The 72,089-nt window shown below is 41.4% G+C and overlaps 4 protein-coding genes across 18 annotated transcripts in view; 3 read left to right on the forward strand and 1 right to left on the reverse strand.

Moving 5' to 3' along the window:
* hmgn1a (high mobility group nucleosome binding domain 1a) overlaps positions 1 to 119 on the reverse strand; it is a 3,443-nt gene extending 3,324 nt beyond the window's left edge. The window contains exon 1 of the mRNA XM_084065007.1: positions 1 to 119. This exon is cut by the window's left edge and continues 132 nt beyond it. The gene's annotated coding sequence lies outside the window, so the exon portion shown is untranslated.
* Positions 120 to 632: 513 nt separating this feature from the next.
* On the forward strand, positions 633 to 4,428 carry get1 (guided entry of tail-anchored proteins factor 1). The gene is made up of 5 exons (XM_084064809.1): positions 633 to 738; positions 1,748 to 1,913; positions 2,890 to 2,957; positions 3,222 to 3,336; positions 3,639 to 4,428. The coding sequence occupies exons 1-5, from the start codon at positions 649 to 651 to the stop codon at positions 3,710 to 3,712; spliced, it is 513 nt and encodes a 170-aa protein (XP_083920935.1). The 5' UTR covers positions 633 to 648; the 3' UTR covers positions 3,713 to 4,428.
* Positions 4,429 to 9,265: 4,837 nt separating this feature from the next.
* sh3bgr (SH3 domain binding glutamate-rich protein) lies at positions 9,266 to 28,531 on the forward strand. 14 transcript variants are annotated; one of them, XM_084064795.1, is made up of 13 exons: positions 9,266 to 9,530; positions 10,893 to 11,078; positions 12,775 to 12,855; positions 15,292 to 15,558; positions 16,327 to 16,353; positions 16,536 to 16,568; positions 17,469 to 17,495; positions 19,735 to 19,758; positions 20,592 to 20,618; positions 22,527 to 22,550; positions 24,065 to 24,094; positions 24,763 to 24,823; positions 27,273 to 28,531. In XM_084064795.1, the coding sequence occupies exons 1-12, from the start codon at positions 9,486 to 9,488 to the stop codon at positions 24,775 to 24,777; spliced, it is 786 nt and encodes a 261-aa protein (XP_083920921.1). In that variant the 5' UTR covers positions 9,266 to 9,485; the 3' UTR covers positions 24,778 to 24,823; positions 27,273 to 28,531. The 14 variants fall into 14 exon arrangements, with proteins under 14 accessions (XP_083920921.1, XP_083920927.1, XP_083920928.1 ...); XM_084064801.1 differs by lacking the exon at positions 22,527 to 22,550; XM_084064802.1 differs by lacking the exon at positions 17,469 to 17,495.
* Positions 28,532 to 29,014: 483 nt separating this feature from the next.
* igsf5b (immunoglobulin superfamily, member 5b) lies at positions 29,015 to 53,952 on the forward strand. Of its 2 annotated transcripts, none has more exons than XM_084064793.1 (10): positions 29,015 to 29,128; positions 29,791 to 29,886; positions 32,446 to 32,751; positions 43,153 to 43,280; positions 43,920 to 44,085; positions 45,462 to 45,599; positions 49,403 to 49,427; positions 50,077 to 50,165; positions 50,804 to 50,868; positions 53,574 to 53,952. In XM_084064793.1, exons 2-10 carry the CDS (start codon positions 29,832 to 29,834, stop codon positions 53,682 to 53,684), a joined length of 1,083 nt encoding a protein of 360 aa, XP_083920919.1. In that variant the 5' UTR covers positions 29,015 to 29,128; positions 29,791 to 29,831; the 3' UTR covers positions 53,685 to 53,952. The 2 variants fall into 2 exon arrangements, with proteins under 2 accessions (XP_083920919.1, XP_083920920.1); XM_084064794.1 differs by having other exon boundaries at positions 29,019 to 29,124.
* The last annotated feature ends 18,137 nt before the right edge of the window (positions 53,953 to 72,089 follow it).

Raw genomic sequence — 72,089 nt, forward strand, 5'->3', positions numbered from 1 at the left:
GAGCTATACTACTCGGTGTCACCCTGCTCAGTCTATACCTTGGGAACACACTGTAACTTACGAACATAAATGTTCCATCAGTAGCAGAACTAGCTCAAACCGGATTGGATCCCCCTCTGTATATTGTATTCCTGATCCTACCAACCTCACGGGCAGGAAGGAGCACGTCCCGCCCCCCGCTCCCGCTGATTGGCTCTGGGCTCTAGGCAACACGTTTTTAAACCATAGCAAGCTACGTGTGTGGTCAGCTCGGTGTGTCAATCAACCCCCACAACAGACCCCCTCTCCTCCACATACACTCTCATTTTTCACGATCAATCATGGATTTTAGATTTGTTTTTATTGGGTGATATTCAGTTTAAAAAGCATTCAAACTACAAAGAACACGCACTAATCGTTTGTCCCATTTCCGCCGCACACTCTGTTCAAAACATGAATTCAATGCTACAAAATGTTAATTTGTTATTGTCATACATTTCACAAGTGGCACTTGCAATACTTGTGATTATTCTAATAATAATAGTCCGAAAATATTTCTCAGAAATGTGACTTTTATGCCCTCATTGTGACTAGTTAAAGAGCACCCGGCACACAGGCAGCCAGCCAGCAGCTGCTGGAGCGCAAATGTTGACTAGTGAAAAGAAAAACATGGCGGCTGGTTGCGCTTGGTTTCTGGTGTTGGGATCTGTCTTTCTATGCAATCTAATGAAAACACTATTACCGACCATATCATCCTTCGTAAGTAGGGGTTTCTGATTAATTGTCATTGAATCAATGAAATGTTGTGCATTCACTGCGTAGGTTTTATGAATGCGTGTCCATGTAGTTTGATGTCGTCTCTAAAGCCAAGCTAGTCTTGGCTGCCTAGCCAAGCTACTAGTAAACACCAGTCACACACAGGCCAATGGCTACTTGGCCAGGATAAATGGCTAGCTTCAAACAATGTAACCATAGAGGGAGGGTGTGGTTTCGTAAGATCAACGTACATACATTTGTTTTTGTACTTTTTGTGCACTATTCGCCTTACATAGTTTTTGCTTCTGTTGGCGACATTGATTATTTCCAGTATTAAAGTCATGCTAGGATAGCTAATAATGTCTGAATATCGTGAAGCTTTGCTCTTCGCAGACCAACAGCATGACAGTCCATGGCCCCGTGATGAAAATGCAGCAGTTTTATGGATGGCTTGTTTTGAACGGCGGTAACAGGATAGGTGGGCACCAGGGACATCTGGGCACCTCGATGCAAAATGGGCTATTTTGCCCAAAATGTAAAAAATATATATATATTTGGAAAATGTTTGTATGTAAAGTAAACTATACATGATTAGAACATGTTTAAACATTCGACAATTAAGGTCTAATATTTCTATAATCTACAAAACCTGTACATCCAGTCATTTTGGGGCATAAACAAGAAGTTGAAGCAGTCTGATAATGATGTACATGCATGTTCACATCATGTACACTTAACATTACTTAAGGCCATTTTTCTAATATTTATTTTTTCAACATTTTGGACAAAATAGCCAATTTTACATCGAGGTGCCCAGATGTCCCTAGTGCCCACCTATCCTGTATCCGTTTTGAACACAACAGTCTTCAGTCAACCATTAAGGACTGCATGCCATGGCTGTGATTGTACCTGCACAAAGATCAGCCTATATATGATAGTTATTAGTCTATTAAAGCTGTTGGTCAGTAGGCTAGTTGTTTATTAACGGGTTACATACTGTGTTCTTTTCAAGCTGTCCAAGATCATCCAAAAGGATGCTGAGCAAGAGAGTGAGATGAGGGCTGAGATACAGGAGATGAAGAAGGAGCACTCTTCAATAAGCATGATGGATGAGTTTGCTAGATATGCCAGATTAGAGCGCAAAATCAACAAGACAACAGACAAGCTGAAGACACATGGTAAGATACACATAGTGGGCCCTCGTTGCTGGCAAAAATGCAATAATGCACTGTTCACACACTTGTATTTTAACCTGTGGTAAAAGCATGAGGTGATCCAATGTCACTAGAAGTGATTGGTAGATGAAAGCCAGCCCTTGCTTGGGCCCCCTTTTCAAAACTTGTAGCACTTTACTGCGATACATAAATCAGTGCCATTCACACCTTCCGCGGATGGAACTGTGTTCTCTGCTTTCGGCCATGGCAGATTAGCATGTTAAAAACAGCAAGTGTGGGAAATGGCAGGTGGGTTTTGGATAACAGGCTGAGTGTTCATTGGGGGTTGGGGGGAGGGGGAAACTGGTGCCTGTTGCCGTCCCTCACACTCAACTACCGCATTGTGTTATATACACAGGAAGTAACCCACCAGAGCTTCATAATTAGTGTTAGACATCCAGACAACAGCCCAAAGTTAGTTGTACTATGCCCACGTGTTCATAGTTACTTTTACCCCCGAACCAATAATATACTAAGCCCAAATATGCAGTCAAGATGATTCACAGCACCTATGACCTATATGTACAGCCCTTATGGCCCCCTATATGGTTCCTCATGTTTGTGGAGAACCCGCCATTTCTCTGTAGCCACACACTCTACACTTGCTCCTCCCAAACAGCTGTCTCTCACGTTCTCCTGCTGTGTCCATCAAGAGGGAATATGGCACAGTCTGGAATGAAAAGCATTTCACTATATGTAATATGTACCATATCATGCATGGGTATATAATGGGTATTTGTCTGTTGAAGCTCCTCCCTTGCTATATACCATACAAAGAGTGTACTATAGTCTGATGCTTGTCAAGTGATCTTATGGTTGTGAGGAATATATAAATGGGGGAATTCACAGTAAAAATGTCACGTGTGTAATTCATATTCAAAGTAATGAAGTATAAAAAACAGTCACCATAACAATTAATTGAATGTCTTGGTTTTTCCAGTTCAGTCAAGAACGGCGCAACAATCTAAAATGAAATGGGTGGTGAATATAGTCTTTCATATACTTCAGGTAAGTGGAATTCAATAGGGTATTTCGTTGTAACCACATGGCATAAACATTTTATGCTTGAAGTGAAGAACATTATGCGCAAAATGTTCAGTTTAGATATTAGAATACACAGTTTCAATGAAAAACTACATCAACCTACTGTATATGTTTCTACCCCATTACCTGCTCTTGTTGCCCCCATCTCTCTCTGTGCATGTGCAGCATATAATAATGTACAGTATGTAAAGTTATCACTCTGAAAAAGAGTCATGTTTTTATTGTCAGGCTGCTGTGATGATTTCGCTGATCTGGAAGTATTATTCTGACCCGGTGACGGTGGTGCCCAGTAGATGGATAGCACCAGTGGAACGACTTGTGGCTTTTCCAACGGGAATAGCAGGTGATCTGTTAAGGCATTAACCTAGCTTTTTCCACTTTTTTGTTTATGAACTATGTACTATCTATATAGTCCTTTGTGTAGGACATGACTAAAGAACAGCCTTGTCCATAGACGCCAGTGTAGACACTGAACAGAAATTAAATGACAGATATTGACAAGATCGTATTTACTTCCATCAATATGGAATTGTCATTGTATAGATTCAAACAGAAATGAGTGCAGATTATAGTTTCTTTCTCCTACATATCAAGCATATCATTTACTTCACAGTTTAACTAAGTCACTTTTCGTTTTTCTTTTAGGTGGAGTGGGAATCACATGCTGGTTAGTGGTGTGCAACAAAGTAGTTACACTTGGTCTGCATGCATTCAGCTAGGTGTCCCATTGGTTATCATTTTATTCAAAAGCATTCCCAGAGGAAATATTTGCAGTTGTTTTGTAATGCAGTACTTAATGCTTTATTGAAGTTACAATAAATATATAAAAACATAGCTTCAACTTTGTTACGTCCCAAGTTTACAGATGTAAAAGAGTGTGAAATTATCTTCCCAGAAATTGCAGTTGCATAAATAATTACAAGCGATAATTACAAGCGAAATATAAAAACAAAACAATATCAAATATAGACATAAGGTGTGTACTCAAAATGTAAATAAAGGCAGAGTTCCTCAGGCTGTTGAACAAGAGTCATCATGTAGCAGAAGCTATGAAATGTGTGGGAAATAAGTATACCCACAGTCATAATGTAATTTACATTAAGTGATGGAATGGGATATATTTACACTGTCATATTACATGTTTTTATTTACTGGTACATGCATGTCTTTATTGAATTTTTTAACTTCAATGCTAGAATGTGTGCTAAATAACAAAGTATGGTAGTACATGCTGTCTGCAGGCCTATGCACAAATGGCCATTCAATAATATGATCTGAACTTCACTGTTTTGTGATGTTATGTCATAAGATATGTTCTAATGGAATCTGTGTAGTTTTTTTGTTGTGTTGTTGAATGTATTCATTTGAAATTTGTTTTCCAAATGATTGTGTACGTAAATAAAATAAATACAAGGAAATAAAGGGAAACACTCAATGACTGGGGTAAAACATACGCAATACTGTGCATTGTTCCGAATAATATTTATTTATATAAATAATTATAGTTATATCTAGTGTTTCAGACAGATAATTAGGCTGGCTAGTGGCTACATTCATATAGTTACAAGCCAGTTTGCCCTCAGGCCTATCTGTCCAACCCCCAAATCCAAACCGCTTGTTCATCAGGTTACTCCTGGTTTGGTTTACTGTTTAGATAAAACACTGCCATATGTGACTTTCCCCCCCTGGCAAACATTTTCATCAATTTACATCTATGTATTGTGCTCTCTTGCACATACAGTATTTCACAGAGTTGTCACTTGGCATGTATGCACAAGTCATCTCCATCACCTCCATCTTGTGTTATGTTATCTACCAAATCCTCAGGCTCTGGATATTCGGTAGCAAATTACTCCTAACTGATATTGACCTAAAATGAAAAGAGCTAATCGGGGGAAAAAAACAGAAAAATGCAGAGTCAACACAACTGTGGAAATGTCCTAAATACAATTTCTACTATAGTAAACAAGAATATGAAAAATAAAGACAGTGATAGGAATTATATATTACTCAGCTCCTAGCACTGCTGCCTCATCTTCTATATTGGGATATTTAAACTCCCATGTTAACAGCAGCCTCAACAGGGAGAGGAAATACTTCATCGGTTTGAACAATCCTGGTTTTCTCTCTCATCTTGTTAAATTAGAGATGACACTCAGCCAGGGGCCCCTAAAGTGAAAACTAATTGGATCATGCTCATCATTGAAGTATAATACAAATACAATTAGAGTCGTCAGCTACTTTTTTGTTTTGTCTGTTTGGAAATCTGCAGAAGTAAATATTGTGCGTCCCCCCAATTCTTACTCCATATCCCATACAAAGGAAAACAAAAAGTACATGTAGAATACTGTATACACTTAAGCAGGGTTCAATTTGTTAAACAAATAGGAGGGGGCAGGGGACATTTTCTGAACCCCCCCCCCCCCCCCCCCCATATGAATTATGAGCAAAATGGCCACTGTGTGAATATATTCCAATTGTCCCCGTGCCTAAGATATGCCACATCACCCCCAACCTCTAGCCATCCCACTATCTGTGTACAACTTTCTTAATATGCGCCTCCACACACCCACAAATGATGTGGCTTTACAGTATCTGTATCCTCTTGGTCTCCCTGTTCAGCTCAGCGGTGACCTCCAGCCTGCTTTTGAGTCACCTCCTCTCTGTCCAACAGGCTGTGCTTCTGAGCAACTGCAGGTACTGCAGGTTGTTCTTTGAGCACAGGAACTATTCATGGCCAGGCTCTTGCATTGGACTCTGACTTGCAACCTTGTTGCTGTGCTACTGAGTACTACTGGGTGCAAGAGAGACAGGCACAAGTCATAAGTGTGACATGAAAAAAGTGGGGGAAGAATTTGAAGACTTGGCTCAAAGTGACATCCACTATTTGGAAGGACAAAAAAATACAAAAATGGTTCAAGGTTGTGATTAATTGTTACATATTGTGTACAGGTACATAAAAGTAACACATATTTTAGTTCGGCTTCCTTCAGACAATGCAGTAATGTAAGTCCATGGCTGAAGTTTTCCAAAACTGATCCTCTATGTTTAGAGAAACTGAAGGATGAATGTCAACCAGTGAATTTGTTTGTCCAAAATTGATTTATTGTATTTTGGAAGTTAACTTCCATCTGCATTAAGAATAGGTAGTTATCAAACAGGTGTTAAAGAAATTATTGCGATAATAGATTCTGGGGAAAAATTACAGTCAATGAAATACACTGCTATTGTCTCTAGCCTAAGACCCATAAATACATGGATTCTTGGACAGTGCACTACATGGAGTGCAGAGCTAACCCAGAACAAATATTGTCCCAAAATGAAGCTTTCATTTGAGTGTAAGGGATGGCGCCAAAGCAAATAATGTATGTAGCTGTAACCTAGCAGTGATCTTGAATAGATTGTGAAAGAAAGAGACAACAATAAGGGCAAAGAACACAATGTGCCAAAGATCCCGCCAAGGCATTTTTGTGAGTCTTGGAAGTGCTGCAGTGCCATCCTGTGGCAATGGGTCTGTCTCACTTTGTTTTCAGTGGTGGCCTTGCAAAGCTGCTGCTGTAGCCCCAACCTGGCCCCAACACCTGGCTGCTTAGCTCCTTGATGCAGTGCATGTGTGCACACTGGATCGTGTGCTTCAGACCCTCAGGGGACTTGATTGATGGAACAGCAGGGCTTCATGGCTTGTTGCATAGGGTTTTGTCTGCCTGACGCTTGGAAATGTTCCCTTTAGTTAGACAGTGTAAAAACAATATTCACTTGTGAATATGTGTAAAGGGTTTATATGAGTGTGCACGAGAAATATACAGATGCTGGTTAGGATTAAGTTTTAGCCCAGCTCATAGCCAAGTGCTACATATTATGTAATACAAATAATAACTCAAAACACTGGCACACTGCTAAAATAAAATGGCGAGAAGGTATTAGACTAGGGTGAGATTAAGTTATCAATGAGTCATCTCCATGAAAACATATTCTTATGAGTTTACAATAACTATTTTCGTATTTTCTTTGCTTGTCTTTGGTCCTGTTTTTATTTCTGGTGGTTGTGCTTCTGGATTGTCTGGCTGCCATCCCCACATCTGTTGAACTGAAAGGGCCAGAGCAACCTAAGGTAACCAAAGCAAAAAACACACGGGTGCCCGAGTCTAAAGCTGAGGTGACTGAATGGGTCAGTCCTGTTATGTAGCCAGCAGCATTGCCATCATCAACCCCCCCTGTTATTATTTTCATCCTGGAAATTCAGTCTCTGATCTGCTGATTCAGGGACATGAATCCAGACGAGTCACTTCCCTGAGAGCAAAATAAACATTTTATTAAACGAATAAATAGAACATTAAAGGGAATTTCCAACCTAAAGCAGCATTCACAATAGCTTGTCATATGTTAATGTTCTGGAATTGTTTGATCAATCAGTTCAGTAATTATCTGTACTCTGTGGAACAAAAAATCTAGTTGTCTTGTTGACAAGCTTGTTTTGGACCAAATGTATGGACCAAAAATGCCTATTTCAAAATGTTGCCACTGCTTGTAAAAGATGAACAGTCAAATAATAATAATAACAACTCAAGTTATTTTCCTTATATCACGTCCAACCCAGATTTGGCTCTAACAATGGGTTAAATTTGTTCTCCTGCTATGCCACAAAAATAAAGTCATAAAGGAGTGTGAATCCCTACTCTCTTTCAAAACCGCTCTAAAAGAGCACACCACAGGTGGCTGCAATTCGAAACTGGCCCCTGTAAAAGTCAACGCCTAGCCGGCAGCCGCCCCCTCCCCCTCGAACTGTTTACTGTACATATTTTTGTTTTCAAACTGTTTATATGATGTTTTGCATAGTAGTGAACAATTGTCTGTCATTAATGTTGAGTACAAAGGACCCCATTGGAAACAAGCCATAGGCTTTCTTGTGTTTAAAATCCTCTTAGCAGAGCTACAGTTCAATACAATTGTATTGAACTGTACTTTCCTGTGCTTTTTTTTGCAAACTGCTAATAAAGTATTCAATCAAACATACACAAAACTGTTTTCTATGTGGTCTCTCAGGGGATTATACATTGTGTGACTGTGATTGCCTTCCAAAAAGCCTCCAAAAATAATAAATAATATTTATAATAATATATATTTTTTAAGAGGATTAATTACATAAGGACGCTTTTCCTCTATCAAACAGGCAACAGTAATAATAATGGCCCCAACATCTCTACCATAGCCTTGCCCTTCTACTAATCTGTGTGGGCCTAAAGATGTTGAGGAGTGATGTAGTTATCTGGCACCACGCCGATGTTTGAGCTCCTTGGCAAGGCTGACCCCTAGTGGTGTTTTCGCAAAACGCGTTCATGAGGCTGGTATTTTTTTTATTACATAAAATTATAATATATCTAGGCTACACCGGCTACAGGCTTATTTTCTTCGTGCAACTAACAGTAACATTCAAATTATGGTTATGTATCGTCCGAGCAATGTTTATGTGAGAATGAGTTTCTTGCATGCTCGTGAGTCGTGAGAAAGCCAAACTTGCTGCTGAAAGAGTCTTTTAGCCTACATAAAAAGCCACGTTTTACATCTTGAGTGCCTAGCTCTAGCGGCCGGGTAATCATTGTTCTTTCTTGCAGTCTCGGTTTATTGTAAGTGGAATTCATTTTGTTGATTTACCGAGCGGCTCGGTGACTAAAAAAAAGTCTTTGTTTTGTTCATTTTGTTTACAACGATAACACTGTGGAATGGAACCATGGGTAATGTAGTTTGGAGTCAGTGGGGGAGTGGGGACAAGGTAGGCACTTGCAGGAATACCAAAACGCTCGCCCCAAAACACAGTTGCCCCGGGACCTCGGAACGGTCGCCTCCTGGTATTCCTAAACGTAACCTCAGTAAACTATGCCTAAACTAAACCTAACCTTATTCCCAAACGTAACCTCAGTAAAATAATGCCCAACCCTATACTTATTTCTGACCTTATCCTCAGTAAAACAAATACGAATACAAGAACCGCTGGGGGCGAGCGGTCCGCGAAAAAAATGGGGGCGAGCGTGTTTTGGGGCGAGTCATCCGGTTACCACTGGCAGCAGTAGCCTAACATTAATCAAATCGGATCTTCCAATTAAATTAGCCTACAATTACAATAGTGTGAACAAACAAAGGCCGGTATGTATAAACACAATATTCGTCGACATTCCGTCTTTTAGTCTTAATGTAAGTCTGCTGACCGAAGTGACCACCCGTGTGTCTATTTCGGTCCATATATGCACTTTGCATGTTACTGCAAACTAACTTCTTGGTTCAAGAGCCGACGGACAGACAGCTGAAGTTGCCAATCACCCGGGTGGGTAGAAGCCAGCCCACCAATCCTACGGTGATGGAGTCTGGAGACCAAAATAACCTCAGTGGTGTGTGATCACAGTGCTATGCCCTGGGTCGCGCTCTAATATTAGGGGAGAGACTGCCTACTCCTTTAAGAACCTACTTGTTACATTCTACAGAATATATCGTAACAAAATGGTTATCAAAGTGTATCTCGCATCCTCATCGGGATCTACTGCGGTAAGGATCCACCCCGTGCGATTTGTATCTTTTTGCCTAAGTAAACTTTGCGCTTACTTTTGACTTTCTCTGATAAGAGATCAGAGAGAGTTCTTAAAAATAAGCTTGAGACTTCTTTAATGTTTAATTGATTATGTAGCCTCTATGGTTCACTGTTAGTAGTTCGTTGTCTTATTTATTTGCGATGCGTCTAAGTAGCTCCAAACTACAAAATAGTTAGGCTATTTCTCACCAGTTGCTTGGATCACATTCCAAACCTAAACAGCAATCTCTTGAAAGAGATCCACCATTCACTTGCAGAGTCTTTAGAACTTCTTTGTGCAGTAATGTCCAGGACTCCATAGGCTAAGTTGAAATAGTTGCTTGCAGTAATGACTTAAACTAAAGGGGCATATTTGTATTCCTTTGATACAGCTAGCACTTCATATTTTTCTATTATACACAGACATTTTAGAAATTCTATCATTTTCCCCACACATTGGCCTATTAACATGCTCCATCTCCCAAAGATTATTGGCAATAATGGATAATGATAACTTTTGTGAGTCTGTGTGTAGAACATAACACTATCTAACCCTGCCAACTAATTTGCTGTTGATTCCAGCTGGTGCCAAGTACAGTACTATAAATATACACACTCAAGGTACTGTAAGGTACTTGGGATAAAAGCCTTCACCAGATGGCATAAAGTAAGGACATTTAGGCCTATGGATTTATTATTATAATATTATTATTAACATATTTTTTAGAACCACGTGAACCCCACCATCCATATTCTGGGGGGAACTTAAGCCAAAAACAGATCTACAAGCTCACGATGTGTCATGTGGTGTGAGCTTATAGATGGGCTATTTTTGGCAAATAGATTTGTTGTAGGCAGAAAAAAGTACAGGACCAACTCGGGTCCAATTTACTAAGTCTAGACTCTAGAGCAGTGGTTCTCAACCAGTGGAACAGGGACCAACAGTGGTCCTTGAGGGGGTTCCAGGTGGTCCCCAGCTAAATGATGGAGAGTTGGTAACAAAATGGACCCTTATAGATCTTGAACTCTTCAGAGTGTAACTCTCAAGAGTTAAATTATTGTTAAACATCTGCATTACTTAATTAAAGAATTGTTATTTTGATCAACATTGCCTGTTATCTCTCCTATGGTACCAACATCAAATTGGAATTGTGGACAAAACCTTATCCAACGGCAACAAAATATTCAAAGTCTTGGGTCTGAGAGGTTAAATCTCATCAAATGGTGGTCCGTGGCTCAAATGCCGAATAAATAATGGATAATAAAAGGGTTGAAAACCACTGCTCTAGTCTAGAGGGTTGACGTGGTTAAATACCACTTTTTATTTCTCCAACTTCCAGATCAAGAAGAAGCAGCAGGATGTGGTGGGCTTTCTGGAGGCTCTCAAAGTGGAGTACTCTCCGTTTGACATTGCTTGCAATGAGCAGAACCGTATGTGGATGAGGGAGAACGTCCCTGTGGAGAAGAAGCCCACCAACGGCATCCCTCTACCCCCTCAGATCTTCAACGAAGGGAGCTACTGTGGGGTAAGCTTAGCAAACGGTTTAATATGTTTAAGTGAACATCGGAATAAACCAGACCTGGGTCACCCTGGTTCTCAACGTCGGGTGTGGGGAACACCAGCGGTCCAAATGGACATTTTTACGGGTCTGCAACTCAGAGAGTGTACAAATGGAACCAAATTTTGAGTTAGCACTGAGTATTTTAGGGTGTAGATTGATTGATTCCAGTAGGCTGTTGTTAATTCAGTGATTCTCAAGGACCCCCAGTTTGATATGCATTGGGCTACTGATCAGACCCCCACTTGATATGTTTTTTGTTTTGTTTTTATCTCTGGGAGTCCAATCTGTACTGTAAAGTCTTTTTTTTTGTACTCTCAGTTACAGACCCGTAAGGTCCACGTGGACCACTGGTGGTCCCCGGACCCAACATTGAGAAACAGTGAAATGGCATTTACAAATACTGCTTTAACCCACTTTATCCGGATGTTTTTGGCCAGAAGTTTAAAATGATGCTAGTCTGCTCATCATGCATCTGCAGCTAAAGCAGTATGAATTAATTATCACAACACGGACATTCCACAGGCCCTGAACTGTGGTCCAAGCTCCGGGCCGTGAAAAGTCTTAATCCAGGCCTGGTAATCATTGCTATGGAGTGTTTGTTAAGTAACAGGGGTCTCCCTGTCTCTCCAGCTCTGAGTAGTTGACCAAAACAAATGACTTATTTTCTATCAATTTCACACCTCATGAAGCCTTGAATTCATGGAGATTTCTTAGTTTTTGTCGCATTCCTAAGCCAATAATTTGATGACGACAAAAAAAAAAAACTACATGAATTCAAGGCTTCATGGGTTGTGTAATTGATAGAAAATATTTTTTTTTTTCGGTGAACTGCTCCTTTACGTAAACTGAAAATGTATTTTCAGGTCGGGACACCAATGTTATCCAATTAGGAGAGAGAACTCTTACAGGATAAACAAGTGAAAATGGAAGTGATGACACGTAGAAACGAGCCGACAAAATTGGAACTGGAACACTATAAAACTGAAGCTGATAAATGGGTACTCTCTCCTGATTGGATGAAATTGGCAAACCACCAGGAAATGTGTTTTCTGATTATTAAAGAGCCGGAGAGACGGGGAGAACCCTGTTACTTAACAAGTCTCTATAATTGCAATGATTACTATCAGAATACAGAACTTTAACTTTTTAACAATTCAACTTTTAGTTTTAACCACTAAAAGTTTTAAATATCACTTACACTACCCTTTTAAAGGTACAATGTGCATGTTCTATATCCTCTCCAGACAGAGAGAGATAATTACAACTCTAAGAATCAAGATTCAAACCCTTTTCTCACACCTGGGAGCCCAACATCTACCGCTAATCTATCCTCACTTGGCCAGTGGAGACATTGAGCCTATGCACTTCAGGCAGGGCTACTTGTCAACCAGTCAGTGTGCTACCCGACAGCTACCAACAGGCTCTAAATATCACTTGGAAATGTATCAAGACCACCTCCAACCACTGCAGAACAGATATTCTAGTTATATTGTATTAACACATTCCACCATACATAAAAAGAGAAAAAAAAAACACTTTTCACACTATTCATCAAGCAGCTTTCAAGTGCTTTTTTCCCCCAGGTCTGCTCTGTATACAGAAAATACGTATTTTGGTAAATGCAGTTAGCAGACACACATAATTGTTCTATTTTTTGCAGGATTATGAGAACTTCTTTGATGCCAAGGAGGACAACAATGTGTATGAATTTCTGGGCCTGGAGCCTCCTCCTGGATACAAGGTTGGTTCTCTCCCCACATATAAACATTCAACTGTTTCATTATTCACCCAAGACTGGGTACTTAAATACTTACTATACTTTCTAAGTAGCCCTGTTAAGTCTGTCTAGTTAGGATTGTGATAGTGCTGTTGTTTGCTCTACCAAACAGTGCAGCTAATGTTTTGTCCTCCAGGTCATGTTACGCGTAATTAAGCTGAGTCAATTCTGATATGGACGACTGCACCCAATTCATCATATTCCTGCACAGGAAGAAAGGTTTAAGCATGAAGCTACAGTAATTGTTCCTAATGGCAGTGGTGGAATGTACTCAAGTACTGTACTTAAGTACAATTTGAGGTACTTTTACTTTACTTGAGTATGTCCGTCTTTCAATACTTTATACTACTACTCCACTACACCTCAGAGGCAAAACTTTACTTTTTACGTCACTACAATTATTTGACATCTTTAGTTATTAGTTACTTTGCAGATTTAAATTATTAATACATAACATACATTAATCTGCCAAATTATAACATAAGTAATGCCTCTTCACATAATTTGAATATCCAGCATTTAAAATGATTACCTTTAATTTATTTTCATTTTCATATGTTTATGATTAAGAATATTTCTTTCCTTTTTTCCCATTGTCCTCTCTTTCCAATTTGCCCGCCTGGCAACCCTTGATGACGTCCACTTTGAAAACCTATGCTTTAGGAAATAACTAGCACAACGTCTGATGTTAAACCTGACCATTTCCCTGACACAGGAAAAGACAGTTGTGGTGGAGAACGGGATGAGCACAGAGGAAACCAATCCAGAAGAAACAACTTCTGAAGGAAACTGTGATGAGCAACTAGTAATTGGCTTCCTTACTTTACTTCACCATTAACTTTTGTCTTTGCTTACCATTCCTTTCTCTTTCCATCCAGTATATCCTGAAAGTGTTTCTCCCATCCAGTCAAATTGACTTGCCTAATTTCCCATTGGCAAGTCGGTCTGGGTAATCAGGAATGTGTCTAATCTTTGTGTCGCATGGACGAGTGATGTATGGTGGGATTATTAAACTATCTATCTATCGTCCATTAACAAGCATAACATTCCATCATTGTGTGTAAAATGGCAGCATTGTTACGCATCAGTTTCTGTCATGTATTATTTGAAGCAAAGCTAAATATTGTCACTGTTGGCCGTAAACCTTGTACTGTATGTTCAAAAACAGTGGAAAAAATAACCTGTGTTCCAATGGATTGTAGTTATTATTTTAGTCACAAGACCTTCCTAATACTTTACATTGGTTAATTATTTCTAAAATCCACATACATAACGACTACCAACTTGGTGTACCTATATACTTTACAAGGTTTCTGCCCCACAGCGATGATATGAAGAATGTATTTGCTGTTATGTGATTGACTGTACTCTGACTGCCGTATTACCTCTCCACAGACACAATGTCACCGCTGTACCATTTGTCTGCTGCATTGCACAATTTACACATGAGAAAATGTAGCTATCAAAGCGTAACATGATAAATAGTTTATTATTTACATTCTACGCTAGATTTTTTTTTTCTTTTATAACTAAGTAACAATGTCTCATTATGTAATTGTTGGCCGTCAGATTGAGCTAGTATTGTCTTTAAAGCTAGTAATACCTACTGATGGATTCATATTTTACACTCACTAATGGCTATATTCTTTGAGTTTTATGTTACTCTGAAAACTACTATGGTTTTGCATAGATTTCAATAGTCAGGGAATTAATTGTTTTGAAGTATATGAGTGAACTCATTTGTGCTAATGATATGACCTAGCTGAACATGAGTGGGAATCAAATAGAGTTGGTCTCTGAAGGGTAGCCGGGAACACAATCGAAGAGTTCTGCCCGACTGAACCTGTGTGACCTTCTTCTCCAAATCCCATATGGACTCTAAAAGGGTGCTGCCTCGTGGAGAGTGCACATCGAGTTCATTTAAAGGACTAGCTTCACCATTATTTTGGGGGAAATAAATTCAATTGCTTTCCCCTCTGCTGCTGTCCCACATACTGCTACTGTTTATGTTTCAGGGAAGTAAGCTGCAAAGTTGAAGTGAGTGACAGTTGGTCTGAGGACACAGTGCAGTAGAAGAATCAACGACAGCACTGCTCATATGGGGGGGGGGGGGGCATTTTTAATAGCCAGCACACATGAAAGCTTTCCAAACTTCTGATGTTTTACTTTTTATTTTATTTTTTATAAACATTACTGACGTTCCAGTCTTCAGCTCTAAAACGCTGTTCCTCGTTTACTCATCCCTGTTCTTTCCTCATAGGATTTCCAGCTGCCTGCCTCCCTCATGGTGTTTGAAGTGGAGCCTGTGACAGCTGCCATTATGGTTTTAACACTATGACTTGTTTTCTTCTCTCTTTACACTCCTTCCTTGATGGCTAGTTGTTGTTGTTTTCACCTCAGACGGTATCCTCAGTGCCAGTGGAGCACCGCAACGGAAATGCACACATAGAGGAGGAGCAGGCAGAAGAGAAAGAGGAGGTGGCAGAAGGAGAGGAGGAGGGGGAGGAGGGCGAGGCTGTTGCAGAAGAGGGAGAGGGGGAGGAGGAGGAGGGAGAGGCTGCAGAAGAGGAGGAGACCACGGAAGGAGATGAGGCACCCGCGGAGGAGGAGGAGGAGGAAGGGGAGGAGGCAGCAGCCGAAGAAATGGATGAAGTCTCAGAGGACACTGTAATTGCCTTCTACCAAGAATCCTGTAGTGCTCTGCTGTGTATTCTTCCATCATGTTTGTTCACTCCTCCAGTCCCTTAACGTGTTAAATGTCCCTCTTGCGTACACCTCCGCACTGTAATGTTTTCCTTCTACTTCCTCCAGCATCCATCCTTGCATCCCTTTTTATGACTGTGTGTCATGTCCTGTTTTCTTCCTTCCATAACAAGGTTTTGTCTCCTTTTCAAGTTCCTGTTTTCCTTGTCGAAATACTCCTCCACGAGTCTCTCTCTCTCTCTCTCTCTTTCCCTTCCTATCTTCGGATCTCTTACTAACCTACAACCTACAACATTCCAATTCACGGTTCACCGTATTTGTCCCCTCAGCACAGTCAGACACTTTTAACCATGTTTTCCATTGCACTACTACTGACCCGTGTTCTTCAGTTTCCCTCTTGGTTTGGAGTGGCCTTCGTTTGCAGACTGTGATTTTGTGTGTTCCCGGTGAGAATGTGTGCACTGGTCTTGATGCTACCATTCCCCTTCATTTCCACCTAGTAACTGTCCATGTCCATTTGTGTTGATAGAGTCCCACAATCCTCCCAATGCGTGATTCCATGTGCCTGATACCTGTGATTGTTGAGTTTTTTTAAAGTGTGTGGTACACGTGTTTGTACGTCATACACACAATGTGTATGTGCTGTAGATGTTGTTTGTTTTTGGAATGCCATGTACACGTTTCCTTATTACCTCTCTGAGGTCTCTAATACAATATTTTCTCTCTTAACAGAGGGTCAAGGTAACAGAGGAACCAGAGGTAAGTTCTTTTAAATATGCCTGCGGAACAGTTACGGGATCACTTTTGTAATGTTGTTTTTATCTGTTAATCTTATTGTAATCTTCTGTAACCATGTTCTCGATAACTCTGGTTGTTTATTGTTACTAAACGGTGTGTATTTCATTAAATTAAATTTCATTATTTTCTCTTTTCTTGAATAGGAGGAAGGAGAAGAAGGAGGAGAAGAAGAGAAGGTAAAAATGGAGAGTGTGTGTTGTCATCATGTCTAATTCAAAGGAGGCTATTATTAATAACCGCACCAGCAAATGTCTGCCCTACTGTGAAAGGCTTGGATACTGTAGATCTCACACCCATTTCCCAATATTATTGAGACAAACGATCACAGTTTTTACATCTGGTCAAGTGGTGTTAATAATTCACATCATCGTATATATTTCAGGGAAATTTGTGCTATGACTAATTGCCCAGGCACTAGGTTTAGAAAGATATAGCTACATATTTTGTGTAGGGTGATATATCTGTTTTATTAACACAATACTATTTGCCAAATTTCTCTAATTTGCCACTGGCTTTATTAATATATAATAAAATAATGATATATATAATACTTGCTGAAAAATATCTATAGCTTGCACACAGATAACAGTTTTTAAGATGCTGGATTCTAAATTTCAGATTGATTGTTAAAGGTCAAACATCAAGTTGTTTGAATGTTTCCTAACCCCATTGATTTCTGTTGATAACTGCCTCAAAATTGTACGAATGACACATTTTGAAAATGCTCTTTCTGAAAACAAGTAAGGTGATATATAAGTAGTATTAAAGCATTAATAAAATTATATAATAATAATGATTAATGGCCCCTGAATAAAGTATTCAGTTTCTGATGTATGTCATTATATTATTGTTATTGTCAACTCTATAAATATAGGTTAACACACCACTTCACTATTCAATCAACAGTATCACTTTACATCCTAATACTTGCTATTTATATGCAATGTTTATGCTATTTAACTTGACCTTTTATTAGAATTTGCTCAAATAAATCCCCCCATTTAGGTGTAGTAATCCTGGTGAAAGCCTGGTGAGTCATTTGCTAAGCTAATCAATGCTGTTCACGACTATTTTAGGGTGAAGATGACCATCCAGTTTCTGAGGTATAAACCGTTGACTTTGAATCGGTGTGCGTTTTGTTCATCATAGCTGTGTGTTTCTAGTCATAACTACTCATTTAATGTAGTGTAGTCTTTCAGTCTCTGTGCCAAGGGCATTTTGCCTTGTTTAGTTTTGGGGTAGCTTTTCGCATCTCTTTGACTCTGGTCTTTGTTCAGTACAACTAAACCACAAAAACATTCCTTTGTTGTTGCTGGAGTGTGATTTGAGTGCTTGAAAATGATTTTTCATTTTATAGGCTCTACCAATGACAAGCATCTTCAGTTCCCTTTTTTTTTGCCCCTTTTCCATTTTTTACAGGTCTCATGTGGATGGATGGCAATAACCATACCCATGCTTGAAGCATGCTTCATAGATTTTGATCATTTAGATTTTTGCATTATACTCAGTGTTGTGTCCAGGGGGTGGCCTGCGGCAAGGTGCTATTACACAGTTTTTGGATGTGGAAATACCGCTTATCCGACTGATATGGCCATATATGGGACCGATCGACTTCAAACTTGGCGTGTGTATCGCCGAGGAGCCGAGGGAGCTGATGGGCAAAGTTGGAAGTCGGTCGGATTAGCAGATCTCCAAACAATGTTGATAAAAACCACAAATCCCCATATATGGAGTACCCTAATGTAATCAATATGACATCATAGTACTGACGTCATAGACTGCGCTGTACTCCATATTTGGGCATACCTGACACGGAAATATATATATATATATATATATATATATATATATATATATATATATATATATATATATATATATATATATATATATATACATAAATAAATATAAAAAATATATATTATAATGTTAATAATAATAATACATAAATACAAATATAAATATATATATATTAGCCTACTTTTTACTGTCTATGATATTAGCATTAAGACCCTTATTAACCCTCAATGGTTCATTTCTGAAAAAGGAGGTTATTGTAAAAAGATTTACGGGTTCCAACATGTTTGTTTACAATGAAGAGTGGACGGCGCTGGGTCCTTTTGGACCCGGACATGACGTCGGACTACAAAATGACGTCAGACTTAAGAACCAAATAGAGACAGACAGGAAACAGGGAGAGAGAGATGGGGAGAGACATGCAGCAAAGATGGTCAGGAACTGGACTCACACTTGCGATGCGCTGTCAGGCTACATTGGAGCCTAGGTGCCCGGACCGCGGGCCTAGCGGGCCAAGCATGTGGGTTTTATCAAGCCCTGTCTATGATACACCATTCTACATAGCAAAACAATTGATTAAAAGTATGTTCCATTAGCTGGCATAACACTGGGCAGTCTTCTGTATGTCTCTCAAGTACAGCCTAAGACAACGTCACTGTCACTGGGGGAAAAAACATGAAATGTACAACCCTTTCATCTTTCTTTGTTTTTAGCCGCTACCCTCAGTGGCTGTGACATTGTCCTTGTTCGCCTTATTTACAGCAAAATATCATCCTTGATTTCAGAAAATAATGAATCATAGTGTTTCTCATAGTGTTTCTCTAGACCATGATAACCTTCAACAATTAACTGAAATGCACATCAACAACGTGATAATGTCCGTTTAAGTATAATAATAATAATAAGAATGCATCAATACTATCTTTACAAAAGTAGTTATGTTGAATCAGTATTACCTAAGTCAGGGGTCTTCAACAGGGGGTCCTCAGAGTTACTACAGGGGGGCCGCCAAATCTTTGTGTGATAGGAACTGGTTTTTACATTAACCAGCTGAACCCTAGCATCACCTTTCTGAGAGGAACATTCGCCAAAAATAGCAGATCTACTAGCTCCCAACGCCTCGCGTGTGAGATCGGCTATTTTCGGCCCAGAGATTTGGTGTAGTGTGAAAAAGAACAGACCAAGTACACATATTTTAAGTATTGAGGGTTTAACTGGTTAACTTAAAATACACATTAACATGAATCCAAGACATTGCTACCCAGTCCATGACGCTATCTATGAAATCAATGAAAAAGTTTAATTTGATACATTATGTAGTGGGGGGTCCCTGCTTTGTCTCTCTCAGCTAAGGGGGTCCTTGCCCTGAAAAACGTTGAAGACCCCTGACCTAAGTAGTTTCACACCATTTAATATGGTCTTTTCTGTTGGTGTTAGTGTCAGTCATGTTCTTCCTCCACACACCTAATGGCCTTTGACCCCTTCTTTGCCCTCCCCCCCCCCCCCCCCCCCATCTTTTGGTTTTCCCCCCTCCCCCCCTTTCAGGAGGAAGAGGATTTGCATTCGGAGGTAACTGCACCGGCGTCCGTCCCTCTCTCTCTCTCTCTCTCTCTCCCTACGTCCTTCCTTATTGTCACCAACAGCGTGGGTTTGTTGTTGTGGACATCAGGAAAGGGCATGGGTCTATGTTCTTTTGTTTTCATGTTTTTTTTTAAAGTTGCTTTATGATCTGATGCCCCACCCCTCATCTATGAAATGGCCACCACGTTTGTCCTTTCCTCTGTCTATCCTATTTTTTGTTTTAATATTCTCTTTTACCTCCCTTCTTCTAACCCAGTGGTTCTCAAAGTGGGGTCCGGGGACCCCCAGGGGTCCTTGACTCCTTGAAGGTCTTCCATGGGTTCCTAGCAAAATGAGTCAATTTACAATCAGTTTAACCACTTTAACTCCATGTTATACTTTCTCTAGTCAAAAATAGCCGATCTACAATCTTGCATGTCTTGTCTTGAAAAAATCTTGACAAAATGTGAAACATTTTCAATAATTTAGAAATAGTTCAACACAAATCTAATCTTCTGGGGGTCCCTGGCCCCTGACACACAGTTTTTTCAGATGTGGGTCCGCGACCTATTACCTATCAGTTTGGGGGTCCTTGACATGAGAATGTTTGAGAACCACTGTTCTAACCCATTTCATCTCACCCTCCCTCTCTGTCTGTCTCTCTCACTCTGTTTTAACATCCCGTTCCTCATTTCTTCCCAGTCCTGTTGCTGCTTCCAGACACTCTGATCTGTCCATGTAGTTGCCATTTAAAAACCCACACCTGTTCCAATAGCGCATGCCATTGGTGCCCTCTCTCCCCTCCACTCAGCCTCTGACCAGCTATCTATTATCCCCTCTAGGAGGAAGAAGAACTGCGACAGCTTGAGGTAGATTGATGTTTCTTTGTTGTTGTTTTCATTTAATATGTGCAACAGCCCATTTCTCTTCTCTCTTTTATCTTACAAACACTTTCACTGCATTTACCTGACATTCCTTCAATTTCCCCCTGACTGATTCTTGGGTAGTTTTGGTGGGTCTTACCGGGGGCACTATAAGGGGGGGGGGGGGGGGGGGGGGTGAATGAGGGCCCAGAGCTGAACAGGGGCCGTGGAACACGGCGGCAGAGGTACCAGACTAAAACACATTTACCTACTTTCTTTTCCCTTGAATGCCCACCTTCAGCCAGTTTCCAAAATCATTGCGATTTTGGAGTATTTTTAGAAGTGCATCGTGTATTTTTGACCACTTGCCACATGTAAAATAACTTTCATAGAGCTGTGTTTAAAACAGACATCATTCCATAACCCGAAGGGTCAGCTGCGCTTTTCTAAGCGACAGTGTTCCCATAGCCTGAAGGACGGCTGCATGTTTCTAAGCGATACCCTTCCCATAACCTGGAGGGACACGTCAGGACAGACACATTGTAATTGGCTGTTTGAATGTTAAACAACTGCTAGGCCATAAGTAATGATTCAGTAGTATAATTCTAGGACATGCTTATGGAATTTCAAGGGAGCAAATCCTGCTCAGTATACATTTTAGCATAAAATTATAACAATTCTTGCAATTCGTTGAAAATGCTTGTGCTCATATTGGATGAGTACTCAAACAGACAAATGTGCCTGTTTGGCTAATTATTACAATCTTTTGTGGGCATTTTTAAGCCAGTCATTTAATAGTGACAGTAAAGAGAGACAGGAAATGTGGAGAGAGTAGGGGAATAACATTCAGTAAGTGGTCCAGCTGGCTGGGGATCAAATAGGGCACTCACTGATAGAGGCATTTTCCGACCTGTGTTTTGTGCCCTAACCAATATTATTAGGGTCAGTGGGCCACTCACCTCGGCATCGCAGAGGCCCTAGTTCATAAGTAGATGTTCCACTGTAATTATGCCAAGCCATTGTAATGCAATAAAATGCAATATAGTGAAAGTGCACAGATCAAATAAAACAGACAGACCAAAACAGGCACAGTGAATAACATAGGGAGAATTAACCAACTATGGATTTAGGTTCATTCATTAAAGGAGATAACAGTAGTGTTGGCCATACCAAGAAGTTTTACTCACCCTCAAATACTATTCCATTCTCCAAATATACAACACGTATATGTGTAACATACACATGATCTGACATAAACATGCACACACACACACACACACACACACACACACACACACACACACACACACACACACACACACGCTTGTGTTTTCCACACTGCATATTCTTTGCCTGGGGTTGTCATGAGGCCGAGGCGAAGAGTTGGCCATGGTCTAACTGCAGCCTTTTCCACACTGCATCACTTAACCCAGGGTTAGGTTATACTATTATTTCTAGAAAGTCAGGACGGATGCTGCTCCAGAGAGGTGCTAACCAGAGGCTATAGTTGGAGTTTGCTAAGATTGTACCATCTTGTCCAAAATAATCACCATTATCTTTATTTTGTAATTATTAGTCCTGACTATTGTTTGTTGGTTTGTGACAAACCTCCAAAAACCTAAAGAAAAAGGAAAACATAATATGTTCCCTGTGATTATGAAAAGTGTGTAAAAAACTAAATGTGTGACATGTCAGCAAGATATTTTCCCTGCAGCTCTAGAGTTAGGCCATGATTTGTGTTTTTGCTTAAGGATTTTACAAAGTAATCATCCCTGGGTTTAGTACGGTGTGGGAAACAGCTGTTGTCTTTTCAACATTCCAAATAACCATTACCTGCTGCTCTGCTTCCACCACACCACACTGCTTTGCTTTGCTCCGTCACCACTCTTCTTTACCTCTCCACTCTCCTTGCAGGAGCAAGATGACCCTGCCAGTGAGGTAGTTTCCTCTGGTTGCTATTTGTTGTAAATGGAAACATCCCACCTTTCTTTCCCTCTCTTTCTTTTCTCTCTCTCTCTCTCTCTCTCTCTCTCTCTCTCTCTCTCTCTCTCTCTCTCTCTCTCTCTCTCTCTCTGTTTGATGCATGGGTTTTAAAGGTTTTTCCATGGAGATGCCTATAGCGGTGTTCAGCATGAACCACAACTTGCTATTAGTTGAGCCGCGTTGCGGTGCAAAACTACTGTTATGAGGCTGTTTGTTTGTTTGTATGTACGTTTGTTTGTCTTTCTGTGTAAAAATACTATGTAGCCTATATCATTTTGTCCACAAATCTGTCCACGAGAGGGTGCTGAAGCGGCACAACTATTCACACATCTAGTTTACCTTGTTCAAGCATTAGTCTGACTGATGACAATAATCTCAAGTAACATGGTTCCTCCCATTTTGTTACTTTGGCATCTTAAACAAACAAGGATCTTTGACTCTTATGTTTACTCTCATTAAATTGCTCAATACCCATGGTTTCTTCTTCCATAGGAAGAAGAGCCTGAAGTACTAGAGGTATTTTCTGATCATAGATTCTTCGTCCCAATATTGCATATTGCTAATTTCCTCTGGTTTCTTAAAACCATCCTGTGGTGTGCTGTCTCATGCAAAATTAGACACATTGCCTAAAGATTTGTTATTTGGAGATCAGTTCTGGTGTGTGGCTTGTGCCACATTTTGACCTCGAGTCTGCAGGGCGATAATATCTTATCATATTTTGATTAAGAAAAGGTAGTATTTGTTGTTGGGTTGTACACTGCTATGTGCTAATAGGCATACATTGGAAATATTGCTAAGTATGAGGCCTTTGCATGTTGCATAGAGAAGGGAACACATGACTTGACAAACAGGCGATGTGGGTCATACCTATCTTTAAAGAAGCCATGGATATTGATTATTTTTGCACAGTGCACTAAAATGACCCTGCTGAGCAGCCCGCTCCATAGTTTGGTTCTGTAAATCTGTTGATGAATGTACAGTAGATATTCTGCAAGTCCTAATTCACGCTATGTATATTATTGTATACCTGATGTACCATAGGAAGTAGGAACTCAAGATACCGTGCAAGCCAGGCACATTGTCCAGCCAGTGCCTTTTGAACACAATTGTAATCATGCAATGCTTTGCAGTTTGAGGCCATAGGAAACAATCTCATAGGAGGCTCCCTTAATAAAAACGCATGCCTTCATCTCTCCCCAATGCTTAAAAATGATACAGTGTGTGCTCGCTGTTGCTAACTAGTAGAAAAAGTAGTTTCATGCCTGTAGTTTGGGGTTTGGCATTTCTTGATATTTCTTTGGTATTTCTACATCCCTGTTTTTCTGGATGCTTCTGCCAGATTACCGTTTCTCCCTGTCTTTGAACCCATTCCGCCTAAAACCTCTAACCCCATGTGGCCTTACCCACTGACATTATCTTCCTTTACTTCACAAAACATCTTATTTCTGTTTCTTTTTGACGTGCTCAAGGAGGAAGAAGAGGAAATGGAAGACCCAAAGGTAGTGCTATAGCAAGAAACACAACAAACACACCAAGTGTGTCCCACGTGAACAGCTGACTTTGCTCCAGCCACCTGTCAAAGACTCTTGTTCCACTATTGTTTGGGAAGAGGCGGCTGTGCAACACACAAACAAGTCAATACTCTTTCTCAACACTTTATTTTCACTTATTGCTGCTCGTATCTGCAGTCTGATGCTGTTACTTTCAGCTCATCTACAGGCTCGTTGAAGAGCAATCAGGCAAAGCACAGAGATAAGACGTACTTGCCTTTTCTTTTCCTCTTTTTAGAAGAAGGGGATTTTTTTCCTTTTGACTGCAGCAGGTTTGCCACCTGCCACATTAGACAGGGTCTTGTATGCTCATGGATTTTGTATGGAAATGACCAAAGTAGATCTCACTTGTACCAGTAATTCACATTGTACAATTTAGGCATTTTTCAAACGCTCGTGTCCAGAGTGGCTTACAAAGTGTAAGGTCAGAGTGAGAGCCATGAAGCTTAGTCAACCAACAACAGGGTCCTTCTTTTACCATGGCAGTATTTTCTTATAGTATTTGATCCAATGTCCTGGTTATCTTCCTCATACAGTAGTAGATTGCGATATCTTAGATATCTCTCTAACTGCTCTGTTTGTATCTGTTGTCAACACATGATCCTCTGTTTCAACAGGAGGATGAGGATTAGGAGTAGGTGAACCCTGGAGAGGCTGAGGATGTGATTCGTTACACAGGTAAACTGTTCTGTCAGCATGTTTTCACTCTCCACTTTTACCACCAGATGGCAGTAAAAGATCACATGGATCAGAGCAGAAATGACTATTAAGAGATGAATACGTCTCCTTGCTGTTGCCATTATGTTTGAAGTTAATGTAACAGGCTTAATTAAAAGATAACCCTGTATTCAGAGGAGTCCGTTGCCTTGACCCTCGTATCAAATGGCCACCTCATTATGACATGATTAGATAACCTCATCATTCATAAGCTTTGGTTGGTAGTGGTACCAAAAGAAGCAACCACAATAATGTGCTTGCATAGATAGAGTAAATATTAATCTAACCCAGAGATTAACTGTGTGGTGCATAAACGTCACAACAGGTATGAGTTCAGATGCTCATGCAGTCTTTGGTTGACCTTGGTGTGTACATGGAGGCATGTCTTGTTATCGGGTACCTGAAGTGTTTTTTAAGTGTTCTGTCTGAGTGGGGGAAAGAAGCTCTGTACACAGTAAAATCCTCAGACTTGTACGGGTCCATTTGGTTCCGTTTCTACGCTCTCGGAGTCTAATGAACACTGAGGATTTGACTGTGTATCGTGTTGTTTACCAGGAACTGTCGCTCCACTTTCTGCAAATAACTTCAATGAGCACAGCGAGCACCTGGGGGATCAGCTGGCTGCAGCCACAATAAAAATATCTCACACATTCTCTCGTCCTTCTCCCAAGGTAGCCGTAGTGATGATGATGATGATAATAATGTTAATAATAATAATCGTAATCTTCAAAGCCAGGCTCCTCGTTCCCTCTCTCTTTGTATGTCAAGCATATATATGTGGCTCGCTGCAGGAGATATTTTTTATTTAGATTCGTTTGTTTGTTTATTTTTCATTTGGGGGACAATTTCTTTCTCCCTCCTCCACCGACTTCCCCACATACACACTTACATGCATACACACGCACACACACAGACAGACAGACAGACAGACAGACACACACACACATACATATACTCTCTGGGCTCCAACCCGTCATGTTTTGTTAGAAGAAGCCACTAAGTGAGCGGCAGACCTGGCTCGCAGTGCTTGAATATAATTAAAAAATAATGATTGTCCTTATTTTTGTTAGATAATGGGATCAGGATTATTAACCACTTTCATTGGTATGAATGTTTTTTAAAGGGGCTTGGTAACCCAGGCCAATGTTTTGGTTTGTTTTACTGTACAGGTTAAAAACTACAGACGGTGCAAAACATGCCAAGTTTGTAAGCAACACAGCTGCAGCTAATAAAATGTACTGTATAATGGATGTGTTAGATTTAGGTGTGACCACGGCCATGGCTGTGCCATTGTGCAAGCATAGACAGTAGTCAGCAGTACTGTCAATGCTTGTACACTGGCACACCTACATCTAATTATTAATTTGATTAGCTGCTTACTACAAGGTCAGCCTTAAGCAGCATGCCATGTTTTTACTCTTATGTAAGTTTTAACCTGAACCAGAAAGCAAACTACAAAATCAGCCTAGGGTGTCATGCCAATTTAAAGGGACAGTTCACCCCCCAAAATGACTTTTTTTCTATTGATTAGTCACCCCGTGGAGACTTGAATTAAAGGTATTGTAGGCAACATTAAGCCTAAATTTAAAAAAATATTTATATATATATATTTTGCATTTTTCCCCTCTATCAGCCACTATATAATGATGCTGGGGTGTTTTCCTGCATTGAAACACAGTCCTCTTTCTGAAAACCGTATTTTTCCCTGTATTGTTTATGTTTATGTTTGTGCAGTTCGTTTCCCCGGCCACCAGGGGGTGATGCTTCCATAGACTTCCATAGAGTCACACGGACACGCACGGATGCGCACATGCGTGCGTTAATTTACGTCCCGGACAAACATAAACAATAGGGAAAATACGGATTTCAGAAAGAGGACTGTGTTTCAATGCAGGAAAACACCCCAGCATCATTATATAGTGGCTGATAGAGGGGAAAAAATGCAAAATATATATATATAAATATTTTTAAAATTTAGGCTTAATGTTGCCTACAATACCTTTAATGGATTGTTTTTGTCGCATTCCTAAGCCAATAATTTGATGACCGGCAGCGGTTCCGGTAGGAGACTCCTTTGTGTGTCCTACCGGAACCACTGCCTACCGGTCCTGATCATCAAATTATTGGGTTAGGAATGCGACAAAAAAAAAAAAACATTCATTATTTTTTTGGGGGGTGTGAACTATCCCTTTAATGAACAGCCCCCCCCCCACACTTATCAGCATGTTGAATGATTTCAACAGTGAGCATGGTAAATGAAATGTACTGTTGCTGAAATCCCTGCAGTCTATAGTTATTAACTGTGGAAACCCACAACACATTAACACATTTGATTCCGCTGCCACTGTAGCGAGAAGAGCTGCACATTTGGTGACGCCAATTTATTCATCATCATGTTTGTCTCATCTAGCTTGGAGAGCCTCTGACCCTTGACGTCTGACACTCAAACCCCTCTGACTGGACACCCCTTCCAACCATCCTCGCCTGCCGGGATCCTACTGGAAACCATCCATCACACTGGAAACCATCAGTCTTACTGGAAACCAATCCGTCATAATGTTGGAGGGTCAATCCACGTTGAAGGGGCCCATCCAACCAGTTACCCTACCCTTTCCCTTTTTCCACTGCGATTTCAACGTGATTTTTATATTGTTGTTGCATGTGAGGAGATGGAACTACTAGAAAATACACAACGTATTCTAGTAGTGTCAGTTTGTAATTGTTTTTGACTAAGCAGCTTTTGTACAATGTACATACACAGTCATTATGTTAAACATTTGAGAAAATAATTCAGGCATATATTCTTCTGTTTTGATGTCGGAAAGAAGCAGTAGTTTTATACCACAGTTTGTAATGGATTTACAGTACCACCATGCTAAGACTCATACGCTAACTTGAAAATTCGCCCCCTTTCATTGTTTTAACCACATGAACCCTAGCTGGGCATGTCATAATAGGAGACCATTTGGCAAAAACAAGTACAAGCTCATAATGTGTTTTGCGAGACATTGTGAGCTTGTAGATCTGCTATTTGACGTAAAATGATATAAGTGGTTAAGTGGAGTTGTTTTACTTCCTAAAGCTGCTTACTGAATGAAGGGACTGACTCTCACACTGGAATAGAACTGTCAATGCTGTGCCTTGATGACTGCAAAAAGTCCTTCTATACCGTACATATGAATGTAACCCAGTGATTCTCATGGCTATGTGAGAAATCATCTGTGTGAATGTTAGGATCTACTATATCAGGGTTTCCCAACCTGGGGTCCAGGCCCCCCTTGGTGGAACGCCTTGGGCGTGAGGCCGCGTCTGTTTGGCGGTCGTCCCAACATTTTAAACGTGCACAAAATCGTAACTTGCATTTTTGTGTCGTATTGTCAAAAATAGTCACAAATAGTCTTAAATCTATTTGAAAATAGATTTTTCGAAACGTTTCCATTTCTTTCCTCAAAACTTTGCAAAAATAGCCATTCTACAAGCACGTGTGGGGGTCTCAGCTTGTAACAGATGTAAGAAGGGGTGGGGGGAGCAAAAAGGTTGGGAACCACTGTAATATATAACTGCTACTATTACTACTGCTGTCTAATCAATGCACTTTGTTGTATGTAGAACAAAACCTGAGACTAGAGCCCTAGGTGTTACAGAAAAGGCCAATAAACTAGCGTGGTATAAAAACAACCCTGGAATTCCATGTGTCTGAGTTGAAATTCCATTGTTGGGCTATTTATAGAGCCATGCACAATAATGAAATCTGGTGAGTCAACAGGATGTATTACAGCGAAAGGTTAGGGCCTTTCAGACACTAGTCAGAGGCAGGCAATGTATTGTGTAGATGTTAGAATTAGGTACTGTTAACAAACCAATGGAAGATATACTGTATACATATGGCCATTGTAATGCCAAATATCAGAGACTAGTCCAAAACACGTCATCCTAGTTTTGCCATTTTTAAACCAGACATACTGTAAATCATATGTGACTGGTTCCATTCTTTTAAGGAGGGAGGGGAGAGCAAGATATGAGGCCTCTGGAGGCTGGATAAATTAGGAGGGTATTGTTCTCAGTATGAGTCACAGTGTGTATTTACTCCCAGGGAAGGGGCTAAAGTTCCCATCGATGTTTGGTAATATTTAACAGGACGGTTTTGGGTGATGTGGCTCAGAAAATAAACATGAGGAGATAGCGGCACCGTCCACGGTGGCCCAGATACCTACAAACAGTTCCTGGCACCTGCTACAAGTCCACAGAGACGCCACACAGAGGTGAGTGGGATAAACAAGAGTTTAGTTTATGATAACTTATTCAGTTTTATTCAGTGAATTTTAAGGTAGCATTGTCAGTATCTGCTGCAGACTTCAGTTGTGAGTATGCATTGGGAAAGAGACTGCAGGTGCAATCTCACTTAGATCTTTGAGTTCTATTAACGGGTAGTTTTGTTCCTATTTGAGCAGCTGTATGTGAAAATGACAAAAGTATAGTGAGAAATGGAAACTCGTTTTCACAGTTATTTTGGAATTTACCTCCCATTGACAATGATTGCATAATATACAGTGGGTTCTAAACGGAAACATTTTGAATGATAATGAGTGATTAAATTATGTGCTGCGATCACTGTGTATGATCTTTGACCTGCCAATTTTAAATTCTACAATTATGAAAACATTCACAAACTAATTACTTTAGTTTCGTTTTTTTCTTGAAAAACGTATGTAATTTTAATGTCTAGTGTGTCATTTGTGACGTTTCACTGACTAAAATGTAACTGAGGTAATTTTCCCTTTTGGAAAAGATTAGTTGTGTACTAGAGCAAATACAATTGGACCCTGGTGTATATGGCATGCATGTATCGATTATATACTATTACTAATGTGTAGAGAGACAGACTGTCTGTAATAGATGAGTTTACTGTTTGCCTCACTTTCTGGTAGATTCAGAAGGGAACAATGGCCTGACTGTTAACCTGAAAAGCATGGACAACCTTGTCCCGTTGATGCTCTCTCTACTACTGACATGCATGATTCAAGGTGAGGTTTGTCCGATACAAAGCACAGCAGAGGCTTCATTCTATTATTTAGTCTATAAATCTTAACTAAAGCAGCACTAAACCAGTCGTCTTTATCATAATGTCATAATCAATGCCTCAGCAGGTTGAATAGTGTATTTTAAACCATCAGAAGTGACCCCATGCTCATAACCTGAAAATTGTATCATCCGTATCGCCATCTATTTAACGCCAACACCCTTGATATTAAACCCACTGCCAGTCTAATTAGAGGCCCAAATCATCTATCTACACTCGTGATTAATTTTCCTCAAAATGGCCATGCGTTCTTGTTCGCAGTAAGATATAGCCCAGTGGTCGGGGACTTCAGAGTCACTGGTTCATGTTCCCAGTCGGTACCCAGATGATTATGTTCATTACTCTGCCATTCTCTGATTACAATGAAAAGAACAGAGCTGTATGGGCTGGCCTAGATATTTCTCAGACCTCATTTCCTAAACGGATACATAATTTATGACTCCACATGCTGGCTGTAGCAGCTAAAGCAGTTAGCTCTCCAAACAAGTTATATATCACCCTGAGTGCTCTGGCATAAACCTATTATTTCATATTCCAAAGTTTCCACCCTGACCGTTAATATTCACCCCCTTTTCCCTCGATTTGTCAGTGATGGGGAACTATGCAGGCTCCTCTGAAATTCAATTGGGGAAGCGTGCGTGTGTGTGTGTGTGTGTGTGTGTGTGTGTGTGTTCACGCGCGCAAAGTGTGCATATATTATGTGTGTGTTCACATGTATATGTGGTTGTGTACTCTGTGTGTGCGCGTGCGTGTGTGTGTGTGTGTGCACATTCGTGAGTGTGTGCATGCGTGCACACGAACGTGTGGGTGTTCGAGTCCACAGTGTGTGGCTTGTGTTTGTGTGTAATCCTTCCCAGTGCCAGAGGGGTCTAATAGATGGCTCAGGGCAGGTTATAATGGATCGCTTCGCTCCTTCGATGATTCTCCGTCTCATTCAGTCTTAATCCGGTGCACAGCCTTGTGGGGGTTTTCTCTTTAGCTGTGTAAGTGTTTACCCCAGTAGGGTGATGATGCTGTGGCTTACTGCTGAAGGCTACAGACTCATTTGCACTGTGCTTTTTGGTCTGGGTTTTCCCCCTAAATCCTGCTTGCCCTGATTCCTCTTGCCAGGTCAAACCCAATCCTCCCATCTGGATGATGGGACAGATTAGGGGTGGGCAATATATCAATATCATATTGATATTGTGATAGGAGACTGATATCATCTGGGATTTTGGATATCGTGATATGGCGTAAAGGTTATCTTTTCCTGGTTTTAATCACTTTATTTTATACTTTCAAAATATATTTTTTTTTTTCTAAAAGCAGTAAATGTAGACAATCTTCTTGATCAACACTAATTAACACAGTGAGCTTGTAGATCGGCTAGTTTCACTATTTTTAAAAAGGTTTTAAAAATTAAAAAGAAAACGATATTGTGACAATATGATATTATTGTCACAATATCGATATTGAGGTATTTGGTAAAAACTATTGTGATATTACATTTTTTCCTTATCGCTCAGCCCTAGGACAAATAACAGCATCTCTCTACTGTCTGCCTCTCTCTCTCTCTCTCTCTCTCTCTCTCTCTCTCTCTCTCTCTCTCTCTGACTCATGCTCAGTTATTTCCCCCTGCCCATTCTCTTTTTGATTCTTTAATCTTTTTCTCGTTCTCTTCCTGACAGGCAGCGTAGTGGTTTTATGTTCCAGTGCCTGATTCCTTATTTCTCTTCATCCTGTTAATCTGTCATATTCGCTCACTCTTCTTTCACTTTCCTTTTTCTTTTTCTCAGTCTCCTGTCTTTCTCATTAATGCAGTCGTCTAGAAGTGGCGTCGTGCACAGAGCCTTTTTTCACCCTTTTTTCTTTTTTGGAGAGCCTATTTGACGGAAAGTGAGTGATGAGGTCAGAGCCCTTTCCAAAATGCTCACTCAGTTTGCTCAGTGTCTTGTGGAAGCGGTGCAACTCTTTATCACGCTGCTTCTCCTTTTCATACAAAGTCTCACTCTTGGCTCACTCTTGGCACTACAAAAGCAGCTGTCCCTAGTTGAAAAGAAAGAAAGAAATAGAATGATTACTGTGCTTCTGAAATCTACACGGTAAAATCCTGAGTGTTCATTTAACTCTGAGAAAATTACCCGGACACTTTTGCACTTTCAAAGTTAATTTAGCACTCAAGATTTTACTCTCTTTGCACTCCTGCCATCTGGTAGGAGGTTCAAGAGCATCCGGGCAAGCACCAGCAGCAACAGTTTCTTCCCGCAAACCATCAGAACCCTGAACACTTACCATACTGTACCCAAACCCAAAACCATAGCACTGAATAGCACTTTTGCTGTTCCCAAACTTTCCCAATTAAAATGTATGTTTATTCGCGTTTTTTTTGTGTTAACACAGGAGATTCCGAGTTCGGCCTATGGGGGGCACATAACCTCAAAGTCCGCAAATACTTTGAGTGCACATATCCCCGGGTATGGTCTATAAAACTGATTCTGATTCTGTTAATACCCATGTTATGCAGCTGAGGTGCGTCTGGAGCCCGGAACGCTGACAGTCCTGCGTGGCGAGGAGGCCCGGTACACCTGCAGCACCTCTGAGCAGTGGACCGTGATGGTGTGGATGGTGAACGGGGCCTCGGTGCTGACCGTGTCCAGGGAGCATGGTGCCCTGCCTTCCAACAACCCCAACGTGAAGGCAGAGAACCACTCAACCCCTAAGCGAGCTAGCTGGCTGTTTGTCCTCAGCAACACAGAGAGGAGCCACCAAGGGCAGGTGACCTGTGACCTCCAGAATGTCCAGCAGAAAACAGCAACCCTGTTTGTACAAGGTCTGTGCTTTTTGTCTATGTGTGTGTGTGCGTGCGTGCATGTGTGTGCGTGTGCATTTGTGTGGCTGGCTTTTTCACCGTGACAGGAAGACAAAGAGAAACTGTATAGTGCGGCTGTAAAGGGATTTCAATTACCTTCTGCAGAGCTAGTTTCTCTCAAGGATAAAGTCGTTTTCTCAAACAAGAGTATGCAAAGGAATAGGCGTGAATACGCACGCACGCACGCACGCACGCACGCACGCACGCACGCACGCACGCACACGCACACGCACACGCACACACACACACACACACACACACACACACACACACACTGAGCTATAGAAACAAAGCAGATGGAAAGTGTCTTGAAAAAACAACTGCAGAGCGAAAGTGCAGAAACATGCAGAATCCAGCCTTGAACAGCACCAGGTAAAATGAGATGGCATACACAAAAGCGGTGATGTCAACCGCCCACACTCTTAACTTTTAACATGTAGGCACTAAAGTACACAGAGGCAATAAAAACCAACACCATAATGCTTTGCCTCCAGCCTTGAAGCTGTTCTTTTCTTAATTGGCAGCTTTTTGTTTCAATTTGTATATGGGTGGGCTTGTACATTCTGCACAACTTTCCTGTACAAATGACAGCATTCAGAGTACAGAAATGGACCCAGGTGTATATCAGGGGTTTGAAGTTCTTTTCGCCTGTCCGGTCTAGTAGGAGAACTGCTGCTCAGGCATTTTTGAATAGGTCCTATGACATTGTTGATGCCAGGTAGCGGGGTGGTTGTGGGATGGGATCGATCCGCGTCCAGATATAAATACCAAATGGACGGCACTGGACCTGATGCCAGTCAGGAAGCATGGAAAGATTTATAGGCTGCTGCTATGGTCCCCCTGATACCCCTCTCCTCTCCTCTCCTCTCCTCTCCTCTCCTCTCCTCTCCTCTCCTCTCCCCTCTTCCTAATACACCTATAGCTTTTCACTTTAGTGTCTATTAAACAGATGTAGAAATAATGCTTTCTTTTTGGACTTGCTAATGGTTGCTAATGGCTAGTAGTGTAGTTAATCTCTCTGAAGCTTTGTTGTGTTTCTATCATTTATTGTACATTATGCAGACACTGTGCCAAATGGGAGACGCAGTGTGGAGACTGGCTGATGAGAATGCAGTTCTGCTGGGGTTGTTATTTCTGAGTTGAAAGCCTTAAGTTTCATGGTGTTGTGTATAGTGAATCAGTTTGGAAGCTGTGCGCCTTTTTAGACCAGCATTTTATGCCGCCTGCCTGGCTAAACATTCGTTGATAGTAATTATAAGAGAGAGAGAGAGAAAAAGAAATGGACCGCTTCTGAGGAAAGATGCTGAGTAAGTCAGATAAATCAGTGTGTATACTGTTCATAACAGCCAAAGTTGTGGTGGGTATAATATTGGGTAACATTATTATTTCCGTATATATGAATTGAACAAATGCAGAATTACTTCTTCAGAAATAAGGACAAAATGTTTGAGCCTAAGGCCAGGTGTAGACAGTTCGTTTTATGGTCCCTGTGCGGGGAACATAAAAATATTGGCTATACTGACACAGCACAGCCTGAGCTCTTATGGGAATGGCATGCATCAAAACAGGTGACAACTCATTCAATGCTTAATGATTTTTTGCTCACATGCTTCGACCTGTGCCTTCTCTGACCTTATTATTCAGCTAATTTCCCCGATACAGTCCCTAAACTGAAAGCTCAGCTAAAGAAAAAAAGAAAACAAGAAACGTCTCCACTGCAAAAATGAGAGGCAACAAAGGCAATGACCCATTGCCTCCAATATATTAGAGAGAGGGCCTCCGTTGCCTCCAAAGACACAAATCCACATTGACGTATGCGGCCATTAACAGTATACGTACAGAGGATCAAGCCGTGCTGAGGTCGAGATGCACAGGATCTCGATGGCCTGACACAGCCTTTGAATTAATCGCACATCTTGGCTTGCCCAGTTAACAGTCAGCAACTCTGCCTGTGATTTGTGTACTGCGGACGCAAATATACGGCTGGAGGAGAGCCACAAATCTGCGGCGGGGCGGCTGACTCCCCGCGCTGTCCTCCTCGCCGTGTCCCTGCCTTAATTGTCCAATGTGAATGGGATGTAAATACGCCCACGCGTGCACTCTCACTCCTGAAGCCCCTGTCTTGAACACACACACACGCACGCACGCACGCACGCACCCGCACACGCACACACACACACACACACACACACACACACACACACACACACACACACACACACACACACACACACACACACACACACACACACACACACACACACACTTCTGATGAACAAGTCTAGTATGACAAGTATGATTGCATGGGCTGTCTATGTGAATGTGCAGCAGTGGAGGAGGAGGGGGGGAGGTGATAGTGAGTTTTTTTTATTGATTGAATACTTTATTAGTCAGAAATGTAAGCAGCACGAGGTACAGTCAGACATTAAAGGCTAAAAGGATAACACATAAAAGTCCTGGGGACTCGTTCGTTTCCATTGCGGTCCTATGTATTCAATTCATCAACATAGCATATAAAAAAACAAGAAATGATGACGCAGTCATATTAATACCAGGTTGCTCTCTCCAGCGTCCCCACACGGAACCAAATGGACCCGCGGTCCTGTACCCTTTCGCTCGTGGAGTAACAAATCGCTGTTGGAGGCGGCGCTGTGTGTGTGTGTGTATGGGTGCATCCACACATGTACGTTAAAGTTGTTCTGTGCAAATTTCCCAAAAACGACTTTTAGCAGCCTCTGCTGGTCATTACCGTCACTGCAGGCCGTTCGTTTATCCTCTGTTACCCAGAATTCCATTCGTTTTCACCGGAAGACGGAAGTGTTTCAAAAAGCGTTCTTTTAATTGTTTTTATACGATCTGTGGATCGTTTCTCTTAGCCAGTGGAGCTTTAGTTACCGTGAGCTGTGTTTTCTTTTTCTGTTTTTTTTTCGTTCTTCAAATCATACAATCTCTTAAAATCAGCGTGAGTTTCCTTTTGTTATTAGCGCGGTAGTTCCTGGCCAAACAGGAAACCGGCGCGGTAGTTCCTGGCCAAACAGGAACCCGGTGGATTTCCGCTTCCTTTTTCCGGCCAGCTGACGTAATTTCCGAGGGAAAGTCATGCTCGACAGCGTTCAATAGAAAATATATAAATAAAAGGCTTTCGGAGGTGAAATTCATGGAGTGGGTGTTGTGAAACATTTGCCACTTACAAAAGATATACAATTTAACTTTAGTTTTACTGAAAACGTTACCTAGTATTACTTTAAGTTGTCGTACGGAAGTCGGAAGTCCCATCCACTCCCATGTTAAGTTAAAAAACGGAAGTACCGTTCCGGTTTTTCCTATATTATTTGTGGATGCACCCTATGAGGAGTCAAGACAATAGTTTGTTTGGTGGCGACGACGACCACACAGTTTCTTTTAAATAGTTGGTTTGGTGACGACGACCACACTTTTTCTTTTTTTATAGTTTGTTTGGTGACGACACTTTTTTTTTGTTCGGGGCTATGATCCCATAGCATGGGAGGACGCCCGTCGTTCAGAGTATGGGGAAGTCTCGGGGAAGTCTCCCCATTGGCTTAAAGGATTGAAGGACAGCCAATGATGAAAAGGTTGCTAGAAAGTGTTTAGAAAGTGTTTAGTAGTTGATCAGTCTCTTCCTAGACCAGGCTGCAAGCAACCTGGTAAGAATGACACGATAATGACATACTGTTTATCAAAGGGGAGTGAATGTGAGGAGAAGGAGGTGACAGTGGGGAGGTGCACAGCGACATATTTTATATCAGAGAGGAGTGAATGTGAGGAGGAGTGACAGTGAAAAACTGCAGTGGTGGAAGAAGTACTCACATATTTTACTTAAGTAAAGGTAGCAATACGACAGTATGAAAATACTCTGTTACAAGTAAAAGGCCTGCGTTCAAAATGTTACTTGAGTAAAAGTACAAAAGTATTGGCATGAAAATATACTTAAGGTATCAAAAGTAAAAGTATCTAAAATGTTTGAAAATAGCAGATCTACAAGCTCACAACGCGTCGCCATGCGACTTGTGAGCTTGTAGATCGGCTATTTTCAAATAGCCTAGATATAGATTAGGGCTAAAGTGGTTAATGTATGTTTTATAATGTAATAATAATTTATATCTGCAAAGTAACTAGTAACTAAAGTTTTCAGATAATTGTAGTGGGTTAAAAGTACAATATTTGCCTCTGAGATGTAGTGGAGTAGAAGTAAAACTATTGGAAATTGGAAATACTCAAGTACAAATACCTCAAAATTGTACTTAAGTACATTACTTGAGTACATGTATTTAGTTACTTTGCACCACTGGTGAACATACACAGTAAAAGCCTGTTGTTTATTTAACTAAATTGACCCTTGATTTTATGTTTCACTGCATGTTTGACATAATATCACGTTTCACAATTTAATTAAGGAAGGATGTTAACTACATACCCGAGGTCTCTTGAGGATGAGACCTCAGGCCTGAATGAGATTACCTGCATAAATAAAGGTTAAATTAAAAACAAAATAATAATAATAATGCCAAACTTTTACTCCCAAGGGAGTAGGCTATTATAGGAGGCTATGGGAGTTAAATGATCACTAAGGTTTTTACTCTGTACCTTCGGTGATTGGGCTGTGCTGCTGCTCATGAGAATAATGAGCAGAATAATGAATGAATAATAATCAGAAATATAGCTGCAAGCAGCGATAATACGGGGCCAGTGAATAGAGAGAGAGAGATACATGGAAACGGAATAGATTGAAGAGAGAGAGAGTGACATGGAAACAATAGATTGATGAGAGAGAGAGATGGAAACATAATGGTTTGATTGGACATCTCAACCTACTGCGATTAACAGGATTCGAACTCTCAACCTTCAGACTAATAGGCTGCAACACTACCTATAGTGCTATAGCTTTGTCCAGGCTGATATTGTCTGTTGAAGATCATAAACTCTTGCCTTCTTTCATGAACCAAGCCCCTGTTTCACTAACACCAAGATCACTCGTTCACAAACCATTTACCAATGAAGAAATTGTACATCTCCTCAGAACCAAAACTAGTGAAAGTAGCCGATCTACAAGCTCACAAACCATGAAAAGTTGTGAGATTGTAGATCAGCTATTTTCAGAATGAAGTATGTCATACGTTGAAAAAACGTACTCTCAAATAAGCATTTCAGGTTATCTTTACCATTTGCACATGTATTCATTGATACAGTCATGTTGTTTGCAATTCAACTTAAATTAAGTCTGCATCAAGTGAGGCTTGAACTGGCGACCTTGAGATTGTGAGGCATTCATTGAAGGGAGACGCCATTGGCCCAACAGACAAGTAACTGAAAAAGGAGATCACACAGATGATACAGTTTCACGCAAATAGCTGAAAATCCTGGGTTTAAGTGTTTTTCAAAGTTTCAAAGAAATGTGAGTCTGCATGTATGTTTTAGGCACAGATGAATAATTTTCATAAAACTGTAATAGTTAAAATCTATCTCCTCCTGGGATTTTTGAGCAATCTGCACGAAACGTTTACCACTTGAACTTTGGACCACTGCCTACAAAAATTTCCAACGGATTTTCCATAAGTGAAAAAATGCAGAAGTTAGGAGCCAATGACTGTTTTTCATATAATTCAAAATGGTGGGCGATCTAAAGGTCAGAGGTCAAAAGTCAGACCACGAAAGTTGTCGGGCATGAAGAGACGCATGTGTGTATCGAAGTTTCATGGTTGTAGGTCAAACAGGGCATGAGTTGTACCTGTTCAAAGTTGGCACTTTCAATTGAGTGCTATAGCGCCACCCTTTGACGAATGAGTGTGAGAATTATTTCTTGGTAGTTTTTCATGAGCATCTACCATATGGTCGAGTTTCGTAAAAAGCGTATGCACGGTTAAGCCAGAACTGGCAAAAACAAGTATTTTTCAAACTGCTCAAAATTGCGGAAAATCTAAGGGCGGAGCTTAATGGTCAAATCGATACGTGTGTTCCTCATGAGTCAAGGCACATGTGTAAGCATGTGTAAGCCTGTTTAAAGTCTGCCTTTTCAAAAAATTGCTATAGCGCCCCCTTTTGGCCAATTGGAGTAAGATTGGTTTCAGTGATATTTGGAATGACCCTGTACATTTCTGCAAAGTTTCAAAGAAATGTGAGTCTGCATCAAGGGGCAAGGCTGAGATATTTACGATGAGGCCGACAAAATGGCCAGAGTGGCGCTGTTTTACCCTGCGCCGACCTGTGAGTTCAGAAAGAATTTATTTTAGCGCAAGTGAATGGGTTTTTTGACAAACTTTAGACTAGATTTTCTTACTGTAATAAAAATTGTCATAAATTCTATATGCTTCCAGTCGCTAGTTTAAAGTCTCCTTTCAATCATCAGGATATGCGTTTTGCTAAATTATGGTTCTATTTATTATAAAATTGACGATAAAGTAGGCTATTCTCTAGGAGGGGCGGGATGATTTGATTGACACGCTACACAACCAATAGCATTCATTCCCCGCCCCCCGCTCTTGATTGACAAGTTACCCAACCAATAATGGTCTGAACTCATTCTGACGCGTATTGAAAGATGGCGGACCTACAGTCTTGCAGCAAAGGATTCATTTTCGGTCTGTAGAAAGCAGCGGAGGGGGTTTGTCCATCTCATTTATACAGTCTATGGTCTGCATGTATGTTTTAGGCACAGATGAATAATTTTCATAAAACTGTAATAGTTAAAATCTATCTCCTCCTGGGATTTTTGAGCAATCTGCACGAAACGTTTAGCACTTGAACTTTGGACCACTGCCTACAAAAATTTCCAACGGATTTTCCATAAGTGAAAAAATGCAGAAGTTAGGAGCCAATGACTGTTTTTCATATAATTCAAAATGGTGGGAGATCTAAAGGTCAGAGGTCAAAAGTCAGAGTGTGAAAGTTGTTCAGCATGAGGAGACGCATATGTGTATCCAAGTTTCATGGCTGTAGGTCTAACAGGGCATGAGTTGTACCTGTTCAAAGTTGGCATTTTCAATTGAGTGCTATAGCGCCACCTTTGGACGAAAGATTGTGAGAATTATTTTTTGATCGTTTTTCATGACCATCTACCATATGGCCGAGTTTCGTAAAAAGCGACAGCGCGGTTCAGCCAGAACTGCGAAAAGTGGCAGAAGAAGAAGAAGAAGAAGAAGAAGAAGAAGAAGAAGTGACAGAATACTGCCAATAACAATACGTGTACAGAGCAGAGCTCTGTCCCCGTAATAATTCACACCCACATGTGCTTGTGCCCCCCCCCCCCACATACACACACACACACACACACACACACACACACACACACACACACACACACACACACACACACACACACACACACACACACACACACACACACACACACACACACACACATATACACACACACATATACACACACACACACGACATACACACACGACACACACACAACAGCAATGCAGCAGAGAAGCGTGTAGAATAATACCCATCAGAGCAGAAGGCTGTACCTCTCCCAGATTAAACGTCGCACTCAACGCAGCAATTTCCCCTCCGAGGGCTTCTGCTGACGAATCACTGCCATTAGCAGGACGGGGGGGGTGGGGGGACAGGGGAGCTGGGTGGGTGCCCCTCAATCCCCTGCATAGTCACGCACGCACGCACGCACGCACGCACGCACGCACGCACGCACGCACGCACGCACACACACACACACACACACACACACACACACACACACACACACACACACACACACACACACACACACACACACAGAGCCACGTTGTTGCCGCAGCCCAAAGGGGGCAGGACTTCCCTGTGCCTGTGATTAACGGAACCTTAGGAGACCTTATTCCCGAGAATCACTTATGGACCTTTTTGGGGTGGAGTTGCAGCAGAGTTGCTGAGGTTGTAAAGAGTGCCTATCTCTATTCAGATGTAGCAATCAGGCTGTGATTGGCTAGAGTCAGCCCTCCATCGGACGATGCAAATGGCACGGCTGGTCCTACTCCAACCTTTGCCGGCATCGAGATTTGCTAACAGCAGCTAAGACTAGTATCACAAAAGGCCTGACTGTTAATTTAAGTGTAGGAATCAAGGGCCCAGGTTCCTGCTTTGAAATTGAGTCTATATAGGAAGTAAAAGTTCATATGAATGGCCCGTAGGTTCGCTGTTTTACCCCTGCTGGTGTCAGAAAGAATTTTTCTCCATTCAAAGGGGTGGGTTTTTAACAAACTTTAGACTTGATTTTCTTACCTTAATAAACATTGTCATAAATACGACACACCACCTGAAGCTCAACCTGGACAAGACCGAGCTGATGTTCCTCCCGGGGAAGGGCTGTCCGCACCGAGACGTGGCCATCACCATTGATAATGCTGTGGTGACGTCAACTCGGACTGCAAAGAATCTGGGTGTGACCTTGGACGATCAACTGTCGTTCTCGCCAAACATTACATCAGTGACACGCTCCTGCAGATTCCTCCTCTACAACATCAGGAGGATTCGCCCCTTCCTCACGGAGAAGGCAGCCCAGGTTCTCATCGAGGCTCTTGTCATCTCCCGCCTGGACTACTGCAACTCCCTCCTTGCTGGTGCTCCGGCATCTGCCATCAGACCTCTGGAGCTTGTTCAGAAAGCTGCGGCTCGTCTGGTGTTCAACCGCCCCAAGTTCTCCCACACAACTATCCTTCTCCGTTCTCTACACTCCCCGTAGCGGCTCACATCCAGTTTAAAACCCTGGTGCTAGTCTATAGACTAGCACCAGGGTTTTAAACTGGATGCGAGCTCCTTCTTACCTCCGGGCTATGGTCGATGCTTACACCCCTGCCCGACCACTCCGGTCTGCCACCTTGGGGCGACTGATTGCCTCGTCACTCAAGGGTCCTTCTGGCCGATCTACACGGTCACAACTTTTTTCTGTTCTGGCCCCACAGTGGTGGAATGAACTTCCCACTAATGTCAGGACAGCAGAGTCACTGCCCATCTTTCGCCGAAGGCTGAAAACCCACCTCTTCAGGAAACACTACCCTTCCTCTTTGCCTGGCCTACTTGTTGTTAACTAGTTGTACGAACTCTTGTTTTATTGTTGTATTGGATCTTGTTTAGTCGATACACTTATTTGATTTAGCTTTTGCTCATTTGATTTTGCTATTTTGTCTCATCTGTTTAAGAAAGTAGGTAGCTGATATATTGCACTTTTACCTTAGCGCTAGGTATACTCTTGGTTGCTTGTTTTTGCAGAAAATGCACTTAAGACTTATGGTGATTAGTAGTTTTGTTCCCTACCTATGTTAATTGCACTTATTGTAAGTCGCTTTGGATAAAAGCGTCTGCTAAATTACTGTAATGTAATGTAATGTAGGAGTGGCGCGATGATTTGATTGACAAGCTACACAACCAATAGCATTCATTCCGGTTGCGCAGGATATGACGCGATATGACGCGATATTGAAAGATGGCGGATTTGAAATTCCTGAACAATCGACTTCATTTACGCTCTGTAGAAACCAATGGCGTCACTTTGTCCATTCATTTTTACAGTCTATGGTAGGAATAGACCTGTAAGGGTACAATTAGCACTTGAGATTTTGCCGTGTATGTCCTTGAGCCAGGGTGTTTCAGAATAGGAAGCTGCCGTTAAGTTAATCATTATCTTCATGATGATGGTGAATCCGACATCAAATGAAGGCCTCCTTGGGGGAATATGGGGCAGGCATTAACACATACAGAGCGTCCAGGGCGTTTTGCCTAAATCAACACAGACATGTCATTTGGTTAGACAAAAGCGCAGAAGCTTCTGTAATTATCTCTCTGTCTATAGCAATTGTCTGTTGCATCCACTGCCTTTCATTCTGACAGACAATAGACTTCACATATGAGATATCACCCAGGCCTCTAAGTGGCTTATTTGGCGGGCAGGGTAGGAGATAGAGGGGGGAAGAGAGAGGCATTTGTTAGCCAGTTGAGACTTTGAGACAGATGATCAATCACTGTGGGAAGAATGCAATCTGTCCTCTGCAAGTGAACGGGCTCAACTGAAGAGGCTCTGTTCATTTTAGGGTACATGGACACAAAAGTGCATGAATTTTAAAGCACGGCATCTCTTTTGATGAAATTCATCAATTCTCCCCCATTCTTGTCTACATTCATAAACTCAGACACACGAGCATATGCAGGGATTCTTTCCTTTTTTCCTTAGCCATAGCCTCTGTTGCAAAATGCCCAGAACATAGTGATAATGAACCTTTTTGAATTTTTTTGAATGTTTTCCTTTTTTTCTCCTTTCAATTGGCCCCTGGTGGCCTCCACTTTGAAAACCACTGAGCTGAAGTCTTCAGAACTTGCTCACATCAACTTTGCTATGTGTTTTTCATTCAGAGAGGGGCAGTGTGGAAGTCTCAGGGGGTAACAGGACAGCTCTGAGGGGCCAGTGGCTCCTCTTTGAGTGTCAAGCAGAAGGATGGTTCCCATATCCCCGGCTGGCATGGCTGCTGAATGACATAGAGGTAGGTAAAACATCGCTACATCAATCACACAACCTGGAACCTCCCATTCATTATACAGTATGATATTAATTTTCTGTTTTAGGCATTTTGCTAAATCAGATCAACGTACAGTGCAACAGTAGGATAAGATTTAAATGTTATTACATTCCTGTCTTCATGTTGAATTTTCATGTATGAGATACAAGGCAAAAAGGGTTTCATCATCATCATCATCATCCTCTTCTTCCTCCTCCACCATCATCATCATGATGTAGTCTCCCCATTAATGTAGCACTTACTTTTTTCCCATTTTGGGGAAAATCAATGAATCCCCATGAATGTGACATTGTCAGTTTCATATAGCTAATGTACTTGAAACCTCTCAAACCCTTAAAAACCACAGGTACCTCAGTTGTCACTAAATTATCTAACAGGAGCACTTTTCAGTGGTCATAGCAAGCACTGCAAATGTATCCTTTGGCACGTTTCATGCTAAACGTGGATTTTTTAAAAAGTTGTCAATACGTTTTTTAGCACATAAAATTCATAAACTATACAGTTGTTTGTCATACTCAACATGTGTCATGCTGTTTTTATAATCATCTCTTTAATCATTCTATGTCATAATAATAATGTGTTGGCTGCCTGTACTGTGTGGAGGTGGACCAGGGTGAATACAACGTCAGCAGTGAAGTGTCTGCAGATGGCCTCTTCAGTGTGAACAGTAGCCTCAGCGTGCATGCAGCAGAGAGCTCTCATGTGGAGTGTCTGGCCTCTGTGTCTGCTCTGCATCAGCCTCTGACCAGTGGCGTTCGCCTCACCGTGGGTGAGAGAGTACTCTTTAGAAAACACAACGCGAGCTGCACTGGTCTAGACTCCACACATGCACATGCACAATGCATGCATTGCACACACACACACACACACACACACACACACACACACACACACACACACACACACACACACACACACACACACACACACACACACACACACACACACACACACACACACACACACACACACACACATGCATGCGTGCACAGGCGCACGCACGCACGCACGCATACAGCTCTAGTTTATTAGTTTCTTAATTGACACCACTCTTTCTTTCTTTCTTTCTTTCTTTCTTTCTTTCTACAGTAGCTCAACCTACCATAGGGACCTCTATAACCTGGACCTCTATTAATTGTACAACCTAGGCCGCACAATTAATAGAATTTCAATGGTGATCAGGATTTTGTCTTCCCACAATTAAATGAACATGATCGTCAAAGTGTAAACATTTAAAGCAGTGCTCTGTTGATTTGAATTACTGTAAATCTTTGGTATTCATTCTGAGATGTACAGAATTTTCAGTATAGGTGGAAGAATTGTATTAGTACGAATGTACAGTAGCAACATGAATGTGAAAGCAGGGTTATGTTTATGTGACAATGTAAAAGAAAATCAATAATCAGTGAATAATCAGTGAATAATGTTAATTATGATAAATAAACGTGATCTCAATATTGATCAGAATAATCGTGACAGTGGTGTAAAGTAACTAAGTACATTTACTCAAGTACTGTACTTAAGTACAATTATGAGGTATTTGTACTTTACTTATTCCAATTTCCAATATTTTTACTTATACTCCACTATATCAGAGGAAAATGTTGTACTTTTACTCCACTACAATTACTGTATTTGAAAACTTTAGTTACTTTGCAGATATGCATTATTATATTATAAAACATACATTAATCACTTCAGCCCTATATTATACATAGGCTATTTGAAAATAGCTGATCTACAAGCTCACAACGCGTCGCATCGCGAAGCGTTGTGAGCTTGTAGATCTGCTATTTTAAAACATTTTAGTACTTTTACTTTGGTACGATGCCAATACTTTTGTACTTTTACTCAAGTAACATTTTGAACACAGGCCTTTTTACTTGTAACAGAGTATTTTTATATGTGGTATTGCTACTTTTACTTAAGTAAAACACTTGAGTACTTTTCCCACCACTGAATCGTGATAATAATTTTGGCCATAATCGTGCAGCAGCCCCTACGGGTACAACCTTTACAATCTGTCGTACAACAGTGTCGCGCTGGAAAAAGCCAAGCTCAGGCTTTCAGCGTATATACCAGTAGCATGCAGTGTTTCATTCAGCACTTCTCCAGTAAGAGAATGATGTGACCTTGCGTTTGCAGTGGCAGAGGTGCTGCAGGATGGAGAGGGAGACGACTGCACTGTCCTGTTGGCACTCACAGCCACCCTGGCCGCTATTGTCCTGCTGCTGCTACTCTGCCTCTGCATTGTCCTCCTCCAAAGACTGACTGGACAATCTAGTAGGTAGAGCTTTTGTTCAGATTTTTTTTTTAATATATACAACTAAGAGAAAGATATAAATCCACCCCCCCCCCCCCCAGCCACTTTGTTTGGCAGGAACAGTGATTAAAGTATAATAAAGAAGTCAGGCGTACAGTGACTTGGCATTGCCCCTCGATGACATTCAACAAGGACTCACACTCACAGTTCTTTTTTTGGTGTTGTTTGAAACAAAGATAGAACATTGGCTGTCAGCAGAAACCTTGAATTCAGCTTATTCTCTCTCTCTCTCTCTCTCTCTCTCTCTCTCTCTCTCTCTCTCTCTCTCTCTCTCTCTCTCTCTCTCTCTCTCTCTCTCTCTCTCTCTCTCTCTCTCTCTCTCAATTTTCTTTGCAGTGTGTAGCCGCACCACTTTCAAACTGCCGTTCCTATATTGGGCATGTCATTATAGACGTAAATTATTAAAAACAATCTTTAAAATGACAAAAATAGCAACCATGTGATACAGCAAAGTATAAAATAGGGCTTACGTTGCTGGACGGTAGATAAGTAGACTGACCAGCAGGTGAAAAAGCTTAAATCAGTACAACACTCCTACTGCAACTGAAATGCCCTTGAATAAGGCATGTTATCTTTGGCATGACAGAGTGCTAGGGCAGTTAGAGGTGAAGAGGCATGCTCCAGGATACTTTAGTTTAGAAAGATGGACATGTTGGGTGTTAGATGGAATCAAACCTGTGCCCTTCCATTTAGGCATCAATCCCTCTGAACAGCAGGCCATTGTGATTCCCACAATGTGACCTTTGACATGTCAATTAATGGATGTTATGTAGGTTAGCTGGTATGTGAACTAGTATAGCTAAACAGCAGGAGAGTTTTAAACCTACACAACCCTGTAACCAGAATTATAACACGATGACCTGGCTTTCTGTTACTTTCTAGCTTTGGCCTCAGCCTGGAATGGAGTGAACAAGAAGGACCACAACTAAATCTATTCTATGAAGTTGTTCAAGTCTGTCTGTGGGTCATATGGCCGTGCCTGGCGCACAGCCCCATATATGGCCATGCATGACGTCACAGAATGCGTGTGTTTGTGTCAGTGTAGATCACGGTTGTTAGGCAACGCTTTCTTTCTGTTATCTGTGACATCAGACCAGAGTTCGATCAGAGAGAGAGAGAGAGAGAGAGAGAGAGAGAGAGAGAGAGAGAGAGAGAGAGAGATGCAAAACAACAAGCCACTGTCGGGCTGTCGGGCCATAGATTAGTCTGTGGCCGAACATCGTCATCATGTTACTGTCAAGGTCAATTTAGCAGACATACAAGTAAAACCCTGCCAACTGCACGGGTGTGTTCAGGACTTATTCCCTCTCACGGAGGTGCAGAAAAGCGCTGTGAACTGTAGTTTTCAGCTGTTGTCTTTGCGTTGTGTACAGGAGCAATGTTTAACACCTTTTAACACCTGACGTCTCCCAGTGTGATCATCGACACAGTCTGTAATAGTCGGGTCAAATCAATTTGGTGTGTCAGGGCCTATAGACTGGCCTCCAAGTACTCTGATAATGGTTTGATGTCACTGCCCTAAACTGGTACTGGCCAGCCTGTTGCCTGCAAAAGTCATTCGTCCCAAACATGGAGTTCCACATTGCTCTGGACTGTCCCTAAGTACTCTGATGGTAACTGATAGATATGTTTTGTGGACCAGATTGATATGATCTAGAGATATCGATCTAACCAGTCAAATTAATATAGTGATGTCTTTTTGGGCCTGTACTTCAGTCTTTTAAAACATGCTTTTTGTAACTCTACTATACTTTCTCTACCAAGGCCATGTGGTAACGGGTAGTACACTAGTAAAGAAAGAAAGAAAGAAAGAAAGTGAGAAAGAAAAAGGGATGAATGAGCGTATGTGTTGCGATGTTGTGAAGAGTGTGGATGTTGCAGAGACGTTTCTGGTATGTCAAAGTGAGGGGGTCTTCCATAGTGTGGCTTTGATAATAAAAGGTGGCCTTGAGTCATGCGTCTAGAACCAACCGTAATCCCTGGGTCTGATTTGAGACCAGTGTAAATCTCAGCCTCAATTTGGAGCTCAGGGATTACCATACAGTCCTGTAGCAGGTGTGACCTCTCTGGTACTTCACACAGTCATTATCTTCAGTGTTCATTTAACTCTCAGAGTGTACAATGGAACCTCAAGGACCCCCCCCCCCCCCCCCCCCCCCACACACACTTTGAGATCCAGTGACCTAATGATTGCAATGCGCAACTACAAATGTGTGCTCAGTGGGGCCAGGAATATAATAATATAACAATACTTACACCAGTTGTTATAATAATACTTAGCCTACACCAGTTGTTTTCAAACATTTTGTGCCCAAGGCCCACCGTTGGCCAAGTCAAACTGCAAGCAAGTCAAAATAAATTTAAATTTGCTGAATAAATAAACAAATAAATATGACATGCACAAAATAGGGACACCAGGTTTAAAGTGGTTAAAGTATTTTTTATGGTATGGAGTTTGCCTTTGTATTGAGAAATGACTGCATGCCAAACAATTACTGATATGGTCATTTAAAAGAACTAATAACTTTGTAGTTGTCACAAAATTCCAAGGCACACATTTGGCACACCGTTTGTGAACCACTGACTTACGCTGTCCGATGCATTTTTTGAGAATTTGAAAAGTTTGGAAATGTTTTTAGTCTTTGAATTTTGGGAAATGAACAGCATTTTTAGTAAACTAGGTTTAGTAAACCGATACGACCGGTATGTATGAGTCATAGTTTCGGTACCCATTGTACCCATCTGTCCTTGTCCCTTTTATGGGCATATCGGGTTTGTTTATGGTCATGCCTGTGTCATAGCGACGTGGTCAAGCCTATATATGGTATTATCAGGTTATGGTTATTTCAGTCAGAGTGATGTGGCCATGATCCGCCCTCCCATTAGTCATAGGAGCGTCGTCTCTCTCTCTCTCTCTCTCTCTCTCTCTCTCTCTCTCTCTCTCTCTCTGGTGGCAGATTACAGTCTCTCTCTCACTAGTAGATCCCATATGCCAGACAGACAACTTCTGCCCGGCTAGTTGCACTCCATAACCTTGCAAACACATATACCATATAGCTTGAAGGGACAGTGAGTCTGAGAGTATGAGTTGACAAAAATAAATTGGTTGTCAGTGTCAGTGAATGTTCTTCGTTGGCCTACTGGCAGACATGAAATATGATGCTGATAGTGCAGAATGTGAAACAATAGCTGCGTACTGACACACACAATCAAACAAACAAACAGACAGACAGACAGACAGACAGACAGACAGACAGACAGACAGACACACACATATACAGGAGTGAAAACAATAATCTCCGCTCTTGGCCATCGCCTTGGTAGAGATAATTATAGTGGAAATAATAATGAGGATAAAATATGGTCATTGTATTAACTTTGGACAACATGTCAGCAATGTTTTAAAACTGTAATATTCCTCCCTGCAGACATAACTGTTTATGTCCCACCTGGGGCAAAGCATGCCATCTGCACCGTTGTTATTGTTGTGATTTCACTGTTGACAGGAGGTCCTTGGGCAAAAGCAAGAAGCCTGATGAGGTGATAAAACTCATTAACAATCTGCACCGGCTTCTGTTGTAAAATTCAAAACTGACCCGGGGCAGTGGCATTAGTTCAGGACCCAAAACTAATAAATGCTGGGGCTTTAACAGCTTTTGCAGTAGCACATTGATACTGTGGTCAGTGCAATGAAAATATTACAATTAGTGATTGATCACTTCTAATGCTCATGCTCACAAGGTCCATGTCTTTTTATTTTCAGAATCAAGTCAAATCGAGGCAATAAGGTAAGGCTCTAATGACCATGTTAATTTGGAAACAACACAGGCCATGGATATTTCGACTTTCATCAAGCTGGCAATATACATTTTGTTTTGTTCTGTTGTGTTCTGTTGCATGATGGTGTCCCCTGTCGATAATAGCGCTATTTTTAAAGAGTGACGCCATCATGCAACAGAGTATAAATCAGGCTTCAGAATTTGTTCTTCTCTCAAATAATATTCAGCATCAATCCCAGTTAAATGCACATAAGTCATTCATAGCTTTGATAGTTCCTTTATAAAAGAAAATTGAAGAAAGGAATTTGAAATTACTCACATTAAATAGCCATTACGTTTTGTAACAACTTCATCAGACATGAATTACTGTTGTGCTTTTAAGAAGCTGATGTACATCAGTCAGCATTTTAATAAAGAAATCCATTTTTATGTCTTTCAACTGAGCAGTAATTGAGCTCAGTGGTTTAGTTGGCTTGAAGCAAATAGCATGAATAATGAAGACATTAATTCTTCTGAAAAGTGCATTATAATTAAAACAAAGCACAAACATAGGAGTAGACTTCTGCTCACAAATAGTGTTGTGTCTGACAAGGTGGCTGTGCATGATCCAAGGTAAAGGTTATCCTTTCCATTGGACGATTCCTTTGGGCTTTCACAGATTCAACCAATCAGTGAGCGGGAGACGCTCGGTTGCTGAGGAGACGGTCGGTAATGTCAACTTGGGATACTCTGTTGAGGCCCTCACAGGTATGAAAACAATCTACTGTCATTCCTCATTTTTGAGACAAAGTTGTTGCAACACCATAAGAAATCTACGAATATGCTAAACATGTTCACAAATCGTTGCATTATGAGCTTTTATATCTGCTATATTCACTGAATGTCCGCCCCCCAGCATAGGAACACTAGGGGTTATGTAGTTTATGTAGTGGTTAACATGCATGAACCAAGTGTTCCTCAACTGTTTCCTCAGACATGTAGTCCAGTACCGTTTGGCCCAGGCAGGCCTGCTCTTTTGTTCAGTTGCTGTGTGGCAGTGATTCTCACAGTAGGGTCCGGGGACCCCCCGGGGTCGTTGAGGTGGTTCCAGGGGGTCCCCAGCACAATCAGTCTGACCACTTCAACCCTATTTTATACTTAGGCTATTCAAAAATAGCCTATCAAGCTACAAGCTCACAACGCGTTGCATCGCAATGTGATGTGACCTTGTAGAACGTGTAGATTTTGTCTCTTTCTCACAACACCTTTTTCAGATGGGGGTCCAGGGCCAAATGCATAATATCAATTTAGGGGTCCTTGACATGAAGACGTTTGAGAAGCACTGCCGTATGGAGGTAAGAGACGAGGTCACGTCGGGCTAAGTGTCTCTGTTCCTCACAATGCAGATGCTGGCTACAATGAGCTCATCAGGGTGACCTACAGCCAGACGGACTCAGTCAGCACCCACAAGGTAAGAGGAGAGTGGAGAGGAGCATAAAGGCACTGGCTGGAAGAAAGAGAAAGAGAAGGGATATGAGAGAGAAAGCAACGCAGAAACGGGCAGAGAGGGCATTCAAAAGAAGCAGGGAGGGAGGGAGGGAGGGAGGAGACGGGGGGTGGAGAGTGAAAGGCAAAGAGAGAAAGAGAAAGAGAGGTGCGTGGGATAATCCGGAGCTGAATAATGCAGTCAGTCAATCATTCTGCAGCTGGAGACGCCGCCGCCTCCTCCCATATTGATGAGAACAGGAGGGGAGCGCAGAGCACTGCCACAGACAGTGTTGCCAGATTCTGTGAAATAAACAAGCAACCAGGTCTAGGAAAACCAGCCCAAAACAAGCGACTATGGGCCACATGCGCACTTTAACATACTGTATACATCAGCTATTTGAAAATAGCAGATCTACAAGCTCACAATGCAACGTGTTGTGAGCTTGTAGATCGGCTATTTTCAAATAAAATCTTGCGGGGAAATTATAATAAGCAGATCTGGCAACCCTGGCCACAGAGCCTGCTGCTGGTCCTCTGTCAGACTGCTTGACATCTCCATGTCAGACAGCTCTGTGTATCCATTACTGCATAATCCACGGGAGAATGGAGATTTTAGCGTTTTAACAATGAGGCTTTTTAGTTACATTATGTTAAATCCGCATCTATATGGAGCACTGAGGTCTGACCTAGACGAAGCATTTACTACTCATCTTCAGTAGAAACATTTCATAAAGGCAGATTATCAGCACAATTGGGTGTTTATGCAGATGTGTGGGGGGATATCATTGTTGCATAATAGTAAATACTGCAGTAAATCTAGAATAAGTGGAACTCCGTAGACTCAATTGAGGTCCATATTGTTTAGAAATGCCATGCACAAAGCTGTACATAATGCTGCCTATAACTGTATGTGTTCTGTGTTACTTTTGTTTCGGACATATTTTATTGACAATGATCATATGCACAAAAGTAATTTTTTTTTTTTTTAAATTAATACAAATATATTATATAATATCTGAATAATAAAATATGTATTTAATCCATATTTAGGGAAAAAATCACACCCTGTGTAAAGAGAGTGGTGCCTTTGATGAGCCCCGTATTGATGTTGTCATCAATGTTTGTTTATTGGACATACATACTGTACATACATACGGACGGACACACGGACAAAGTCAGATATAGGAGTGGTTGGCACCACTCAAAAAGGTTCAGTTTAACCAAAGGGACTACGTGATCTCTCCACAGACAGTTTCAAAAGATAAAAACTGCTAAAATAACAATAACAATATGGGAAATATAGGACCTGCTGCTACGCCACTAAAGTATGGTTATCATTAGGTCCAGCTGCTATTCAGCCAGCTCATTATGGGGGACTTAATGGTAACAATAGGAGCTGATGGGTTTAAATCTTGCAGGAGTATAAAAACAAGTTCTTTCCCATACAGCTTGTGAATCTACATTGTTACAAAGTCGGTGGGGCTTTTCCTCTGGTGCAATAGCTGTGTACATCACTGACCTTAGAAAAATAATTGCAAAGCTATTCGGGTACCATATTGTTTATGATCCAGTGAACCATACACATTTTAATAGGTGATACTGTCTCCTTCACCCTGAGCCACTTGAGGCTGATAAGAAGAGCGGGGAGAAGCTGTGTTCTGGGGAGGAGTTTAAGGATCAACCTAACTAATTCATTTTGAGAGGTCTGCAGCTTCTTTTTCAAGATCTTAGGGATTAAGATAAAATAGAAGTTCACAGTGCTTTCTGTGCACATGAGCAACGGCTCCTGGCTGGAATTAATTTGACGAATGTAATCCTGTCAATGTTGATGAGCTAATTGTGCCTCGAAGGAATGGCTAAACCTGACACGTAAATGATTCATCGATTGGCGCATTGATTCCTGGCTAAAATGTCGATGACCAGTGCTGTGTCCTCGGTGCCTAATAATGAAAGCAGGAAGGATATGAAAAATACAATCTCTTAGACCGGTTTATGCCCTCACTTCCCAATTACCTCTTATGTGCAGTGTCTCTGTGCTGAGGTCACAGGTTCAGTTTTGCCTGTCTTAAAAGTAATGGGCCTGTTTTTTTGTTTCAAGACGGGTTTATAGTACGATGTCCAAAGACATGTCTCAGTCAATACAACCAGAAGGCAGCATCTACAAGCTCACAACCCCTCGTGCCATGACGCATAAATTAATTTATTTTAATTGCCTAACATAGGGATGGCAGGTTCAAAGTGGTAAGAAAAAAAAGGTGTTGTTGCTAGAGAGAACATTTCAATAGATTCTGAACCCATGTTTCTGAGTCTGCTGCTGGAAGAGTTGGCCATCTACAGTATATGGCTTTAAAAAAAAAGGCATTGTGAATCACTGTTATAAATCAAACAGGAGCAGGTCCCTCTCAAAGTTGATGGGAAACTATTCAGTTAGGTTGGGGGTCCCTGAGTCATATCTTCCAGGGGCACAGAATTGCAGGCAGTGCTCCTGAGTAGAGGACTATGATCGAAATCCCCATTCCATAATTCACGTAGCGGAATCAATATATGGTATCAATTGGACACAAATCACAGGTTGATGTATTGATTTTTTTTTAAATATATGGTCGACGCAGATATTTTTACATCAAGACATAATTTAACACAGAGACAATTGTCTCACTAACCAGACTTTAATCTTTTATGTTCCAGGCCCCTGATGTTGTGTCTTCCAGTAACCTGTCCCTTCACTCTCAGAGTCAAGCCCAGGTGGACCTGAGAGAGGAGATCTCCAAGACCGTCAGGAGAGTAACCACAGTCTGAAAGTGTTTGTGATAATAAGACACCACTGGACTTTTCAATCGCTAAAACAAATTCTATTTTGTAATGTATGACACTACTTGTTTGTGTGTTTTTTTGCGTTATTAACCTTGTTACATGACCTACAACAAAACCCAGTTTCAGGATGAATACACTAGATCAGTAATAATTTTAATGAATTAACTACTTTGTTGTTGTTGTTTTTTTTGTTAATGTTTTTTTTTTTTTTGGGGGGGGGGGGGGGTTATGTATGCCTCTTGCACTGTTTGTGTTATTTGTAAAAGCAAAATCAATTTGGATTTGTCCATTGTCTGGCCTATGTAGGATTAATAGGCTGCCCCCCTTCTCTCTCTCTCTCTCTCTCTCTCTCTCTCTCTCTGCATGCATGGGTTGTGTACATGGCATATCATGGTGTGATCCAGCAAGGTCAGTACTTAATGCAATCAATAAACTCTGGATTAAAAAGAGACCATAATAATCCCTTAGAATTTAAGAGAGGACCACAAAGTGAATCTCTGAAACTCCCGGCTGACAATGAGATAGAGATATTTACCACTTGAACCATAGCGCCCTAGCCTGACACTCAGCCTGAATTTTCATTTCGTTTCACTCCATTATTCAGTCTGAAAGCCCTCTCAATGCAGCCGATTGCTGAGATGGGGGCGTGGCCAACGTTTTTTTTTTTTTTTCAAAGACTCTCTGGCGATTGGTTCATACTGGATTATCCCGATTTGTCGTACAGATTTTCAACCGAGGCTGAGACCTATGAGAGCGTCACCAGACCAGAATCGCCTGAACATATTTTTTTAATGGGCGTGGCTAGCGATTCACGGGCTGGAGCCAGGCTAATAGCGCCCCCTATTCTGGGTTGAACATTGTCATGTGTCTCACGCAAAAATAAAATGTCCAAAGTCACATTGTCTTGTGACTCACGCAAAAATAAAATGTCCAAAGTCACATTGTCTTGCGACTCTTGGTCACACTCTTGACATGGGAACAGCATGATCTTTTCAATAAGGATAAAGGCAATTTTACCGGAGGTGGCCAGCAGCATGAAGAGATGATATAGGCAAAAAACTAATTTTCCTCCAAAAATTACTTGACGAAAGGGTGCATGTGTCACATTCCGCATCCCTTCTCATCTGAAACTCATCAGTTCCCAGGTGAATCTCATTTGACATTAGAGTACATGATTTCTCCTGCCTGCCAATCTCGACATCATGACATCACAGGTAGCTCACACAATCTGCTTTTGAAATGCCAAATCGATAGGGGAATCTAGTACTCATCTGTGGCACAAACTCTTTAATAACATAACATACGTTACAATCAATCTACATATTAGAATCTAACATTTCCCGGGGGTGCCCGCTGGCCTAGCCGTCCATGCGCATACCACATACGCTGGTAATCCACGGATTCGACTCCCGATCCCGACGTCCTTTGCCGTGTGTAACCCCCCCATCTCTCTCCCCATTTCCTGTCAGCCTACTGTCCTGTCAAATAAAGGCATAAAAGCCCCCAAAAAATATCTTGGAGAAAAAAAAGAATCTAACATCTCCCAATGGTAGCTTACCACAGCCTACATTTTTGCCATGCTAGCCTACAGCAGCCAGTCCATTCCATTAGCCATACTCCTAATCCTTTTTGTTATAAGCCATTAAGCCATAATAAAATATACACCGGAGTTGGCTTCCCCCCTTTTCCTGTGCATAGTATCACAAACTCAATTAATTTTCTTATCATGGAAAGGAAGTGGTTATAAACTATGATTGTAAATTAACGCCATGTGACTGCTACTCTCGTGAGAATGACACGCTGGTGAGGCATACTAAAGTAATGGAAAGGAATAATGGGTTTGTCTCTGTGCAAAGTGGGTGATATAACATTTGCATTTCATGACTGCAAAGGAGAGGGAGGCAGAGAATCGAAGATTAAGGTGTATGGATCTGTCAGGGGTTTTCTGTAGCTTTGCTGGCATCACTGTCATTCACAGAGTCAGCGCACATAAAAAATAATGACATGCCTATCAACTATACTGAGTGTCTTGTGAAAACCCTGTATCTCAATAAGTAGGAATTTAATGAATATTTGCCTTATCGTCAACACAATAACCAAAGCAACTTACAGTGCCATTAGCTAATGCATAGCCTACATGGTGGCCCCCAGCCAGAATGACCCCATGACCTCATGCTGTATGTTCTCTTATATATGCAGAGAACATAATTCTTTTGGTTTGTTGTGCAAGTGGCAGTTCTGTTCAGTTCTGTTCGCCGCCTGCAGCATTCAGAGAGAAAGAGATAAGAGTCAAAATAAATCTATTTATAGGATGTAGATAAACAGTATAACAAAATGTACACATACCAGTCAGCAACCAACCATTGAGGCTAATTTATGCTCCGTTGTATGACGGTGTCGTGCCCTGAAAATGGCCTATCTACATGCTCACAACGCATCCATGACGTATAAATCGTGCTCACTCCCCACCCCCGCTGTCAATTGTGTACAGACGACATGCTTGCTTAATTGAAAACAACATTCCAAAATAGTTCCCTGCACTTTTCTTTCACCAGATGGCCGACACGGATCTTTACTTCAGAAATCACATCTCACCAGTGAGTGACTGTAGAGAAAGTGCTTGTCCTGTTTGTTTTTTTTAACTCATTTCATCGACGCCACCTTCTGTTTTTCTCGTGCCAACCGCTTGGCATCGAGGCTATGGACTATTAAATAAATTAAGCATCCTCCAGTGGGCCAAACAAATACAAGCGCAATATGAGAGGCCTATTACATGACCCGTATCAGTATTTTATCTTCCAACCTCACCTTACCCCTCCCCAGGGCTCACTTTGGGGCACTCTGTGGGGTGTCAGTTACGCCCTGAAAATGGTGCATTCATATCGCCCCGGAGCCATTTGAAACCTGGGGGCCAGGAGCCAGTGTGTGCTGTTCCAAAGCAAGGTCTTGAAAAGCTGGCACTTTCATCTTGTGGAGCCCCCTACACTCACTCTGTGCATGAACACATGACATACTGTATATTTATGTCTTGTAAATGGATCCTTCAGTGATTTGAAATACGATGACTCATAACCAGGTGCCAGTTGGCTTTGGGCCCTTAAAGGCTCTACACACGTACCAAGACAGTGTTGGGCAATCGGGCTGTCTGTGACCGATAATCGGTCGCGCACTTTGGACAGCATGCACCGAGAGATGGAGTGAGGCAGAGAGAGAGGTACAATTATTTTATGGACTGCACTCATTCCTGGCAAAAGAACATCACGATGGATAAGATGGCAGACATCAGTTTATTTGTAATGCTAGCCTCGGTATCCATGCGTTGGTTTTTTGGGGGGGTAATGGCTGACATAGCTCCTGTAGCGGGTTGTCTGCCCATATATGACGTGGGTCAAATGTGACACACCAGAACCAGTACAGTATATTAGTACTGGCAGTGGGAAAGAAGCATGTCATAAAGCTCACTGTGGACCACCATGTGTTTTGCCACCGCAGTTTAATATCACAAAGACATTGTTGCAGGAACAAAACTCATTACATTGATTACAGTTTTTTTTGGTGAGGCGTATAGCATACAGTGTAATGTTATTCATTCATACTGGGTGTATTCACCCAGTATGGTAAGATTTATTTCCTCTCACACAGGTGAAGAACAGTGCCATCAGCTGATTCTCAGTATGTGCCATTCTGGAGCAATATGCCATATTTTAGGACCACAATGGAAACAAGTCCCAGGCCTTTTTTATGTTATCCTTTTAGCCTTAATGTCTTACTGTACCACGTGCTGTTTACATTTCTGACTAATAAAGTATCCAATCTATCAAAAATTCAATCAAGAAACTTGTAACCATGAGACGTCAGCTGACGTCACCCGATCTGATCTCCTGACAATGTCGACAATGTTAAGCAGTGGTGGAAAGTACTGTACTGAATTTTGAGATATCTTTACTTGAGTATTTCCAATTTCCAATACTTTTACTTCTACTCCACTACATCTCGGATCCAAATATTGTACTTTTACTCCACTGCATTTATTTGAAAACTTTAGTTACTAGTTACTTTGTAGATTTTGATTATTATTACAAAACATACATTAACCTAATAACCACTTCATGTATACATTTCGTCCATTTGCAAATGCATTCACAATGCGTTGTGATGCGACGCAATGTGGGCTTATCGGCTATTTTCAAAAGATGTTAATACATTTTATACACTTGAAAACTTGTGAAATGGGACATTCTGCATAATGAGTACTTTATACTTTTGGTACTTCAAGTGCATTTTGATGACAATACTTTTGTACTTTTACCCAAGTAACATTTTAATTCCGGACTTTTACTTGTAAACAGAGTATTTCTACATTGCAGTGTTGATACTTTTACTTAAGTAAAAAACTTGAGTATACTTTTTCCACCACTGCAGTTAAGTCAGGACCACGTCTGTGGAGGCCTTTAAAGGGGACAGGTTCTTATGTAAACATACACGTCTTCTCAGTCATCAAGGGGTCTCCTATCACCTCAGCTGGTTTCTGCCTCCTTCCTATACCTGCATGGAGATCACTTAACTGAGCGCTGTGTTGTTCCTCAGTCAAAGGAGTCTGGTCATAATAAACTGAGATTGGTCTGCAGCGGCATGGCCCCCCTGCTCTTATGTCAACAGTGTCCTGCTCGCAATTAACAAGAGGTCGCTAGGCTCTGAATGGAAAAAGGTTGCTAATGGCACTCTGGAGCCCAGTAAAGGTGTCTCCGGGGGCTTATTATTTGCTGCTTACCACTTCCTGTTCGTTCAAATCAAGTCTATTAGCGAGCCCAGCCAGTGGGCTGGTGGGGGTTGGTGTCAAGAGAGGAAGCTGAGCAAAGACACTGAAATACTGTAGTTGAATTTGCACAAATAGTTTCTGTTTCTGTTTTTCCACTGATATTCAGAGGTGGACGAAGTACTCGACCCCAGTACTTGAGTAAGAGTACAGATCCTCTTGGTCAAATTTACTCTATACAAAGTAGCTCAGTCAAAAATACTTTTATCAATGAATTGCTGTAATGTTTTCTTAATGAATTTATAGGACATTGTAACTCTTGTTTCAGAGAAGTAACTCTGTAACACTGTAACTCTCTGAAACTACTTGCATGCACTGATGTGCTACAAAGCCTGCAGACACACCAGAACTAAATACTTTTACTCCTATACACCCATAGATCTAGATGTAACAAAGATGCGAGCGAAGGGGGAAGCCAGAAACACGGCTAGTGTGAGAACAGAAGTTAGACCAATTGCATTTTAGGGAAGAAAAAAAAAACAGCCAACCTAAAGGCCAAAACGCACCAATGTAACTAGTCGCAACTCCTTGCAGCAAAACCGTTTTAAGGTCAACCGCACCAATGCAACTCCTTGCAACTGCCATTGGGGATAAATGTTGCAAGTAGTTTCAAGTAGTTGCATGTTGCTAGGAGTTGCATGGCAATTCATTGGTGTGGATGTGGAGTGGGCTTAAAGTACTCAATACTTTACAGCCTGTCCTAGAAATGTACGAGTAAAAGTAAAATATTTGTCTTGGAAATGTACTCAAGTAAGAGTAATAAGTATCAAAAAAATCTAATACTCAAGTAAAGTACAGATCCTCAGAATCTGTACTCAAGTACATTTACTCTGTTACTGTCCACCACTGCTGATATTGGTCATCTGGTCTGTTGACTTCTCAAGTCATGCACAGTGGTTTCTCTCAGTGAGTACGCACTTACTTAGGTGTCTTTATTCGGAGAATGATGACCAATGAAGTCCATAGAAACATTGTCGACGTGGCAATAAACTATTGAATCAATCTTGCAGTTGAGTGGCACCTTGAGATGTGTGTTTACGGCTTATTCACCCTTTTGTAAACATTCGCACAGCAGCAATGTCCTCAATTTCGTATCATCGGATAAAGGAAAAATGAAGTTGGTGTGACTAGAATCGCGTTGCTAGTATATCAGATAGACATGATATTCATCTTGTGTGCAGGCACAAAGGTGGCAACATAATCATCATCAGTTATCATTGACCCATGAATGTAGCAGCTCCTCCAAACATGAATATGATAATGGAACAGAAACCCTGAGAGCACTTCATCAACAACTCTATAAATATTTATTCACCCATAATGGACCCTAGTGACATGTAAAAGATTCACCTCTTCAGGATGACACTGCGTTGATGTAATTGACTTGAATTAAATGGGGCCATATAGTCTTGGCATGGGTCAGGGCAAACAGCAAATAATTTGTGCTGCGCAAAGTCCGCTCAGGCGCTGGAGCCAAGCACGCTTTCCCCTGATGAATAACTTAGTGTATCCTCTCGTTATCGAAAGCCAATGCTTTCCCAAGCATCTTATCACTGGCTAAATTAAACGGGCCCTCTTTCAAAAGTACGGTAACTGTCTGCCGTTGGATTATGTGTCTAGGGCCATTAGTGGCAATTTGAACTGAAATCTGTGACAGGACGCTGTTAGTTAATTACGACCCTCTTAATTAGCTAATTAATGCAATTTAGGAAAGAGATGCGTGTCAAGCCCATCACCAGACCGCACGGCAGTGAGAGCTGTTCAATGGGCAACTTTTCAGAGAGAGAAACACAAACATGGAAAGAAAACTATAGATAGAGGCAGATAGACAGAAAGAGAGAAAAGCAATGGGGGGAAGTGAGAGGAAAGTCCTCAGTGTTCAATTATTAATTTGCAACTCTGAGACTGAACAAATGTAACCAAATAGACGGGTCCATTTGTACGGTTACATTTTAATTTAAGTAGATTTAAATTAACACTGAGGATTTGACTGCGTACTTGGGTTCTTGTGGCTTGTGGTTAATTGGCTATGATTGGCCATGGAGAGAGTAGTCAGAGATGGCGGCAAGCAAGAGGCCTGCCCAAGCACGGCACTTCCACGTTAAGCCTCTGACATGGTTCCAGCCCCATGTAGCCTTGTGCGTGTGTGCATGAATGTGCGTGTGTGTGCATGTGTGTGTGTTTGTGCGTGTATTTGTGTGCGTGTGACTCCTGTCAGATTCCATTTCATCCTTTCTGTTGATCAGTCTACTGGGGTGTTACTGACCAGCAAAAGCAAACTGAAAGAGTAAATAGAGCCAATTTACTGGTTACATGAGAATGTGCACAGGAAAATTATTTAGACTTTTCTTTATGCTTGATGCAATGAGAGATCCCTACTGCAGAAACTAAGCATTGAGACGCTTCAAATGTGCTGAAATGATATCATCCTTTAAAAAGTTTTCTGCTTCATTTGTTCAAGGGTGCTTACTATTTTTTGTTATGTGTTCCCCAATGGCTATACTCTGGCAAGCATCAATAAACCAAAGATAAAACAGAATACAAGTTCTAATATCTTGATTTGCAGGGATGCACATGAGAGGGGCTCCCTGCTGTCAAAAGGCTGCAGTGTTTCATCACATCCCAAAAAAAAGGCTCAATATTCCTGGTGTACCTTGTGGCCTAGCCAGTTAGTACACAGACCATATGCTCCGGTTCAAATCTAACCTGGCTGGTCTTGCATGTCTCTGTCCTCTCTGCCCTTGGTTTCCTGTCTCTCTACACTCTCCTATCCTTAAATAAAAGGCATAACATGGCAAATTCAATATGAAAAAGGCTCTACATTCCATTATGAATAAGTCAATTGATAAAGAATAAAATAAAACAAAGTTTTAATATTGTTCCTTTTGTGGACAAGATTGTAGCCATCATTATTGTATGATTATCAGCAAGAAATCCTCTTAACAGGTGATTGCTGTTAACTATAATAACTATTATCTCCAACCCATATACTGCGGTTCTAGGTTGCTAGATCTTTTCTTCCAGGCCATGCAAAATGACAAAGCTCTACCAGCCATATCTATATGGCTAACTGTACAGGTTTTCATCACAGTGCGAGCTTGTAGATAGGCTATTTTTGGACAATTTTGAAGACTTGTGATAAACCACTGTCCTTGACAAACCGTCATCAGTCCTCTCCCCGTGCTTGCTGCTGATCTTGTGGACCCGTGACCTGCCTATCTGTCATGGCCTGGGCTCAGATGGCAGCGATGTTGGCAGTGAAGGGGGCAACAGTTCAGCACATCAGCGCTTCTGCAGACCACATCCCCTGATAGCTCTTGTCCTGATGAATGATATGCAACTGTCACTTTACCCGCAGCCAAAAAGACGTACGCGCCCGTCCCCTGGCAAGAAAAAGCACTCATTGTAAAAACCCAGGTGTTGACTGGTCCCACTGTCTGTCTGTCTGTCTGTCTGTCTTCTTTCTTCACCTCTCCTTTATGTTTTACTATTTCAATTATGGTCTGCTGTTGACTCTGAAGAAGTAAAAATGTCAGTCCCTCCTGCAATAAACGTGCAGATGTTATGAGCACTCCAGTGTTTTACTTTGGGTAGTCTATTTGAAGTGCCTAAGTAAAAGGTTTTGCCTATATACTATACTGTCTGTTGAACACCGTGTTGGAGTTTACTTTTGGTTCTTTGTTTCAATGATATGTTAAGCTGCTGTGTGAGATGGGGCGAGATGGAGGATGAGATAATTCACCTCTGGCTCAAGGAAGAATGTCGCCCACTCACCATCTGTGCCCAGAGCTTCTGCACACAATCTTGCCTCAAACCCAGGTGAGGGACGAGAGAGGAAAGTCAAATCAGTGATGTGTGTGCACATGCATGAAAGGAGGCCCGCACTTTAATACGTTTCCTGTGTCGCGTGCATTGGAGGGACCTTCTGTAGCACCGTGTTGACCTGGCTCCCGCGGGTCGCTGGATGGGAATCTTTCACATGCACCGGGAGTGGCTGGCGTACAGTACTGTACAGTCAGCAGAATGATGGCTGAGACCCGACAAACAAACGTCACTGCTGACAACGTGTCACATCAAAAGGACACGACATGTTTGGGGGGCCAGCAGTGTTTAGTTTTAGTCATAGTCTTTTGAATGAAATTCAATTTAGTTTTAGTTACATTTTAGTCATCTGAAATGTTTTAGTATTGTCTAGTTTTAGTTGAATAAATATAATAAGATTTTAACGTTTAATGTATTTTAGTACATATTTGTTTCAATTTGAGGACAGTAAAACTTTACACTCATTCAGCGTGTCCATCAATCTTTTAATTTACAAACTAAGATAAGCAACTTCTCTTAACAGTACAGGTTTCAAGTTTAGTGTAAACACAACAGCTTACCTGATAAAATAACTGTAGCTTGTGTGCTTACTATTGAATGAAATTCGGAGTTCTTAGTTCTACTGGATCTCTTCTCCACTAGTCCCTCCATAACATTTTAGTCTAGTTTTTATTTGTTGACTAAATTGTCAATATATTTAGTCATAGTTTTATTTTTATTTTGTTTTTATAAAAAACTCGTCAGGGAAAAAGTCGTCATGTAAACATATTTCGTCATGGTTGGGGGCACTGGGGCCCCCCACCCTCCAAGAGTCTACCCCTTCTCCCCACAGATTGAAAAATAGAGAGTGCATTAAAAGGCAAAGGGATCGTTACAAAGTAGGATGTCCTTGTCACTATAGGGATGCGAACTGGCCTGAGTGCAACTGGGATGCACAGGAAAAAAGGGGTGGAGGGCTTGTGGGAGCCACTATTTCCCTTTAGTGCATTCATTCTTTGTGAATTCATGCCAGTAGTCTATACTTAGAAGTACGGACATTGGCAACAGGGTGCCTGCAGTTGAAGTTTACTGGATAAATCCGATGTGTGTTTGGCTCTCGAACTGCTGCGTAAGACGTTTGGATAAAAAAGTGCAAGCGGAGAATGTAGTCGGTCCTGAAAGAGGCTTTTCAGTTTATCAGAACACGCTAGTACAGCTTAGGCTGCTGCTGCCTTTTATCAAATGACACAGCTGTCATTTTTGGATGATCCCCTTTTGCTCTCCACTTGGATACCACATGTCCAAAATTAAACTTTGCCACAACCCAGAGATATTGTTAAACTAGTGCACATGCCAAAATCCTGATAGCAGCTGTAATGCTTTGCATACATGCCAGTTTATTTAGTCTATGCATTCAAATGTGTCCATATCGTTTTTTGTTTTTTTTACAATCAAGGCATTTTGGACATACAGTAGGAATGTGAAAAGTAATCCAATGGTGGCAGATTGTGTGCATTAACACTTGTAACGATGTAATTCTCAAAGCGGGCATTTTTATTTCAAATACAATTTTTAGTACAAATAAATGTAATCCTCCTTATTAAATCAAGGACATGAATGGAATGATCATATTTTTTATCTCCATATTCATTTGATTTGAAAACTGAGAGAACGAAGAGGGCGCATTGACTAGCTACCCCTCCAGGCTAGCAATTGAACAGTTCCCCCAATTTAACCAAAACATGTTAATCAATGGTAGCTCAATGACAAATGTCGCTGCATGACTGATGGTTGCTGGGAATATTGCAATGGCAGGCATGTTTGTTTTTTAGTCAGCTAATTTTTCATTTTTAATTACTTTTGACGCAAGATGTCTTGCTTGTTTGACAAAATACTGTGTGGGCTGACAGACACCACCCTGTGAAAAGCATTAGCTGGAAGGCAAAGTGTAATCCAATCATAACCTGCTCTGTTGAATATTGTAAGTTTATGCTCCCAATCAGTTACAGGTCAATTCAATTTCACATACTGTACAGCATTCACTCACAGCACCCACTTACTTTACTTTTCCTCGAGCCATGTAGCATACAGTCTGTTTACATGCCTTGTTAGTGTCAGTAAATGAGGGCGACTTTCAACTACACTCCCAATTTTCCGCCGTAAACTGAAGACTCACCTCTTCAGACTCACTCTGGCCAAGACCTGGCCTGTTGAGTATCCAAACGGAAGTTGGCGGAAGTACCGCCCAAGGAAATGACGTTAGCAAATAATGTTTATATTCTCCGTGAATGAAACGAGTGTTGTGATTGGTCGAAAAAGATATAAGTACGACGGAAGTCCCGCCCCTATATAGACACTCTCTGCTTTAGGTCGTGACCAGGCTTTTCTCTTCGCAGATGAGTGGGAACGAGGCTACTTCAGACTCCACCTTAGCCCGTAGCACGTAACCTATAGCCTTGACGACCATGCAGACTCATGCAAAGCTTAAAATGTAATTTAGATATCATGTTATTTAGACAGATGCTAAGTTCATTGTAAATACAGTAAGCTGAATATCAACTCATTGCACCAAACAGTTGATGCAACCTGCTGGATTTTTTTTTTTACCTATATAGGGAAAGAGCGTAGGGAGGTGTTGAAAACTCATCAAAATGAGTGGTCTTGCACTCATCAAAGAAAGAAACAGAGTAAGGGTAAAAGTTACAAAATGAAGCACGTCTGGACAATGATTGTCCTGCAGTTTATCACAGACCTCAATTATTTACAGATACTCGATTTACATGCATTCGCCTAGAGCAGGGGTCTTCACTGTTTTTCAGGCCAAGGGCCCCTTTGCTGAGAGAGAGATGAAGCAGAGACCCCCAACCCTACTACATATTGTACAGTATAAGACTGTGTTGCATATCAATTCATAGATTTCATACAGTAGGTAGCTTCTTAGACTTGTTTGAAAACACATCTGTGTTTTGTGAATTCATGTTTTTTGTTTGTTTGTTTTACACATTATCTTTTTATTAAGATGTTGGATTCACGTTAATGTGTGGATTTTCAGACATTTAACCCCTTAAACTCAATACTTAGTAAACTTGACCTTTACTTGGTCTACTTGGTCTGCACTTTTCTCCTTCTACACCAAATCTCTTTTCAATACTGACCATGATACTGACATGATACTGTCATGATACTGACATGATACTGACATGATACTGTCATCATGACATGATACTGACCATGATACTGACCATGATACTGACATGATACTGAGATGATACTGACCATGATACTGACCATGATACTGACATGATACTGACATGATACTGACCATGATACTGACCATGATATTGACCATGATACTGACCATGATACTGAATAGGGATGCTAGGGTTCAAGTGGTAAAAAAAAGTTCCTATCATACAAAGATTGGTGGCCCCCCTGTAGTAACTCTGAGGACCCCCTAGGGGTCCCGAAGCCCCCGTTGTATTGGGTTGTATGGATGATGAGGTTCCTCTTTGGTCTCAACTCGAACTGTGTAATTCAGCGGCAGACAAAAGACAAGTATATAAAATATGTACAGTGAATGCAAATACACAGTTTTTCCTGAAAGCACAATCCACGTCAGAGAAAACTAAAACAAAAAAAACAAAAAAACATTACATTCATCCATGTTCAGCAGAGTCTAGAGGGCCTTGAAGTTCATTATTGGATATCTCTGACGTTTATTGATTCAGTCAATTAAAGTGGAATACTTTTACATTTTGTTTTTACTTTGTGCAATCAATCATACAGTAGGTTGTTTTGAGTTAGTGTCAGCTTCTTTCAAATGTGAATGTATAATTTTGGAATGAAATATCTATCATTCTAATAGTCTTCTATAGACATACTGTACAGTATAAATCTAAACCACTTAATATCTAGCGGCTCCAAAGACAAGTCAAAACAAAGGATGAATGGTGCAATATATTAGTCACCTGGTATCGAGCCACACTTGTGTGGTGAAGTATAAATTATGCTTAACGTGTATGAATGAAACAAATCTCGCAAAAGAAATGTCTCATCTTTTTTTTTCGTAAATTTTTTATCCCATGATTTTTGTAACACATTTTTTCACCCAGTGCCAATTGCCTAAGCTGTAATCCTGGGCGTTACTCTCCCTCTTCCAGCCTGGGGAGAGCCCCGAACTGAGCTCCTGCTTCCTTCAATGCATGAGGAGTGAGCAGGCCGCTTCTTATCACCTGACAGGGGGGAGTTTCCCCGGTAGGACGTAACGCGTGGAAGGAACACGTTATTCCAACCAGTTCCTTTCCCATCCAGCAGTATAGAGAGCAGCTGAATTACTGCATATTTTTGTGAGGGTATTACTGTACCCTAAGGGACACAGGGAGAACATGCAAACTCCACACAGAAAGGCCCTTTCGCCTACCCCACCTAGGGTATGGGGACTGATGACGCGTAGAGAGAGAACACGCCCACAGCGTCCCCGGCGGGAATTGAACCCAGGACCTTCTAGCAGCGCTACCGACTGCACCACCGTGCCGCTCATCTTTTGTGCTAGTCTATATATTTTATTTTTTCAGCACCCACTGCTGCAGCTATTGATTGCTGAAGTCTTGCTACGTCTTCTTTTAGCTACTGCTCTCCCATTTAGGCTAAATTGACTTTTTTCATGGGTCTTTACTTGCATCTGAATTCAGTCCCTGCCTCTCTATCTCTGTCTCTCTCTCTTTCCTTTTCCAAGAAGACAATTGAAAGCACAGTGGGGTGAATGAGAAATAATTAATAGGTTCCCCAGCTAATGGGTATTGATAGACCATCAGTAATGCACCCTCCTCCTCTGCCAGAGCCGTTTTCTGCACTGGTTTAGAATGCCTTTTCCTTGCGTTGCTCAGCAATTTCACAGCTCATAAAAAACAGCTTGAAGAAGCCTAATCTTTGGAACCAGTCTGTCATTGGGCACTTTGAGGAACCGAAGGTCTCCCGGCAGTATGATAATTAAGCATTGAACCATCTTTCCTTTCATGCCTCTCTTTTGCAGCTGGTTGGAAAACATCAATCAGTTGTTTTCTTCAGGACTCAGCATTTGTCTTTGATACCTGTGCATGGTTTCTAATGCACTTGCCTATTTCTTCTGAAATGCTGAAATGCTGGGTCAAAACCCAGTATTTAGCTGGGCCTTGCATGTGCAATGTGTGGCATTGTGGGCAATTTGTTGGAGGGATACAGGAACAACATTTACCATTGTCTCTGGACCTAAGGGACAGTCAATGGTATATTGTGTTCATCGATGTGAATTGCTGGATATGCAATGTTCATCTTACATTTTTTGTATCCCAGTAATATTTGTTGTCAACGGTTAAGCTGTCAATTCAAATGTTATAGTTACAAGAGCAATCATTTCTGGGAGTTACACATTATAGACACCTATTGTTAGAGGGATCCCCTGATCCCTCTAACAATAATTTCATTTCACACATTTCACCCCATACAAGCTCAAGCCATGCAGCTTGCTGGGGTTTGATTGATCAAATGATTTCTGACGTAAAGCGCTGCCAATGAGAGGTTCACTGAACAGACCACCAATAATCTTGAATAAGTTTGACAGAAAATGGTGAAATGGAGGGAGCACTCATTTTGGTTCAGGTACTGTAATAACCTCTTCTGTCCACCCCGCCTTGCCAACTTCAACAGGGCGCTCATCGACATTGATCAGGCCAGCCTGTTCATGATTGTTGGCTGCTATGTACCTCAGATTTCCCCATTTGCTGGGTAGCTCAACATGTTCGCAACATGCCATCGGTAGCAATTGTTGTGAGTTCAAGAGTTGGGTGATGCACAATAAACATCTTATACAGTACCTACTCAGGCATTGTGCAATATAAATGAGACATGACTTCAAGGTTTAATCATCATTTTGATCCAGACAGTTCTGCTAATCGACCCTCCTGTGTTTCTCATTTGTCTTCCTCCTCTTCCTATTTATCTTTTCATTCTTTCTTCCGCTTTCTCCTCAAAATACCTGGCCCTATCCATTGCTGGGCAGAATTTTCTGTGAAACGCACTGAGTTGCACTTTCTGTATGAAACATGCAATAAAAATAAAGTTTGATTGATCTACAGAGATCAACATCTATGGTTTCTTCTGTTCCCTAGCTGAGACAAGGACAAGGTGAACGTGATCTCACTTCTCCAGAGTAGATTTTCTGTGTGCACCCCACACCCAGCACCCCGCACACTTCAACACACTTCAACACACGCACGCACGCACGCGCGCACACACACACACACACACACACACACACACACACACACACACACACACACACACACACACACACACACACACACACACACACACACACACACACACACACACACACACACACACACACACACACACACACACACACACACACCCCCTCTTCTGGGAGACTAAAGTAAACAACCGGAACACTGTTTCCCTGGGTAACAGTGGATATTATTGCTGTCGGGTGGAAACCTCATTATGTCCAAAACCGTTACCTTTCAGGAAATGGACAAACTAAGCTGTGTTCCAAATACAATGGATCCAATGGAGTTATTATTTAGTCACAACCGCTTCTTAACCACACTTAAGACACTCAAGCGACTTTCACTTTCAAAATGGTTCAAATACAGTGAAGATTGCAGATCTACAAGCTCACAATGTGTCGGGACATGAAGCGTTGTGAGCTTGTAGACCAGCTATTTTTGCTACTTTTACGAGACACTTGTACAAGGAAGTGGGGCATTAATAATGTTATGGCTAGTGTGTGTGACCCAAGCGCACAGCAAGGAGGAGACGTAGGTAGGGTGAAGCCCGTGGGCGTATTTATTGAAAAGAGTATTTTCGGGTGGAAAGTGGAGTTGGTGTGGATAGGTGGCTCCGCAGGTCGGCACAACTCAGCGTTGGAATACGGGGTACTGGAGAGGAGAGGAGACACAGGATCAGTGGAAATAATCACAGGGCAAAAAGCAACAGAAAGTTGGCACTGCAACTGCATGAAGTTAAACAGGCTGTTAAAGTAGCTGTGTAAGTTAAACTGGAGAAGCACTACAACTAGAGTAACTACTGTAGGCTGGCCTGTATTTTACCGTACGGGTAGACTGGTGAAGCTCTGGTGAGAAGTGAAGTGCAGACTGGGCTTTTGTAGTGGCAGCAGTTGATTGTAGAATGGAAGGCAGGTGTGGAGATTGGTGAGGGAGAGCAGGTGCGCTGAGTTGAGCCAGGGAGTAGTCAGAGAGGGGGGAGGAGCCGTGAATGTGAAGGTGAGGAGGACTGAGCCGTAACAAATAACCTGACTTCGCCAGATGGAAGAGGCTTGCTTCACACTTGTTTCACAACCTACTTCCATCTGGTATCTTGGTAGCCCAACCGCTGAAGACCGTGGTCCCTTTTTTCAACACGGTGATAGACCGTCTGTCTATCACCGTCTGGGCGAGCTAACTCCAACCAATCATATTGACGTGTCTACAGGACGTATAGTAGCTGTGCCAGCAGGAAAGTAAACACTAAATTAAACAGAACAACAATTTGAGTTGAGCATCGTATGTTAGCAGCTAAAAAGTTATCAGGGAGGTAGGAGATTTTTGCCCTTTTGTAACACTAATCTGCGCATAAAAGGCATTTTATTGTCCATGGTAGCGGCCATGATGAATAGTGATGAAGAACTACAATGCAAAAGGCGCTTCTCGATGGCGTTACACCCGGTCTCGCCAAGATCCCGCCCGTAGCTGCCGCTGATTGGTTCGACTGGGCACGGGTCGGTTTAAACTACAATCTCTGAGTGATCCCAGATAAAGGCTGTATTGTGAACTTGTGAACTCAATACCGCCCCATCTGGTGGAGTCAGGTTAAGGCATTAACCCATTAAAACCGTGAAAGCGTCCGTGTCATTTTAGGTTTTTGTGTTGGCTATTCAAAAATAGCAGATATACAAGCTCACAGCGCGTCACTTTGTGCCGCCAATCCAATAACATTAAAAGTTGAAATATGGAGATACAAGGTTTCTGCCCAACAGCCATGATATGGAGACTAACACTAAGCAATCTATTTTTCTCCTCTACCCTCCAAAGCAGCTTAAAACCCAAGCCACACAGTGGGGAGTGTTTGTTTACTTTCAAATACAATTCTCCCTGTTTACAGTTGCCCAAAATAATGAAAGGAGGCCTCTTGGATTTGGCTAAAGCTGTATGTTTTTATTATGCAACTCATGCCGTGGGGAAAATGCTGGCTGTAACTCTATTTAGTATTTCTTCTGGCTGTATTTTCCTTTTCTGGATTATCTAAGAGGCACCCATGGTGTGCAACACTGGGTGTCACTCTGTTAATCATAGTTCTGTTTATCTCTGTCAATCTGTCTTAATCTATGTTAATCTCTTTTAATCCGTAATGAGGCAGTTACATTTTTCAAACACTGTATATTATTCTATTTTATTACAGTACATATAACCCAGAATATGTTGGAACTTTTTCTACCCTGAATAATGCTCATAATAAACATTGTGAAAAAAGGTCTTGAATCCAAGTAATTGCTGAAAATCTTCCCCCGGAAAAAGCAGGCATAATTGTTTCTAAGATCTGAACAAAACTACAGTATCATGTTTGAGATACTGTATACCTTTAAAAGCTCTACTAGGTATCTTTTTTTGGTGAATAAAATGTTATTTTGCTCAATCTGTATGGTAGAGTATGTTAATACAAAATAACTTATACAATTGGGGTGGTTGTAATTGGTCTCCCCGCTCTTCCATTGAGATATTTAGATCCTGTGTCTAGGTTGGACACAACCTTTGACATGATCCTGTTTCTGGTTTGAAATGAATTTTGACCTGAAGGTCAAAATTCTATTTCTCCCCAGAGCAAGCAGGTAGGCTTTTTTAGCTCAGTGGTAAAGACTTCAGTTCTTGTGAAAGAGACCAGGGTTCAAATATGGGGCAGAAAAATAAAGTTACTTATGTAACCACCACTGTTTATTTCTATGTACTTTTCATGTCATAATATTCACTTCAGGCTGGACTGGGCGGCGCCCTACAGTGTAACTGTGTTGTGCCACAAACAGCCTGCAATGTGAAACTCAAAACTGACTTTGTTACCAATTGACAATACAATTATCCTTCATCTTGGTATTGACACACGATGTGAGAGATATCAGGTTGAGATGAATCCAATTTACTACCGGCGTGTTCTGGTATGATATGAATAAGCAGCAGTACTCCTGATCTCCCCGGGTCGATCCATACACGGCAAATACAAGCGCTGACAGTGCACGTTTGGCCTGGACCGGGTCCACTCGTAATACAATTGGTATTGATCACAAGCGCAGACAAGGCAAGACAAATTGAATCCAGACTTCACCGGCAGGCAATGAATGCTAGATTCACTCCCGGCACAGCGAGTCAGTAGGTTCCAATTCATTGGCTGTCGTCTTTCACTGTCAGACGTGCAAGCTGCCGGTGGCTGGACTGTCAGATAGGCTCTTATCACGTTCCTCTGATTGACACGATCACTAATAATGAGGCAGTAACAGCTGTAGCCGTACACAAGCCCCAGACAAACCCATGAAGTGTCTGGACTCTGGAGAGGAGAGGACCACCACCAGCTAGCAGTGGGAGGTCTACATGGTGGAGGAAATGGTGGTGTGTGTGTGTGTGTGTGTGTGTGTGTGTGTGTGTGTGTGTGTGTGTGTGTGTGTGTGTGTGTGTGTGTGTGTGTGTGTGTGTGTGTGTGTGTGTGTGTGTGTGTGTGTGTGTGTGTGTGTG

The sequence above is a fragment of the Gymnoscopelus microlampas genome (assembly GCF_963454915.1).
Source record: "Gymnoscopelus microlampas genome assembly, chromosome: 8".
Taxonomy (NCBI): Eukaryota; Metazoa; Chordata; class Actinopteri; order Myctophiformes; family Myctophidae; genus Gymnoscopelus; species Gymnoscopelus microlampas.

What these genes read in the sequence shown, in the direction of transcription:
- sh3bgr (XM_084064795.1), top strand. Translation starts at nt 9,486, where the DNA reads ATGGTTATCAAAGTGTATCTCGCATCCTCATCGGGATCTACTGCG. An exon ending in AAGAGGATTTGCATTCGGAG is followed by an intron (nt 19,759 to 20,591) that starts GTAACTGCACCG and finishes TATCCCCTCTAG; the next exon opens with GAGGAAGAAGAACTGCGACA. An exon ending in AAGAACTGCGACAGCTTGAG is followed by an intron (nt 20,619 to 22,526) that starts GTAGATTGATGT and finishes CTCTCCTTGCAG; the next exon opens with GAGCAAGATGACCCTGCCAG.
- igsf5b (XM_084064793.1), top strand. Translation starts at nt 29,832, where the DNA reads ATGGACAACCTTGTCCCGTTGATGCTCTCTCTACTACTGACATGCATG. An exon ending in TGGCGTTCGCCTCACCGTGG is followed by an intron (nt 44,086 to 45,461) that starts GTGAGAGAGTAC and finishes TTGCGTTTGCAG; the next exon opens with TGGCAGAGGTGCTGCAGGAT. An exon ending in ACTCAGTCAGCACCCACAAG is followed by an intron (nt 50,869 to 53,573) that starts GTAAGAGGAGAG and finishes TTTATGTTCCAG; the next exon opens with GCCCCTGATGTTGTGTCTTC.
- get1 (XM_084064809.1), top strand. Translation starts at nt 649, where the DNA reads ATGGCGGCTGGTTGCGCTTGGTTTCTGGTGTTGGGATCTGTCTTTCTA. An exon ending in TAGTCTTTCATATACTTCAG is followed by an intron (nt 2,958 to 3,221) that starts GTAAGTGGAATT and finishes TTTTATTGTCAG; the next exon opens with GCTGCTGTGATGATTTCGCT. An exon ending in TTTTCCAACGGGAATAGCAG is followed by an intron (nt 3,337 to 3,638) that starts GTGATCTGTTAA and finishes TTTTTCTTTTAG; the next exon opens with GTGGAGTGGGAATCACATGC.